We start from the raw sequence: 72,089 nt of genomic DNA on the forward strand, positions 1-72,089 counted from the left end.
TTTAGTTACATAAGGTCACGCGTGAATGAGTCTGGAAAGCGATGTATGCTGCACAACATCGATGTATGACATCCAAAATCGATCTATCCCTGATGAAATTGATATATTTTATAACGACTTGTATCATAACGCATAAAAATAACGTAATTAAACAAAACATTAATGTATCCACGTTCGGATATTTTGTCCGTAAAAAAGCCTCGTAGAAACGAGCTCTGAAATCATTCCAAACGTCATTATCTCGTTTATAAGTGCACAATTAATACATATTATATGCGTTTTGATCGCGACGGGAAAACCAGCGAAATGTCGTCCTGAACTTGATGGGGAGAACGGCAACGCTAACACCGCAAGTCGAAATAGAATCGTGTCTAGATTATCCGCGCGTTTTCCCCTTCTGAATTTGGCGGGAGACGACGGCTACATCGGTCCCAGCTTCCCTCTGCCACTCCAGTCGCCGTCGCCCCGAAAACTTCCACTCTAATATGACACTTGTGAGAGACGAGAGACGGAAAGCTGTATGTATCATCTTCCTAAACTAGATGAGCCCACGACATACCAGCGGCATCTTGTATGAGTATCCACAGGTTACAATGTGCTTCCGCTTATTCTTGTTGAAGCGTAGTCAGACCGTCACTGGATCATGGCTACCAGCTCATCGCAGTTTATCCTGAGATGCTATCGCTGTCAGTTATTTTCTATAATCAGGAGCTAGACCAAAGTAAGTCTTTATCTCATTTACATCTACGATGTTTACCTTTTGTCTGTATTATTGTGCAATCGCTACAGTTTTAGTTAGGTTAATGTCGCATTTCGCAACGCGTTTTTCATAGCATAGTTTTTGTTGTATTTTACTTTAGTTCGAACCACAAAACCTCACTCGCTACTTCGATCAAATATAAATACGTCTCTGCACTGTCTTCTACAATTATTAAAGACATCTTCACATTTTGGGCTTCTTGATTCAAGTTGCATTTTTAGAAGTTTGGAAATGTGATTTGAGGTTATTATTTTTATTTAACCTTATAAACATTTTATTTCTTTCCACGTGAGTTTCTGAGCTTCATCAAAATTAATTTTGACTTTCACTTAGTGGGGAGGGGTAGCATGCGAGACTACTTCTGTTCATGGTCCACAATGCAACTTCTGTCCACGGTCAACAACTGCGGTCAACATCTGCTCCATCACAAGACCTCATTCATTGCTTTCAGCACGAATAAGCAAATAAGTTGTTCAATACTTCATTTATGAATGCTATTTTTTGCTGCATCGTGTTTTAAAGTAAAAGCTGAGAAATCTTTTATCATTTGCCAAATTCTACACTGGAAAACTTAAAGCCAATTCAATTGCATGGAAAGGTGTATGATCCATCCAATTCAATTCCACAAGCATGTATGTTTATATTTTCAGTCAGGGAAACCTTAGCTTCAGAAGGTGCGTGAGTGTGTCACAAAAACACTTTACTCCTATGATATTCAAGAGGCTACACATTTGGTTTTCTTTCCTCGATTGCTCTTACATTTAATAAGCGACTGATTTTCAGATACCTTATTTACAAGCATAAATGCACTCACCATTCTTGCTTTCTTAATTGAGGCAGCTGTGGCACATGGGCACAAAGAGGCATTCAAAGCACCTTGCATCTGTTTCAATGTGTTACCTGAGGCATTTAGACAGTATTCTGAAGAAGTGGCATTTTAGCTGTCGGTTACCCTTTAAACAATTACACCTAATTGATTAGGGATGAAGTCTTGGGAACTCGCCATAAGCATTAGGGAGTTGTTTACAATCTTGCCTATAATGGTACTGATGAATTATATAGTAGTTCAGGTTTTAATCTTTTGAAATACGTAGGAATTTGCCTGGATAGATAGATAGCATAGATTAAACTGTGTCAACTTTCAAGATCAGAGAGTAATGCTTACAATGGGTAGTAAGACAGCTCAGAAGGGGTATCAAGACTTGTTTGTTAGAGAATTAGATTCACTATGTCACACTTGTAGTGTATTAGGCCATTTTAATGGTCTCAAAGACTGGTATTTTCAAGATGTCACTTTTTTAAAACACTATATTATATGTATGGAAGTAATGAAGCTCAGACCTCATTTCCACTTCAATGTGCTGACAAATCAATTCTGGTTGCTAATATTTTCAATCTTGCTTAGCAGCCTGGCTTTATGTCTCCTTCACACTTCATCTCTCTGGCTCACCTCTCTTTTTGTACATCTTCGCAATCTCTTCAAGCTAGAGCAGGGATTTACTTGAAAAAGCATTTATTATTATTATTTGCAATAAGTAGGGCAAGATTCATTTGTGTTCTGCACGTTGTGGCTTTTCCATATTTGTTGCACAACCATAGCAGTAATAAAAATTTACTTATTTCTAGGGCATTTTTCAAATCTTTAATCCTTGAGGGTTATAACTGACTTATAATTTCCCTCTAAGGCATCACTGCTGAAGCAAATATTAGTCTTATGAGGATTAATTCTTCTCAGTGCCCTAAGAAGAGTTTCAAGAACAGTATGGAGAATAAATATGCTGATCTTAGGGTGTAAAGGGTTTAGTCAACTTAGTTTGAAAAACCTTCAACTTAGCTGTTATTCTGAAATTGCAGCAAAAGCATCTTTTCTTTTTTTCCCAATTTAAGTGGTCCTTATTATGTAGCTTAAAGAACCTAGAGAAATTTCAAGTTCTAAAGATATTTTTGATGCAAAGAGAGTTCAAATGATACATGAGAATGAAAATACTAAGACTTTCAGAGCAAAGTTTATTGAGAAAGTGGAGATCTCTGGCAACTGGGTAAAATTTACTGGCTAAATTGCAATAGCTTGGGCACTTTTTTGTTCAGTGGTGGAGTGAATATTGAGTATGTCCTCCCCTTAGCCTAACACTGATCTGTTGTTAATACATTTCTTAATGAAAACCCTGCATTTACTAACATAGTGTTTGTCTGTCAATAAAGCCTGATGAACCTGTGAAGGTTTGTTTAAAGTTGACTCCATTTCAAATTGTTGTGGCCAAGGAAGTCTATGCCAAAGTTGATTTGATCTGATGCATTATGCTATGGACTATCCTAATCGTTAAGTATACAGACTCCTTTGAATTTGTTTACAATTTCAAGGAGATAAGGGACAAAAACAAAAACAAAGCATTTAAAATATGCAGTGTAGGAATCCCAAGGGATTCCAGATTAAGAGAATCTTTTGGCTGAGGTTCGATTTCTTGTTACTTCTTACTTTTTTTTCATCATTATATGGAGAGTGTTCTTCTGCAATTTTTTTTACATAATTCTTTAGAAACCTATTCCCAAAGAATAGTCAACAAATATTTGGATGTGCAGTGATTACTTATATGTAAGCAGTTCTAATTGTGTGGTAGCCCGATATTAGTATGTAGTCTAATAGGAAAGTGTATGCACCTTCCTTTTATTTGGATCATACTAAGCTTAACTATGTAACTCTCAGAAGTGATTACCATGTAACTTCTCCCTATAAATCATTCCTACATTTTTCAGCAAACAGGTAATGAGAATACTCAAGCTTATCAGGTAGAAGTTGGTAGTTGTAATCTAACACCAAATTCTATTGACTTATTTACAAGGAAATGTGTAGCAGCTAGAGGGGAGAATTAGCAATCAGATATTGGGGGTTAAATGATTAAGGGTAGTTTAGATATCATGCCTGTGTAATATGGTTAGTCAGTAATATGTTGTGAGTGCATGTTGTTCACTGGCCGATTGGGTTCATTTTTATGTTGAAAAAAGTTGTCTAATGTGCAATATTTTATGTGTGATTACATGTTTCTTCAACAGATGGGGATTGTGTCTCTCAAATTTTGTCACACTTTTGATCAACCGATTAAAGGACTTGGTGTCCTCCATTTTTATACCACATTCGTACTGTCTTGTAATTAACAAATGAAACTCCCACTTCTAATGTCATAAATCAATATTTGATTACAGAAAAAGGGATTCCCCTTGGTCTATTACTATTCTATATTGAGGGAGTTTCACTAAGTTTTGAATCAAGAAGGCACCCACTGAGGGCTGGGAAAGCAGAAAAGGTAACATATTGCTGATTCTTGGATCATGATGGGTTACTCTCTGTCATTTTTAGGAGTCCATAGCTGTCTATATGCAATGCTGAAGGTATTTCAGAGGAAGATGTTAAATCTTTCAAAAATTCACTTTTTGGCAACATTCATTAAGAAAATGATAGCCATAAAAACAATTTTGGTAAGACATTTCATGTCCAAGTACATGAACTAGGAAGTAAGCTGAACAGTGAGATTACAACTTTTGCATTTGCCAGCTTGGTATGCTAACTCCTCTGCTGATTAAAACAGTCAAGAGAAATAGCATAAAGAAACTGATATCAGGAAGCAGAAATTATTTACTACAAAGTTGCTGGGATTCAGTAACTGACAAATCAGGTTCATTATTATTTTAGTGTATTGCTCAGCTGAGAAACATCTCCTATTTGAACTGAGCTGAAATATTGATATGGAAACCCTCCATATTATAAATAACATCTTGAAACCCTTGATATTTAGTCACCACACTTATTACTGCAAAGTTGAACGTTAGACTTTAATGCTGCAAATAATGTAAATAAAGTTGATCTCAACAAAATCACTTCAACTTGGTCACTGCTAACTTAAGGATTACACATATTCGGGAGTTACAGAAAATTTGCTGGTTGCTGATCAGCGATTTTTGTATAGAATTTAGTGCCCAAATATATTTTTCACTTGCCATGGCAACCAAAACGGTTGCAACTTGGAGCACTGCTGTCATATACTAGTCCTATGCTACAGTGTCTTTTTAAGTCTTTCTCAAATTAGTCGCATAACCTGGAAACCACACATTAGTTAATAAAGTAGTGTAATTTTTATGCTAACCTTTAAACTTCGAGAAGTGATCCACCTGTAACTTCTCCCCATGGTATCTGTACATTACTCAGCAAACAGGAAATGAGAATACTGAAACTTATCAAGTAACAGTTATCCTGATCGAACACAAAATTACTTTAACCAACTTGCATGTAGAAGGACATGTGTAGCAGCTAGAGGGGAGAATTAACAATCAGATACATGTATGATTGGAGTTAAAAGGGCTAGTGGAGATTAATTCATGGTTGCATTGGTTTTGCTTACCCTAACCATAAGATGGTCAACATCATATTTGTGACTTTCAGATTGTTTTTTTTTCTTTAGTCTTTACATGTATACTTAAGTTTCAACAATTTGACTCCTTTTGGTCAGTAATTTTTTTATTTGTTAGCATTCTGCTTTGCTTCTTTCATTTTGCGCAGGTTCACATTGTTCAGAGGAAATGGACTTGAATTTCAGAGCCAATGGCATTCGCTTAAGGAGGCTCGAAAGGGTTTTTCGTTGTTGCAGTGTTTGTGAAACGATGGAAGATTACAAAGAAGGATATCTAATGGGGTGGGCAAACTATATGTCTCCTTGCAACTCTATTCCTGGGCTATACTTTGAGAGTACTTGTGACGTCATATCAGTTACCATGGCAACGTACAAGGTCCACAAAAACGTCCACTAAATTTTAGTTTTTGTAAATTATCTGAAAAACTAATTCGGTGACCTACCATTTTTATTTCTTTGTTGGAAAGTTCCCTAAATTCTTTAACTTTTCACACAGTATGGAAAAAATTTATCTAGTAGAATTAAATATATTTAAAGAAAATGCGACTTATGGCTTACAGAAAATTCTAGTAGATAATTTTTCCCGAAACTTTTATATTTGAAGTGCCATCGTGAATGGTGCGTGCATGCAAAAAATCAAGATAGGTCACCGAACAAAATTTCGAGCTAGAAACAAATGTATTTCGCAGATTTTATTTCCGGTTCGCGCAATTTCAAGCAACATTTAACTTCCGGTGTGCTGATTTTGATTCATTCAGCTGACGCGTGCATCTTAGTTGCGGCGCGTGCATCTAAAAACCCTTTCGAGCCTCCTTAAGTTCAATTTATTTATCAGTCAGTTGTTGATGTTGATCATTGTTATTGTGAAAGTTGCTTTCTTAAATTTCACATACTGCCTCACAGATTATAGTTCTGCAGTAAGCACATCATGTTCAAACATGTCTTCACCAACACAACAAACCACAGTTATCACTTTATGATAAAATGATGGCCGACAAGCGTGAAGAAGAAGAGAGACTCCAAACTGCTGAGTGTCAAAGACTGCAGATGGAGATTGAAGCTAACAAAGAGCGGGAAGAAAATGAGGTAAAAATAAAATTTGTCCTCCAAAGTTTCTGTAAAGTTAGGATTATTTTGCATGCTTTTGTAGGCTATATCTGTAACATTATATTCGTCATTAATGTGATCCTTAAAATATAAGGGTGTGTCAGCTGGAACGAATCTTCAACTCTTTCTCTCACAAGATCTCAGTAGTAATTCTCCTCACTGTCTACTATGCATTTTTATGATAGGTTGGAGAATTATATCAGATTGGATCAACTAATAATCTCCTAATTTACATTTGTGTTTATTCTCATCACTTGTCTACTTGCTTTTGTATTGATATTGTAAGGAGAAATTATTTCTTGGTCACACATGGGAGTTAAAGTGTGAAGATATTTGGAAGGAGAGAATAGGTAAATTTCGTCAACATTAGTGTTTTAGCCAATGATTTTCTATTATATTGATATTTTCTTAGATTATGTTGGACACTCGATTTAAAATTTCTCTGCTAAGCTTGAGACTACACATGGGAGTTAAAGTGTGTAGATGCTTGATAGGAGAGAATAGCTGAATTTCGTGAACATTAATGTTGTAGCCAATGATTTTCTATTATATTGATATTTTTTTAGAGACGTGAGTTAGACGAATTACTACAGTTGAGAGGTAAAGCTATGAAGGAGGGCAAACGACGGAGAACTTTTGCTATTCTTGTAAGGATTCTGTTATTAAGTTAACTTTATTTTAGAGTGATTTTCGATAGCTTTTTATAAAACCAAAAAAAGAAAAATTACAACGGGCAATCAAGAGAAAGGAAAACACCCTGAAGAGTTCATGAGAACTCATAGTAAAAATATGCAAACCGTCTAAAGTGCGGGAAAACGCGGACGACCAAGTCGTGATTGGTGTTAGTTTTGCATCTGATTGGTTGAGAGAGTGGCACGAGTTTTCTGGAACAAGTACAGAGCAGAGTATAGCGGAACCGATGCAATCCTGGATTATGTTGGACACTCAATTAAAAATTTCTCTGCTGAGCTTGAGACTATGTGCGCTTTACTAAATCACTAGGCAAAGAAAACCAAGAGAGATCCAGCGGCTCAGAGTACAAAGACAAAAGATCCTGACACCAACTCAACAAAGGAAGTGCCAGTTCAAAGGAAAAAATCTGGGAATTCCACGGCACCTACACAAGCTTTCCCGTCGCCCAAGAAAACAGAGGGAATGCCTTCTGGCTACAATGTCATGAGACTAAGGTGGAGCTCTAAAAGGCTGGGTAATGAATCCTTCACAGGGACACGAGTGATCCACTTCACCATCAGAGGGAAGCATATCGTACATTGTGGAAAATGCCTTGGTAAATAATACTTGACTTAGGGGGAGGGCCAGATGGGAAACTACAGTATTTGGCTCCAATTCATGACGCACGGACCGAGGCGAGTGAGTCCTGTGCATCATTACCGAAGGCAAATATTTCCCCTTCTTGAACGACATAAGCCTGTACCAAGCTAAGTCTGAACTAAGCTAGGAGGCCTATCCAGCCGTAGCTTATGCCGGTTTCCATAGCAAGAAGCGACTAGGAGTAGTACTATCCCACCCTATTTTGTTGACTTTCAAAAATTTACTAGTGCTTGTTAACACCAAATTGCACTCAAAAACATGTTGTTACCTATACAAATTGTGCTTCAACCTACATGGGAGGCGATTAAACACAAATGAGACGGGCGCGTACGGAACGACCACCTTGCCAAAGTACTTTTTTAAAAAGAACTTGGCCAGCAGCCATCCCAATCTGGTCCCACAATCGGTTTTAAATTAACGCCCAGATGTTGGCAAGGTTGAGGAAGCGAAGTTCACTGGCAGTTGAAGTGCTGCTCAAGGGCTGGATTATTATTTAGGTGGTAAAAGCATCTCGTGCAAGTATTGATTCTTGCAGGATAGACTTTCCAGGCTCTCTTGTTCAAGGAAGGAGCGTGAATTGAAGCTATTTTGTTCTTGTTTCAGGTCAGGGATCATCTGGTTCTAAAGTTTACAGTGGCATGAACATCACCACGGGAGATCTTGTGGTGGTGTGTGAATGGATTTTGTCGTCCCTTCATGCAGGACCTCAGATGCGACGCACGCTGAGTATCACTGAGAACCAGCAACAAGATCCACAAGCTGGGCTCATGAAACAGGTCTTGTTATTCATTCATCTACTTCAAGTTTTTATTCTGTCATTTATTTAAAGTTTAGAACACAACTGACGCGGGAACGGGTTATGCTTATGCAATTTTATTTTATGTTATGCAATTTTTTTGTTTTGTCAATAAATTATTGTTTTGTTGTTTGTATTGTTTTCTTTTTTGTTTTCATCTCGTTTTGTTCCATTTCTTACTAAAGGGTATTTCCTTCCAAAACAATTATCACACGACGCAAAATTACAGATTTCCAGCGAAATTAAAAATAATTCTGATTTTTTTGTGCACTGTTTTCACTCTTAGGTGTTCAGTATAAAGCAGGAGACTTTGTCCTTAATCAAACGCCTCAGTCATCCAAACCTGACACACTATTTAGCCGTTAATGTCCAGGAAGAATCTCCTACTGTCAAAGTCCAGGTATTTGTAAGTGTAAAGTATTCTAAATATATAGTAATGCAAGATTTATAATCTTATTCCCTTTTTTTTTTTTAAAGAAATCTCGCATATTCAGCTTAAGATTGCGAGGAAAAGGATTGATTTGGTATACTCCGGATAAAGAGGTCTTGATATCCAAGCTTTTGAGTATTCGTTCGAAAACGCATAGGGCCGATTATATAAACAAAGTTTAGCTGTTTTTTACAAAACCGAGTTCTAAACGATCTTCAATCTAGCTTTTATCTCAACATTTATTTTTGTGAACTGTGTCAAGAGGCCGAAAGCTAATAAAAGAAGAGTGTTGATTAAATAAAATCAACCCTCTTATAGAGAATACCTGAGGCCCATTGCTATGCGTATCGTTTTTGATACTCTCCTCTTCTTGTGGGACTAGGTGAAAACGATGACGTAAAACATTCCCTCGCTTCTATTTGCGTTTTTGGGCGTTTTAATGCGGATGATAGGTGGGAATTTAACTCATCAAAGATTTACGTTTTAGAATGAAAATGTTAGGTAGTTGTGTTGGCACGTGAAGGAAAAACCAAGAAGGCTAACCTGGGTGAAAAATATTTTGATTCGTTTTCTAATTGCCGTTAAAACGGACAAATTTGGTCGTGGCCTGAGGCGGTTAACTGTCACATTACCTCCATTATCTCTCCATTCATTAGTATAAATAGGTGGCAACAAGCTATAAGGAAAAAGATATGAAAAGAAAAAAAAATTTTGAAGGTTGCTGAATGCCCCTGTTTAATCCATGTAACACTTTAATTTATATTTCATTTTACAGTCTAACCTTTGTAAACGGCACGGCATTAAGAGAGTGTCTCTGTAAGAGCGGTCCGGTCGATTTTGCTTGAGACACGGATTTCGCTCGTTTCTTGTGTGTTGTAAGACATTCATGTACCTATACTAAAACAACAATCAGTTTGATCGGATCTCTTTATTTTTCAGAGTTTTACGGAAATTAAATTTCACTCGAGCAAAGGCTTGCCGTGACACTTTTTAAGACTTTAATTTCATACAACTTTGGAGGACAATTTACAAAAAACTACGGAACTCAGTAAAAAACAAATATCACAGCCATGTATATTAACTTTATCTTATCTATCGAGGCGACTTTCGTAAACATCACGTTTCAATCAAGGAAACAGGAAGACTTGAATGACACCTTATCGCTTCGCCTAAATGACAGACGCCAAAACCGATCAGATTCAAGGTAAATTTTTGAAAAAGTGAGGCGTTCTAAACTGATCCAACTAACATAGCTAGGAAGTAGTTGTCATAGAAAAGGTAACTACAGAAAAAAACTCTGCGGCCCGACCTTTACGAGAACTTTATAACTCCGTGAACTTACCTAACTTTCGGTAATCTACAAGTTTGGCCGCCATTTTGAGGGACTTGTCAACATGAAGCGTAACCGATATAAATCAAGCAGGTAGATCTAAAACCGTCAGAAATACATACGAAAGAAATTCAAATGAACTTTAATTTTAATTCAAGCGGCAAAATTTGAAACTGTTCGTTAAACTTACCATCCCCTGCGAACCATTTCTTCCAACAATTCAAACATTACGACTAGTGTTCCAATTTCCCTCGTCGATTCAACCGTAAGAAATAACCTGTGCCACCCAAGCTTCGACTCGAATGTGAAGTACGAATCAAGTAACATAACTGCTCCATCTTTGCGGCAATATCACGCTGGTATTTTGATTTTCTGATCGACAAGAACGGTGATCAGGTAGCGATCGCCATGTTTACTTCATAAACGTGCTCGCTCACCAGCCGTTGAGTGAAAACAGTACGGTTCAGTGGTGAGGGCGGGGTGAGGGGTGGGTGCGGGCAGATTATCAGAAGATTTTTGGGAACATTCGAACATATGCATTAAAGTATCATGATAAACATTAGGACTGTCAGTCTTAATGTGAAGGCATGCTTTGTGTTCCAGACAACTTAGTATTCTTTTTTTCTTTCAAATACATTTCGTTCCAATTAGGACTAGCATCAATTCATAGATTTACAAACTAATCTTTACCACGTAAATAAATGTGTTTAGATAATCGTGATAACCATTGAACCTCTTGTATCGCACCAGAAATAACGTGTCTTGTCTTCGCCCAACTCTGAGAGCGTGGAGCGGCAAAGACGCGAGACACGAGTCTCGCGTCTCGCGGCTTCTCCATACTCACAGGATACGCGTGACCTCACTATCTTTAAGAAAAATAAGAGACTGCTCGAAGTCTGTATTCCGTTCAACCATTTCATAAGAGTAACGCGAGTCTTTCAATCGAGTAAGAAAGTCACAAACCCATTCTTTACCGCAAGAGCGTAACCACTGACCACAGTAGGCTTCTCCTTTGACGCGGAAATTTGAAATCGTATCGAGTATACAAAGTTATAGTGAGTTCCTTTAGATCTCCCAAACTTGTATCGTGTTGGAAACAATTACAAGTACAGGAAGAAGTCTTTCGCTAGCGAGACGTTCATTATGTCTCAGGACTGCTTTTTGAATAGCAAAGGTGGAAAAAACTTTGGTTGATCGCGTGGCTTAAGTGGTTTGGTACGACTGTCTGAATGCAATGACGAAGTAAAACATCATTTGATAAGCTGCCACCTGTCTAAAGAGTTCTTAAGTGAAAATGAGCTAATCTTGGCAAGGATTGGCCTATTTCACCTCGCTCAGGAGGATAAACAAAAAAAATGTGGATTTGCTATAGGTATCGCCACACTTTGGGGAAGTTTTGGAGAAGTGCAAAGGTAACATGTCAGTATCCTGATCATGATGGTGTCAGGAAGCGTATCCAAGGCAGAGATGTAATTAACTAGCATATGTCTCAGGACATTCAAAAGCTGTTTGGAGTTATTATTCCAGTTGAATCAGGTAGTCTTCAGTAACATTTTCTGTTATATATTTTTGTCACGTGACATATTTGCTTGAAAGAGAAGAAATTCTTTATTAGATGAAGGGTACTTAAGTACACATCACGTTGAAAAAACATAGATCTATGTGTAAGTGCTTTTAATTTCAGATGGAAATATGTACAATGTTGCCTGGTTGATAATCAATAATGTTTTTCTAGAAGGTTAAATCACCTGACAACGCAACACACTTATTCATGCGTACGGTTCACAATTATTTGCGGTCAGTTTTCCTCAGTTTGTATGATTCTCATCAACCAGTATGATTAAATTTGCAGACTAAAATACCCCTTATTTGATTAAGAATAATAAAAGTAAACAGTGCATTACGGTTTTCAATTCCTGATGGATGCTACTGGGCTTTACTTAACTGAGAAATTTTCAAACGCTTACCTCAGCTCTCTGTGTCCCATGCCGTAAGAGGCACAAGAAAAAAGTTGATGATAGTGAGTCTTGGCTGAGACAAGAAGAATCAGAGAAGAATCTACGGTCCCCAGAAACGCCACTTTTAAACACGAGACAACTACGATAAATTGAATTAAGGGGTATTTGTTTTATTGAAAACTATCGTTTAGGTTATAAGATACGCGAATAACTCTCCCCGCCGATTTTTTCTTACATTCTGTTAATCAAAAGTTTCAATAATTATAAAGGCTTTCTTTTTGATCGTCCTAATAGTAACAGTTTCCGGGATCCAAGGGGAGCAAAAGAGAGAACAATTTTCAGTTAGGTAAGGCGACATGCCGGCTTTATACTTCTTCCGGCGTGATAACGATAATGATGACAACAATGGGTAAAAAGCATCGTCCGCTATTGAGGACGATTATCATAGTTATAAATAAATCTCACTTATAGTCCTGAAAAAAATCTCAGGGGGCCCTTTGAACCATCCACTTCATCTCGCCAGAAGTCAAAGTTGCCTACACTCCTTCTAAGGTTCGTGCGATTTTACGACGAATTTTCAATTCCGGTGTGTTGCACGCGCGACTTTTGATAGGAAAAACCTGCACGCGCCATAACTTAAAAGAACGTGTCAGTGGAATGAACCAAATCTCTATCATTTTGCACACATTCCTGGGAACAGCAAAAATTACTTAGTACAAACATTCTAAGTATAGTGTTCATTCCGTGCAATGTGGCATAAATAAAAGGTTCTGGTGGAAAATACACTTTATTTTACACCACAGATGACAGGCAAAAAGGTTATATGGGTACCCCGGTTAAAATATATATTGATAACTCTATTAATTAATACCAGCTCTAATTTAAAGGAGAAAGTTATGAGAATAAAATAAAAGTTGTCTGTAGCACGAAGCATGCCTTCACTGTTTAGACTGATAGTCCTAAAGCTTTTTAAGTATGTATTCGAATATCTTACGACGATAAGCCCGCCACCCACCCCACCCCGCGCTATACTGTTTTCACTCAGCGACTGGTCAGCGGTCACGTTTATGAGGTAAACATACCGATCGATTCCTGATCACCGTGCTTGTCGATCAGAAAATCAAAATACCAGCGTGATATTGCCGCGAAGATGAAGCAGTTCTGTTATTTGATTCGTACTTCACATTCGAGTCGAAGCTTGGGTGGCACAGGTTATTTCTTACGGTTGAATCGACGAGGGAAATTGGAACACTAGTCGTAATGTTTGAATTGTTGGAAGAAATGGTTCGCAGGGGATGGTAAGTTTAACGAACAGTTTCAAATTTTGCCGCTTGAATTAAAATTAAAGTTCATTTGAATTTCTTTCGTATGTATTTCTGACGGTTTTAGATCTACCTGCTTGATTTATATCGGTTACGCTTCATGTTGACAAGTCCCTCAAAATGGCGGCCAAACTTGTAGATTACCGAAAGTTAGGTAAGTTCACGTAGTTATAAAGTTCTCGTAAAGGTCGCGCCGCAATGTTTTTTATCTGTAGTTACCTTTTCTATGACAACTACTTCCTAGCTATGTTAGTTGGATCAGTTTAGAACGCCTCACTTTTTCAAAAATTTACCTTGAATCTGATCGGTTTTGGCGTCTGTCATTTAGGCGAAGCGATAAGGTGTCATTCAAGTCTTCCTGTTTCCTTGATTGAAACGTGATGTTTACGAAAGTCGCCTCGATAGATAAGATAAAGTTAATATACATGGCTGTGATATTTGTTTTTTACTGAGTTCCGTAGTTTTTTGTAAATTGTCCTCCAAAGTTGTATGAAATTAAAGTCTTAAAAAGTGTCACGGCAAGCCTTTGCTCGAGTGAAATTTAATTTCCGTAAAACTCTGAAAAATAAAGAGATCCGATCAAACTGATTGTTGTTTTAGTATAGGTACATGAATGTCTTACAACACACAAGAAACGAGCGAAATCCGTGTCTCAAGCAAAATCGACCGGACCGCTCTTACAGAGACACTCTCTTAAGCGCTCGCCCTTTATTAAGCGGTCAGTTGTCAAAGTCCCGAATCAGTTTCCCCTTAATTACTGTAAGTTTACCTCTATTAAGCGGTCACCTCCATTAAGCGGTCTTGTTGCCCCTATACTAAGTCCCAACAGCCTGTTTGTATTATCTTCCACCCATATCAAACGGACGTTAAAAGAGGAATTACTCAGACAAAATTAAGATTAATTTTTTGAAGTAAATTTTGTTGTTTCTCTCCCAAAATCAAAGTTAGTGGTATTTTTAAGCGAGATTCTGGCATAGTGCCGTTGTGTATCGCTTTTTATAATACCCCTAATCTGTGGAACTTGTATGAGGCGGTCATCCTGCCATTCCCCGCGGGTGAATGCTTAATACAGATTCGACTGTAGCTCCAACCATTAGAATGGATTTCCCCTACTCAAGCCCTTTCCCTACTTTTGTAATATAAACTTTTACTAGGGCGTGAATTTTCCCAAAACTATGCCTTATTTCCTCCCCTTTATAAATTAATCAATTAATTATTGTATTTTTCCCTTTTTTCCTTTAGGTTTTGTCAGAATACGTTGGTGGTGGCGATCTCAGTTTGCACCTCAGGAAAGGAGGGATGCCTGTGGCACAGCTACGAGAATACACTCAGCAACTTGTGGAAGCTTTGTGCTATCTTCACAGCAGGGCTGTGGTCCATAAGGACTTGAGGGTGAGTGAATCAGAGAGGTGCTTGTTTATTAATTCATTACACATTCGTTTTGAAATCGTCAATTTTCCTGATATCCCTGTTGCTCTAGATTCACTCCTTCCGTTTCATTTGCAGTTATCTAGTTGCCGCCTTGACTCTGACGGAAATATTCGACTAGCCGATTACAGTGTTGGGAAAAGGTGAGTTTTCTTTAGTAGCTAGAGTTTATAAAAATTCGTTTTCACATAGCAGATCTGTTGACTATTTGTACCAAAGGTTCAACTCAATATAAATCGCCCTTTCTTAAGTGGTACGCATATTTTTTTCAAACAAATTCCTGCAAATGATGAACAGTTAATTAACAACTTTTAGATTTTACCAAAGGATCCCACCGGTTGAAATATTACATCCCATTTTTTTGCCATAAGAAACATCTTAGTTTTCCAGTATTTTTTTTTCTTTAGTTCATTCTTAGTTTCATTTTTTGTTCCTGTATGTAATGGTTATTACAGATGCAGTATCTTTAGGGACGAAAGATTCCAAACTCATTGAGCACCCTGCTGAAGTCAAGGTTAACTTTGCCTCATTTCTCTATACCACCTCCCATTCCCCTTCCCTCTTCCCCTCCCCCCGCATGGCCACGCCTATCTCGGCTCCCAGTGACGCCAGCGACGTAAATTGATGCTGCATTGCCCAGTGTTGGATCAGTTTGATTTTACGCCCGTCAAAGAAACAGCGTAGTTGTTGCAAGAACTAAGAAGTTTCCTTAAGGTAGAGATGAGATTGAATATGTTCAAACAATATTTAAGGTTGTCGGATCTATACCAAATGTATGGTGGGAATGTGAAAGAAACACAGAGTAACGCTTCAGACGGAACCAAAAAAATAACTTCTGGTTGCGGAAAGAAAGGAGATGTCTACAATTTGGTAAGGGAGAGCTTCGTGAAATCTTGTTCATGGGCCTTTGAAAGGCATGGGTATCTCCGTTTTTCTTTCCTTAGCTTCATCCCCAATTTTGTGTGACACAATTTATCTTGAGCCACGCTTTCCTTGCGCGTGAAAATGCTTTCAATTCGGGGTATGACAAAGAAAGGCGGAAGGCGCGAAACAGGTACGAAGCTGCAAACAAAACTGAGGGCGGAGCTTAGGGTTTGGGTTAGGGTTAGGGTTAGGTTAAAATCCAAGCAGCAAAAAAAGGGAAAAATGAACTGAAACACGCAAACATGCATACAAAAAGGGTAGGCTCAGCTTTATTTAATCCAACATAGAAGAGGCAACGAGAACGCTGAACCCACTTGAGATTATTCAAGATTTTAACACTAAGACAATTTTTTACCCAAGGGCCTACTTGTTCTCTCTTTGGCTGTCGGAGATGTAATTGGCTTTGGAGACGTGAAAGAAATATCTCCTTCATTGCCGTCAGATTTGCGAGACTTCCTTTTCTAGTAAGTAACAGCTCTGAATTCTAACAGGCTGGACTCATTTTTCACGCATACCAAACTCCAACAATTCGCTATTATTTTGCAATAGTAATTTAGCGCGCTAGCACAACTTGTGAGAAATGGTGGTGAAAAAGTTCATGCAAGAAATTGATTCTCAACGAAGAGTATGAATACGTGCTTTTATAATCATCCTTCTTCGCAGTTGCTTAAAGACCGTTAAAAGAGACCGGTGGTCCGCATCTCAGCTACGCGAACATTCATTTTTAACCTCTGTCATGTACGGTAGTTTAGCGAACGGTCAACAGGAAGTTGCAAAGAACAATGGAAAGGCAGGGAATGATGGGCCATCACACTTGGTTGACCAACCGGAACGCGAAGAGCCTCTACCTTGCGTCTCATTCATCTCGGGAGTTCCTGGACAATCCCGAGTAGAATGCGAATTTGAGAAGCTGCAGTTTCTCGGGAGAGGAGGTTTTGGAAGTGTCATTAAGGTACACTACGTTCATTGGTTGAAACACGTAAGAGCTTCAATATCCTGCGATGAAGAAATCGGTTTTTTTTGGTCATATCTCGCGCTTTGTACAGTAAAATTCTGAGGCCTTATGAGGAGTTAAGCCACAGACCTTACATAAGTGACACGCAATCGACATACTGCTGGAGTGAGCAATGTCGACAGCCTCGTGTGGGAAAGTAGAATAGGAAAGATGCTGGAAGTCTTTAAACCTTGTACTGTAATAAAGGAAGACCCCACAAGTTCATACGCCATTCAGTTTTAATCTTTGTTGTTATTTTATTTATGCATTCTTTGTTTTTTGCAGGTACGAAATAAGCTGGACAACTGCTCTTACGCTGTGAAGCGGATTCCTTTGAATCCAAAGAGTACTCAGTTAAAGAAGACGATCATACGAGAGGTACAGCTGATCAGCCGTCTGAATCACGAAAACGTCGTTAGGTACGCATTTAATGAAATCAGTTCAGACGGAGTTCTTGTTTACGCAGAAATCGTGCGTACAGACTCGCAACAAACTTTGGTGGGACAAGTAAACACAGGGCGAATCGGGACGCATGGGAGAATATTTGAAATTAAAAAGGCTCTGGCAAGAATTAAAGAAAAAATGCCACTGAGTTAATATTTCGTTTAGTACAACCGTATTCCAGATCGCTAGATTTAAATATTTCACTTCAAGGAAAGAAGGACGAGGAAATTGATTATGATAGGGTAATTTTTAGAGAGGGTAAATTTCGCTTGGTCCTCTGTTAAGCTAGTATTTTTTTATACGTCTGTAGTAAGTTGGTTTTACAGGCTCCAATAATATTGCTAGTTTGGGAAGAAGAGTCGCATTAAGTTGGTGAAATGGTTGTCGTAAAGGAAATGTTGAAAATGTGCATTCTAAGGCGCTTTTAAAGGGAAACGGAGCGCAACGCATAATAAAACTGATATGTAATGTACTTATCTATTACAGCTGTATTTTAGTGGGAGAACACTTAGCTCTCTAACCCCTTCTACCAGCATTCCACTCTAGTTATCGACAACAGATAACCTAAATCGAATTTAGCATGACTATTAAAAACCCCATCAGGCAGTGGGTAAACCAGTCGGCTATTGGTTGGCTATTGTCGAAGAGTTTAGCTCTTTAGTTTTAGCTAAAGAACAAATTTAACAGATGTCTTACAGCAAGACTCAAACGCGGAACCTCCGAGACACGAGTCCGACCCGCTTACAACTTGCAGTTCACGCTGCCTTACTTCTAGTTACATTTTCCCTTCTTTAGATATTTCAGTTCCTGGATCGAAATCGCTGAGGACGTAGAAGACTCCTGGTGGCAAGACGATGAAAAAGGGGATAACAAGGGGTTTAAAGGAAATATTGAAGTGTCAGTTCTTCAGTCTGGAGATCTTTTAGACACAGAGGTAAGGTAGTCTTGAGAAATATAATAATAATAAGAATCATAAAAAAATTGAGTCGTAGTCGTGGCGCTTTTCCATTAAGTAACTGCTAACTAAGAGAGAAATCTGTTTTGATGCTTTACTTCTGCGACCTTGTCTTTCCTTCCGATAAGGGTGACTACACATCGCTTTAAGTGTGAAAATGGAGGGGCTTTGCAAATCAAGAAACGTGGAAGTGGTTGAAGACATGATTGGCTATGAGTATTCCTAGGTTTACGTGATAAACTACTCAAAATATTTTTGTCGAGCCTCCATGACAAACGCTGGTATGAAAACATAGTTCGGTTGACATAAAACTGTAGTCTACTCAGCTTAGAACTCTCATTTTCTAACTGAAAAAAAACAAAAAAACAGAAACAGAAACAAGAAAAAAAAACAATAATAGAAGAACAAAAAACAAGGGGCTAACAGAAATTTAAGAGTGCCCATGGCAGGATACGTTTTAGTATTGTTACACGCACAGAATACATTAGCTGACGCACGTGATCACAAGGTTACAGGATGCTTCGGAAACAGGCCGGCCTCATTTTTTTTTCTTTTTTCAAGTCCGAAGGTTCTGATGAAGGAGTGGAACAACAGGAAACTGGAAACGAGTCCAGTGCAGAATACGTGAGACTGCAGTACTTGTACATCCAGATGGAGTACTGTGAGAAGAGCACCTTAAGGAACCTTATTGACGAGGGCTTGCATGGAGATAAGGAGCAAATATGGAGGCTTTTCAGAGAGATCGTTGAGGGCCTGGTACACATTCACTCTCAGGTGATGCACAAGCGCTTAATCAATATGTCACATGTGTGATGTAATCTGCTTAGATTTTCCTTAGTTAGAGCAATGTTCAGTTGTCCTATATGAATTCGTCAATGGCGAAGCTCAACATCGGGCTCTTGTTAGAACAGTGCTAGCAGATCAGAACGTGAAACCCAAACGCCTTAGATTCGATTTCTCGTAGGTGACTCAGATGTTCTGCTGTTCCACGTACAGGGCAAAACGGAGAACATAACGCTTTCTTTATTTATCGCTTTTTTCTCTTTACTGAACAGGGTATTATTCACCGGGATCTTAAGCCCGTAAACTTGTTCCTAGATTCTCGCGGCCGCATCAAAATAGGCGACTTTGGCCTCGCAACTACGCACGGCGTGACACGCGGAGGCATGGGCACTGACAACCCAGATTCTATCGCTAGTGGTCAGTCTCCCAAGATGAACTCAAGCTCTAAGGAGAGTATGACAGGCGAAGTTGGTTCGACGCTGTACGCGGCTCCGGAGTTGAAAAAACGGTCTGGCGGTCGAGTGAAGTACAGTCAAAAGGTTGACTTGTATAGTTTAGGGATTATCTTCTTTGAGATGTGTTACAAGCCTTTCAAAACTTCGATGGAGAGGGTTAAAGTTTTGGGCAATTTACGAACGGTAATTGTATGTTTACCCGTGCACTACACGCATGTAAGAACAGAAGAAATTTGTTAGTTTCCCGTCCACAAGGAGAGATCAAAAGGGCGTTCTTGTGATCTACTTTCTAATGCTTTAAAGTGGAGATGCTCCTCATTTTGTTTATATTCACTTTTCTGAGCCTAAATTGAAAAGGATGTAGAATTAAGGAGAGGCGACAAAGTCGTCGGTGTTTTCACTCTCGAGCATTAATAACGCTTTTCATTGACTCTTGTTCTGTTTGTTTCCTAATTAGGAAGGAATCATCTTCCCAACTGATTTTGACCACGAGGGCCTTGTCAAGGAAACGATCTTCCTCAAGCGGCTCCTCAAACATACCCCCGAGGAACGCCCTACCTCACAAGAACTACTTCAAAACCCCTTAGTCCCGCCTAAGACAAGAGATAGTCACTTGGACGAAGTGCTCAAACGTACGCTTGCTCTACGAGCTCTACTCTCTGGTGAAGGCCATGTTCTTGCAGAAAGTTTCTTTAGTTCAAGACATAACTGACGATATTGAACTTTACATGAGACAGTTTTCACCACATGCTCTCCTTGTGCAGCAGATGGTTCACGAAAGCGTGAAATCCGTGTTTTTGAGACACGCCGCGTTACGGTGCCCCTCGCACGGAGTTATTTGAACAGTTGGAATTAGCTGTTAGCGTCATGGACCACAGTGGCACACTTGTTACGCTCCCTTTTGATCTCAGGATACCGTTTTCGCGTTATATCGCGCGAAATGGGGTCGTGAACATGAAAAGGTTCGATATCGGACGCGAGTATCGTGACAAGACGTTTCTGGGCGCCCACCCCAAGGAACTTTACAAGTGTGTATTCTTTACAAGCTTACCGAAAGACCTTGTGCCCGACGCCGAGGTTTTGTCTGCGGTATTCGAAATATAAACGAGTCTCCTTCGTCTATGGTTTATAACCACCAGCATTTCTCAGGTTTGATATTCCAGTTTGTAGCCGTAAACAAGCGGAAACGGAAGCAAAGGGGGGCGTTGACATTCTGGCCGCTGGAGGACAATACGATAAGCTGATAAACCATTTCCGCCTGCTAGGGAGAGTCTACTCACCCCTCCCGTCACATTTCGTTATAATCAACTTGCTAATGGTGATTAAAAGGTTGGTAGTATTAAGGGCACCCAAGTAACTATGGTACGGATAGATAATATGTAGTGCCCTTTTTTGAATTGACTCAAGCTTATTTGAGAGAAATTCAGGAATATCCTGCTAGACTTGTGCGCCATATTCTAGTAGAAGTCTTATTATTTTCAAATAAACTTTGACTGTCCCCTCTCTATTAACACCCACTTTTTAAGAATCCTCAGGTAATAAAGGCGTTTCGTAGCTTTTTTGGATATGTAATCAGTATGTTCGTTCCACTTCAAATCATTACTGATTATAATACCGAGTAATTTATAAGTTATCGCACATTCAACTGTGTTGTTACCTATAGTCCAGCTGTTATCGAACAAAAAAACACTGAATTTTTCAAACTCATGGTAAAAGCATGAAACTTTGCCACAACAAGGCCAATCCAAATTAACTTCTGGTGTTAAGAACCGCGCATGTCAGAAATTCGCTAACATGGAAACGAGGCTAAGAATAAAAGATCCTCTTTAACGACATTGCTTAGGAAAATTTGCGACAAAAGCCTTCAAACATAACAACCGAATCATTTTCTATCCATTTGCATTCATCTTATGCCATTATGGTACCATCCTCTTTTATATTTATCATAATGTGTGGGTGCCCTGTGGTTAAACGTTAAATATACCTGTTTACGTTATTTTCTGAATCACGATTGGTAAAACTTGTTTACCTTAGAAACATAAAGCTTACGTCTTTAGTTGATTTGACATTCTCGTCCGTTACTTTAGTAAAATTAACTGGCTATTATAAATAAGCTTTGTTTAACAGATTTCGGATACCTGTGGTAAATTGTTCAGCTACACTTCCCTAAACGGCGCTTTAGGTGAAATCTTAAAATGTTCTCCTATCTAACCAAAATTTAACATATGTTTGATGTAATGCATAATTCTTAGTCGATGTACTCTGGTCGTTAGTGACACCTTTGTAAATATTTATGGCTGTTTGGAAGTCGCCGCCACAGTTGCACAAACCAGTTCATGCCAAACTAGCCTTTAAGCACTTGCATACTCCTCTACATGAGGCTCTGGATCCGCATCAAATAAGTTCGTGACAAGATTACTTTGCTTGCGGTTGAGCTGTCCAGAATGGTGACCATGAGTTGTTAAGCTGCTGCCACCCCCTGTCTGATGGCTTGGAAGCACTGGTTGGCGAAAGAAGGTTTGGCCCCATACGTAGGCTTTATTAAGTACATGGACCATGAGGCGAGTATCTGCCTCTTCATGCGCGCAAGGCACAAGTAATCTCATCCCCGTTTTTTCAGTACTCGATAGGATACCATCGCCACAGGTAGAGTAGATGCTCCTACCCTCGAAGTTAGGGCATCTCCTGCTCGTGCGCATCCTGCGGATAATGCTAATGTTAAAGGGGAAGGATGCGCAGTTGGTCTCGCGGAGAATTCATCGGCTTTGGGAAGATGGATGGTGGCTGGTCCTGAGCTCTCCAGGATGATTCAAGAGTTCGAAGGTAGCAACAATCAAACAGAGGAAAATGAACACCATGAGCAAAAGTCAGGTATCCAGAATGCTTCTACAAAGACGTACTGAATACACTATCTTCATTCAAGAAGTTGGCAACCCGTTCCTAGAAGGAGGAGGAAACCTGATGGCGATCCATATCTGGGATATCATGGATGATACGGTGGTCAAAACTGTTCGCAATGTTACAAAAATTGGTGGGAAACAGTCGAATTCGTTTGCCAATGAGCGACTCGTCGAGAGAAGCAAGCCTGTTACACAACCACTCAAGAAGAATAATCTTCCCACTTTCACGTCGACGAACAAGAAGACCGTTTCAAAAGACAAGACGGAAGTGGAAGTTTTGAAGGATGACTGTGCTTTATTTTTGCGGCTTTACATAGCTTGTCAAATTTGTGATGGAAACGCGGAAGATTTCTTCAAGTATGAGAACCAACTGTGGCAGCCACCACTTTAGCAGCTTGGTCAGCTTAGAGGAGGACAGAACGCAGACTTGGTGCTGTGTTTGCCCAGCACATCAGCAGAGATCGCAACTCGACCAGTCGCTGATGTAGTTATTCTTGATGGAAATGCTGTTGTGTAGATGCCATAGCCAAGAACAGCACGTACGTTTGATGAATACTTAAGTACCGTGTATGCCCCTTACATTCTCAAACGCCTGGAAACGGCGAGAAGGGCTGACTTAGTCTGGGATGTCTATCAGGATGATTCACTGAAGAGATCATTGCGAGAAAAGAGAGGCTCTGGACAAGGGCACAATATACAAGCATCAACAAGAATTCCTGCTTACCGGAAAGGCTTTCTGTAAGTGGTTTAATCACAAATATTTATATTCATTTTATTGAAGGCGGTGTCACTGAAGGTTCCCGAGGGTAAGTGCATCTACTTTACCTATGACGAGGGTATCCTGTCTAGTACTGAAAAAACGGAAATGAGCTTACTTGCGTCTTGCACTCATGAAGAGGAAGATACTCGCCTTACGGTCCATGTACTTGATGCAACCTCAAGCGGACATCGATGAAATAGAATTAGAAACAAAGATACCGATGTTGTTGTACTTGCTATTTCAGTGGCTAGCACTCTTCCAACAGATGAGCTCTGGATCACCTATGGATCTCGAAAGAATGTACAGAATATCCCAGCAATGTCCCTGGGTCCTGATAAAGCCTCGACCCTATCAATGTTCCATGCACCAAATGGGTGTGATACTTTTTCGTCTTTTAGAGGGCGTGGAAAGAAAATGGCTTGGTATGTGTGGAACTTGTTTTCATAACTGACGCCAGTGCTAAAAGTCCTCAAAGCATCACCGCAAGAGATCGCAGTGGAATGCGTGGCCGTGCTTGAAAGGTTTGTTGTCCTTATATATGACCGTAAAGCAGCCTTACAAAAGTAAACGAGGCGCAATAAAAGCTCTTTTCAAAGAGGTCTAGAAGCTTAGACAGTATCCCTCCCACTGGAGCATGACTTGAGTAGCACCTCATAAGAGCAGTGTTCCAAGGAGGCTATGTATGAGGCCAAACCCTCCTTTGTCAGCCAGTGCTTCCAAGCCCATCAGCCTGGGGGTGGCGACAGCTCAACAACTAATGGTCACCATTCTGGACAGCTCAACCGCAAGCAAAGGAATCTTGTCACGAACTCATTCAATGTGGATGCAGAGCCTCATGTAGAGGATCATGCAAGTGCTCAAAGGCTAATTTGGCGTGCACTGGTTCGTGCAACTGTGGCGGCAACTTCTAACAGCCATAAATATTTACAACGGTGTTACTAACGACCAGAGTAGATCGACTAAGAATTATGCATTACATCAATCATATGTTGAATTTTGGTTAGACAGGAGAACATTTTAGGATTTCACCTAAAGCGCTGTTCAGGGAAGTGTTACAAGAAATACCTTGAGCGCGTTTTCGTTGCAAGAAATACCTTGAGCGCGTTTACGACGACATTCGGGGACCTTAGAGTATCCAAGAAAGAACCAGTAGTGTTCGTCTATAGTGGAAAAGATGAAATGTTCAAGATATTTTTCTAGTTGAAATTTTTCTACGAATATACGCTCTTTTGTCAAAGCTGCGCTTTTGTATCACTCGCTAGATTAGCGCAGGATAGGTCACGCAATCCTCGTGTTGGTATACAGTTACATAAGTTACGAAACTTATGTAATGGTAGCTATTATTACAGAATGCTAAATGTGCCAAATGATGCTTATGTACGTGGTTACTAGAGCCGTGAAAGCAGCCAGTCGTGAAGACTTTAAAAGTAATAGTTTTGTACAACAGTCCAAGAGATGGCTGAATAAATAAATGATAAAATAATGATTCATCTCTCGATTCTTCAACGTTGTGTGCTTATGGTTAAAATCGGTTTGTGACAGTCAGAGTCGGTAAAAGTCTCCTGTACTAACTCTGTGACTCGCTCATTTTGAAATTTGATATTATCTCGTCAAGGACGTCTTACGACGTCTTGCGTCAGCTCCATTCTTACGATTCGAGAAATACGCAGCTTTGCCTAGGGCCTGGTAATTTAGTGTTAAAGGGCATGTAAACCCAAAAATACATGTTTTTCTTATACTATGTAAAAAGTGGCGTAGAAAACGAATTTGAAATTAGTTTTGTCCAATTCGACTTATTTTAGGAGAAAATCGGCATTTTCAACTGAAATTCCATTTCCGGTAAAAACAATAGCGAGAAGTCGTGACGTAAGCGGTGGAACCAAAATATTGCGCAACACATATTCCCCAGTAGAACTGGTGTGGGAGTTCGTGTAAGTAGCGGTAGTTCGGAAGATGTTTTTTCAGACGATAGCGACTCGAATGCCTTAAGCTTAGTACATGACAGCGCTGGGGATAATCCAGAATCTTCAGGAGAGTCTGGGCCACGTCCTTAACAATATGACCCGCGTAGGGTTCAACGAAGCGATCCGCACGAAGACAGTACAGAACATGTCGACAGCGATGCGACCGTCTCGGAAACTCAGACTGGTATTTAATTTACTTTGTGATTTATTTGTATTTAACATGAAAATGCAATAAATCGAGGGTACAATCTAAAGGAATGCAACAGAATTTTTTTTAACTTGAGCTTCTGAAAGTGTTTTATACAAAATTATCAAAGGTGCGAGTGTGGCACTTGTCAACCAATGCCGACAACTCATGAAAACTCATGAAAACTCAAGTGTTTGTTGTACGGAAATCGGGCAATTGTGGCAAAATGACTTGAAACCCTGATAAGTTGTATCACTGAGCATCCAGGTTTTCAGTCAATTTGCCTCGATTTCTGGGTGCTGGAGACGGCCAAGTACGCGTACAGGCAGCAGCAAAGCACAGATAATCACACCGGAAACGACTAAGCTAAATATTTTCTGTTTTATCTGTTTTGTTACATTCTGAGATCGATTTACTTGAGTTGTTTCTGCCATTGATTTAATAATACAGTACTAGAGCTAGTTGTTTTTCGCTTCTTTCCTGGCAGGAAATTTCGCTAAATTGCCTACAGATAGCTTGTTCGTTGGTGTTGGGGATATCTCGGCAAACACTTTAGGGTCGCTGTGCTATCTTGTGCGGTAAACAATATCCTTCATCTCAGAAGCATTTCCATCGATAAACAAGTTGTATCATGTACATTTCCTTGTGTGGCCTTCATAATTATCCAACCCTGTTTGTGTTTGCTTCGATTTGAAATATTGAAAAGATAGTTTTGCAAGCTGAAATCAGGATCTTTTAAGTTGTACTCAAAATGATGAATGTTGTCCTACTGACCTTTGAATGTATTTTCACTGCTGTGAAAACCGTGACACAAATTCTTCTGCTGTTTCTCTGCAGGGTTTCTCAAAGGAAGCACCAAGTGGGGCTGGCTTGGATTTTCTTATAGAACATAAGGGTTGATTATGGGATCCTGTATAGAATTCTTTGTATCGAACCGACAAAATTCCAGATCACGTTATTACACACTGATATCAACGAATTCTCTTTCTTTGATACGTGTTTCGAATTCAGGCAAAGGTTCAGACATGTCAGTGTCTTTTACGGGGTCAGCGCTGGCTCCCGAACAACTGGCTTCCCCATAATATTTCATTAGATAAGAAAAAAGATGTTTTTAGAGAACCAATAAAGCTATTGTTGTTTAATTAACGAAACGTTTTCATTTAAATCGATTTTGTACTTTCTCTGTTGACCTCTAACTTTTGAAGAGCTCAACTTCTTTCTCAGTTCGGTCGGCCACTTCCGAATTCTCGTCGTCTGCCGACTGTATGGGTCGTTTTTATACTTCCAAATAATTTGCTTCTGGTGAGGCCTGAATCGTCGGTACAGCACCAGGAAGAAAAATGACTGCTACAAACAACAGAACGTTCGAACGGCTCGACGAAATTGGCTATTTTCACTTGAACAAATTTCACAAATTGTCGCTTCAAATTTACGTCATTTGGAAATATTTGCATTGTATGCCCAGTTTTGTTTGAATCAGTACAAAACTGGACGACACAACGCTTCACCATTACGAAAAAAATTGCATGTATTGAAGCAAACTGTAAGTAAAAAAATCATGACGAGATCAGCAAACAACGGCTGTAGAAAAGACTCCTTCATGCCTCACGCGATTATAAAACGAGACTTTGGAGGGTCCACCCGTGACGTCACAGGAAAGATGGCGCCATTCAAGATGGCGAATGTTTCGAATTTGGAAGAGCTTTTACAAAGTGAAAATGGACTTTTGAGAATAAACGAATGGTACCTTTGGTGTACTTGATATATTTACTAAACATCTATGTGAAAAGAAAATGAACGTTTTTTGGGTTTACATGCCCTTTAACAACTGAGTTGAAAACGTAAATTAGCCACCGTAAAGAGTAAAAAAGCTGACGTTTCGAGCGTTAGCCCTTCGGTAGAGCGATTGGTTTTGTTGATTGGATTGATTGCATGATTGGATTTGCTGACTGAGAGCGGGAAATGCTAAAAGGATATTCATTTCCACTGATGACGTGGTAGTGGAGGTAAGGTAATTGCTGCGGCTGCACTTATATTATGTTACAGTTTATTAGATGGCGCTTGACTTTCTCCCGAGGTTAATACCTATGACTGCAAAGCTTCATTTCGTTTCCTTCTGCAAGCCTTTTGGATCTCATTAGGCTTCATACCTCACTTTCTGGTTGTCTTTCGGCTATACTGTGAGACGAACAACCGGTGCACTTTTGCGCTGGAAATTTCCTCTGATTTTACTCAAGATAAGTACACTTCCGGAGACACTAAAGATTTTCAGCCACAGCAAGGGTGCCTTCACAAATGCCAACTGCCTTCTATACAGCGCACCGATACTTCAATTGACGCCCAGTTATGGCTGGTGCGACAACTAATGGCACTTTACTGTGACTACTCTTCACAAATTACTCTAAATCGTTAGCTGCTGTTTGCATGATAGCATCGGGCTCATTCAGTAACGCCTCTGCATAAGTGACCATGTCTCTGAATGTGCTCATAGGAATCACATCGGGGAGAACATCGAATTCATCGGCTTCAACTGCGAGACCTTTTGGGCTTTGGATGTCACAACGCAAGGGTGTGGCCTCCTTCGCTTTCTCCCAGTAACTGTGCATGCTAGACGAGAGGGCAGTGACGCTACTGGTAATGAGAGGGCACAGCGCATCTGTGAAGAATCGCTTTAGAAGGGACTTTTTTTCAACTAGAAGCAAGTTTTGTGGTAGTTATAACTGAGGGAAAAGGCGGTGTAAGCATTTTCCAACCTTATGCTCCTAATAAAGCTTTGAAGAAGGACTCTGCTTTTCGGACTTCTTAATGCGGTCGTCAGGCCGCCATCTTTGTTACTGATCCCATAAACAATTTTTATCAATCTCAATCTTTGACATGTAGTGCAGCCATACAATAGGGTTTAGACCTAATCCGCTTAAGGCTTTTTCTCTTTTCTTTTTGATGCCTTTTCCATTTCATCCCATTACTTTTTGAAAAGAGCAGACCTCTGGTTAAATTCTACCTAGCTTTCGCAGTCTTACATGCAGCCATCTTCCCTCATCATTCGCCCACCTAAAATGTCGACCATTATGATCTTTCTCTGCTGAACAGGGAAGTTAAGTTCTGCCAATTTATTTTGGATATTTTCCAGAACGTACTCTAGCTCTAAAAGACGAATGGTATTGGTTGTTTCTTAAAGAATTCCTTTAAACTGAGCGCTTCGTCCTTCGTCTTAATCGGAACCAAGCTTGTGTATACCTCTTAGCTGGCTGTTGGATCTTTTGACAGCTTGCCAGAAATTATGTTCATTTATGTTCTTTAGCTTATAACCATATTAAACGCCACTACCCTTCTTTTTCTGTTTACGTTGCCATGACGGTTAGACAATTTAATCACTCACCAATATTAATTATGTCCTCTTTAGTTTTTTTCTTCAGTTCCTTTTTCTCTCTGTGACTCTTCGTCTCTAAAGGTCTCAATGGACTTATATCATAGACGTGAAATGACCATAAAAGGTAAAAGATTTCCGGTGACAGCAATTGAATGATCTTGATGCTAACCGTTAGCCGTTAATTGGCCAAAATTGTAACTGTTAGCCTCTTCTGACGGATTACGCACTTTCCTCCGGGAAAACAGGATCGGGAAAAGCCAGGTACTTACGCTCGCAAAAAAAATCCAAGAAAGTGGCTTTTACTTGGGGTAGGAAAGAACAGACACGTTATCACAGTGGAATGTGCTGCACATAAAGTTAATCACCTTAGAGTAACCTTGAAACATGAAAATGTGTGATGTGAGATTAGTTTACTCGCATGTATCTTAACTTTGTAGTTTGGAAGTTTGGAAGTGTGGAAATCTGGAAATATACAAATGAGTCTTTACCTTACTCACATTTATCTTAACTTGGTAGTGTGGAAGTGCGGTAGTTTGGAAATCTGTTAATATGCAAATGAGTCTCTCCTTACTCTCGGTAGAGTGTGGAAGTGTGGAAATCTGGAAATATGCAAGTTAGTCAATCGTCCGCCATCTTGATCTTCGAACTTCACGTGAACATACGGCGTGGAAAGCATAAAAACTGATTTAAACACCCCGTTTAGTGATCAATCAAGTTCTCATTGCTATATTTTGAACAACCGAACCTCAATTTACGGGTAATTTTAAGTTATGTACCCTGAAGTTGAACAGATTGTTATTCAGCAACGGTAAGAGATCAGCCGCGACGATAATTTTACCTTTCACAGATGTTTTTGGAGCAAGATAAAGGCGAGAAAGCTCTATTTTCAAGGGTTTTTTTCGCTTTTAACAGAGGCATTTATAAGAACTATGCTTTAAGAGCCCAGCGAATACAATCTAAATGAATAAGTAAGTCTTGATCGATGCATGTGGCTACCAGTTGTGTTGCATCTGAATAAACAATCATGCGTAAAACGGCAGTGCCTTACAATTCGTGGCTCGTTTCAATTTCTTGTAGTGACATATATATCAACACCTTAGTAAATTACGCCCTATGAATCTGAACTTATGCTTCTTTTCTTCAACATGTAACTCTTCTCTTTCCTCATTTTTGTGGCCAAATTGTTTACTGATCTTGTAAACAGGAGTTGGTGTGTGAATGTTGCCATCATTAGTCATACTGGCGAGCTACACACGCAATCTTTTAACGAGAGTGCTATATTTACTTCACAAAGATAACTTAAATGGTACACAAAAATTAGTATACTTTTAGCCCATTTACACCAATTTTAAAAGCTTAAAAATCTTTTAAAGTTGTTTTGTTGAAAACGGTTTAATTTTTTTTCTCCGTAGAAACTACTTGACCTAAAATTTTCTTTACTTAAAATGAAGCACATTGGAAATGCAGGTTAGCAAGTACTTGAATCACGTGGAAAAATCAAGTTTTTTCAGTTCTCTGTTTACGATTTTCATCCTGTAAAAACCAGTTTAACAAAACATGTTTTGCTGTGTTTCAATCCCACTCACTTATCACCTCTTCATTCGACTGGGTTTTCCACTAATGCGTGACTCTCTTTTAGTAGAATGCCACTTTCTAATATTCAGGCAGCAACTAGCAATTTACATCGCTGGGAATTGATTAGGAAGTAATGATTTACCAAGCTGCTTAGAAAAATTGTTTCAAATTTTTTTTGTGAATGATACAGATTTATTTGCAACACAAGAGACCATTAAACGCTACAGCAGGTTATGAAGTCTGAACCAAACACAAGTAACAAATGTTGTAATATCAACAAGTTATCTATACACATGAGTAAAACACGTTTCATTCAGGCATATTGTTTTTTTTTAAATATCATTGCCTGAATAAATTTATATCACGATTTTTCTTTCTTTTGAAGTGACTCCTTTTATGGAAGAGATGATTCTTAGCCATGTCTCTCTCATTATTTCTGTTGAGAGTTGAACAAATTCAATGCAACCTGACTCATATAGAACTCCCGAAACAAAGTTCCTTGATGAAACGTGGATTGAATAAATCCAGAGACCCTCTTTCATGGAATGACTGATACTGGGTATGACAAAAAATAGTCTGAACAATTATGGATTGAAGCTCCTTGCTTGTCAGCTTCTTTTTAAGACTATGACAAATGCAGTAAGAAGTAAGGCAGATAATGACATTTTGTCTAGTAATACCACATATTTGATGAAAACATTCAATTCTTTATGTGATCTGATAAATTCCTGTTCTATGCCACAACCTGTAAATGTGAAGACTATGGAACAAGTAGAAAGCAAGTTAAGACTTAATTCACTAAGAGACTTTGCTTCAGGAAGTCTATATGCAAGTCAGGTTGCGTTTAATTTGTCCAACTCTCAACAAAAGTAGTAAGGGAGACATGGCTGAGAATCATCTCTTCCATAATCAATTGAGTCACTTCAAAAGAATGAAATATAAATTATTTAGCCAATGATGTTTATAAAAATAAATATGCCTGAATGAAACGTGTTTTATTCATGCACGCTTCCAAAAGACTCATTTGCATATATGCAGATTTCAACACTTCCACACTTCCACGCTGCCAAGTTAAGATAAATGTAAGGTAAAGACTTATTTGCATATTTGCATATTTCCACACTTCCACACAACAAGTCAAGAGACACTTTTTCACACTTCAAGGTTACTCTAAGATGATTAATTTTATGTGCAGCACATTCCATTGTGATGAAGTGTTCTGTGCTCTTCTACCCCAAGTAAAAGCCAAGAAAGGGGGTGACTCCACTCCCTAAAACGCATGTAAAAAAATGGAAAATTTTAATTGAAAGATTACACTTAATTTTATTTGATTGGTTCCGCATAAGTGACCGCTCAATACAGGTGGAGGAAAATCCACACAAGCCTTTAGATTTCAGTAACGGGTGACCACGACCGCTTAGCTGAGGTAAATTTTACAGGACCTAATCAATCCTAGTAGCCCCTGCGCTTTATGGGTGGAACTCCACCCATCATTTCCGTCAGTCTCGAAGAGTATTGTGTTACTTCCAGTTCTTTTCAAATTTGCTGTGAATGACGTCTAAATGTCAAGCGAATCATGCAGCGAGCAAAAATTTCGGGACTTTCAAAAGCCGACCGCTTAATACTAGGTGACCGCTTTATACGATGCGCCTAATAATCGGTCCAACTATAAAAGTCTTTTCACTTACTATCTTCCCTAACTGCAGCTAAACCAAAATGTCAATCAAAAATTGGAAACTTGCACCACGTTTCCTGAATACTCCATACACGGGATCTTCCACGTTTAAGTTAAAGTGTTCTAGAGATGTAAAGTTTTCTAGTTGAAAAGGGGCCTATTTCTATTGTTTAAAGTTCTTAAGACTGAAACACATTTTCACATAGGAAGAAAGTGGACCATGCTTCGTCAAATTCCACATGAGGCAAACTTTCTTTGAGCAGTTTTCTCCCTCGATTTGACAAACTTTTTTTTGGGGTGAAAGAGATAAAAAACTCGCCTTCAATAACATTGAACGCATGCTGTAGTTGATGAGTAACTTGAGCTTCGTATAGGCTTGGATCACTCGTATAAATAGTGACAGTCCAATCAGTGCATCCTAAGGACCTTAAAAGAACTTAGGGGAGAAACAACTGCATCGAGAGAACGGCTTGGAGCAGGTAAACGGCAGTACAAAATTTGTTTGTTTTGTTTTGTTGTTGTTGTTTTTTCCATAAAAGTGGTCGAGAGGGTGGCAAGAGTATTTTAAACCAATTGCTGAATGAATTAAAGAAAAGGCATTGCAATCCCGTGTTGCCTTCGACGCTCAGTGGAAAACTGCACCGAGCGATCTAAAGATATTAGTTGAAGTTGAGCCTTAAAAATGATTTATTTTCAGTTTTAAACAACAATTGATTTGGCTTCGTCTAGAACGTCAACGTCACCAGTTTTATTTCGATTTCATCTTCGGTTATACTATAACACTACAGGCCGGAGTTGCTCTTAGGATAACTGGATAAAGCTATCCAGTGGAAAGGGCAGTGCGATTTGTTGACACAATTATTAATCAGTTACGAATATATGAAAGTCATATATTAACACAATTATTAATCTGTTGGTTAGTGTTATCTACCCGGTGAACAACTGGGCCCAATATATAAAGACTGAATGAAGAGACTAGCTTAATAAGTTATAAATTTAGCAGACATTTTCGTCTTGCTTAATTACTTCAAATCACATACAACTTGCTTTCAAATAAGGGCTATTCATACCGTTTATGCTCCTTGGGATTGAATCACATTTTCACAGAGGAAGAAAGTGGACCATGCTTTGTCAAATTCTACTTGAGGCAAACATTCTCCGAGAAGTCTTCTCCCTCGATTTGACAAACTTTTGTCTTGGGTGAAAGAAATAAAGAACTCGCCTTCAATAACATTGAACGCATGCTGTAGTTGATGAATAACTTGAGCTTCGTATAGGCTTGGATCACTCGTATAAATAGTGACAGTCCAATCAATGCATCCTACCCTTGGTGTCAGAGCGCCAAAACTGACAGATCTGTGAATACCATCTTCGCCACATTTGTCGACAGCGAAATAAAAATCTTGACCGATTTCATGTTGGAAATGATCGATGTTTGATCGCGAAGCCTCCATGGGAATCCAGTCAAGCACAATGGAGTTATCGGGGAACAATTTCTGCGCAACAGGGCTTGAAAAGATTGTGTCACAGAGGTACTCTTTCGTACAAGGCTCTATCAGATCTGAGAAATTAACTTTAAGAGAATTTAGCGCCAAAAGACTCCTATTTACAGCAGATGTCCTAATAATTGTCATCTGTGTAATTTCTCTTGCGGGGAAGGACACGCTGTGGATGCGAATATCTCTCGCTGTACATTCGGGTATTGTGTTCGCACGAATTCGCTCATTGCTTCTGATAGCCGTTTGTAAACACCCTGACCACGAAACTCCAGTAATGTCCTGGCGGCCTGTCGAACTGCTGTTCTTCCATCGTTAACAACCGAGCACTGAACCAGTCCAACAACAGTTAGTTATGTTTACGTTTCAAGCTATTTTTAGTTTGTGAATTAATTCCAATTGGCTAGATTTCTTAATCATCAAAGAAATGTTTATTTTTTGGTGAATATTTTTGTCCGACATACTTTTTCTATGTCGAAAAGCAGCATCAAAACAAAGACAGTTTTAACAATGACCGATATGACAGAACCTAATGAGCCTCTCGCTTTTAAAAGACAAAGGATGTTTATAAAGTTACTGTCAATATTTCCTTGTGTATTTGTGTTGTTCTATCGTGAGACGAACTCAAAGTCCGGCAAAATTTACTTGCTAGCGACTTTGAAATATACATGGTTTGCCTACTTGTCGCCACCGTTTATTGGCATATCGAGGCATAAATCACTACAATTTGCAAAAAAATCTAACGTAACACTCTTTCCTTGTTTGTTTATGATTTTATAAGACCAATAAGCTATTTTGGTTATTATGTTACGCTTGGGTTTTACGTTGTGTTTTCCCCTATCCCATTTATATCATGAGCTAGTCACGCAATAATTGATGCCAACACAAATGAATATTTACCCTGTATGAAGATTTTTGTTTATGTTGAATTGACAATATTACAATATGTTACTTTTGCGGTCACTAATTGTTGTTTCAGTAGCAGCATGTGTCAAAGTTTTTACCACATTGGTAGCCGATTTCTCCGGTTATTGACAGGTTGCTGATCTATGAAGACAATCGACGCGGAACCGAGGGAAGCAAGCTCAGGATATTTGAAATTGATTTATTAATTATATGATATCAAACTCCAAGTAAAAGTGTTTATTCTTTTCATCCAAAATTTTTCTCCCCAGATATTACATTGGGATGTAAATTGGGATACAAAACAAAACCATACGGCACAGCGTACGGCACAAGCTATTAGCGGTCTTCTCTTATGTGCGGACCTTTGTGAGAACAGTGTAACATAGAACTGGATCGTCGTGAACTAAATTTAAGCGATTATTTCTTCACTTCAGAAGCCTAAAACCTTCATTTCTCTCTCAGCTTCCAGACATGGAGAGTTTATATTCTGATTTTGGAAAAAATTCAGCTCTGTAGCGATGTTAAATGGGTGATTCACTGCGAAATGTGGCCAATTCCGACATTTGTTTTGATACCACGATTCACGATGGATGCCGCCTACTTTTCGAAGGCAATACCCAGCTATTTGTTGAGGTTATCATGGATTTCACCAATTTGGTTATTAGAAAAATTCTGAAGTGGGCCATGAAGCTGGGCTGCAAAGCGGGTAAGCTGTATTTATGACGAAATCTGCTCCAGTAATTCGATTTTGGTGTAGGCGAAAAAATCGCAAGTGCTCGTACATGTGCTGATTTAAACAGTCATAACTTTTGAAAAATAGAAAACGTACGGGGGTTTTTGCATGTTTTTGCCTATAAAGGTCTATACTTAACGGTTTAAGATAGAGTTGATAGAAAAAAAGATAGAGATAGAGAGAAGACACGAAACCGAAAAAGGAAATGCGAAGGCAGACTTTAAAAATTGTTGAAAAAAAATAGGCATAACTGACCAAGTGTGCAGTCAAGATGGTTGTATATTGGACGAGTTCTTTAAGTTTTTGTTACGTTTTAATGGACCGAGACGAATTTGAGGTCCTTAAAAACGCAGTGAAAGACCAAGGTTAACATCATGCCTTTTTGACCGTACAAGCTTGGTCAATAAAGAATTTTGTACCAGGTTTCGCTTTTATAATAAATGTTTATCAAGAGATTATCATTTTACATTTTTGCTTACACGAAGTGGCTATGTACGGATAAATTGTTGAATGCAAAACAGTTTCTTTCTTTCTGAAGGAACACTCGTCAACCATAGGACAAAATAACTCAGCTGAGGATCATCGAAATCTTTGAAGCCTATTTTAGTTAGAGAAGCTTGAGGGTTCACTCCAGCTATTAGATAATTAGAATACCAATGAAAGACAACATGCACCTGTTCTGATACTTATATTTACATGTCAGTACAGTTTAAGTTTGGAATAAGTTAGCTTTCTTAATTCAGTGCCCTCGTTCTTTCTCGGGCTGTGTACTTGATATTCTTCATAGTCATCTATCTTTCTTGCTGGGCGAATATTCATTCAGGTACCCAAGGAATATTCTCGTGATTGAATTTACTTTTTTTGAAGGCTTTTAGGTAATTTTTCTTCTTGAGGCTTCACTTTGTGAAAGCAACGAAGGGACACATACCTGGCTATTTAGGAAATATCTACGTTCAATAAATTTCGATCATTCATTAAGATACATATTTTAATGGTTGTAATTCTCAATATAATTTGTTTACTAATTAGAATCACGACCCCACACTCGTTTAGTTTTATTATTATCGAGTTTGAATAAAGATTCTATATATCTTTCTGACCCATTTTTTGGGTAGGACTGGATCACTAAGGAAAAAAAGGAGTAGGAAAAAAGGACTCTTCCGTGACTCGGATTTTCAGTTGGATAATATCACATTCTTCCAAACTTGTAACCTGACTGCAGTTTTTAAGAGGCTGTCTCTCTTATTTCCACCCGGTCAATTTCGCGTCAAAAATAATTTTGCCTGAAACTCTGTCAACAGAAGGACTTAACCTAGGAAAGAACTAAATAAGATTAGGTTTGATTCGAAATAATGTTCTGACTGCATTAGGGGCCATAATTATTTCCCAGTCCGTCAGGGCCGTCGCAACGTCTTGAAAATTGAAAAATCGGCATGTTTTGTAACATTGTAAAATATTTGATTCGCATAGTTAAGCCACAGAATTTATATCAGATTGCTTAAAAACCTTTCTAGTTTGCCAAGAAAGTTAAAATTTGCCCCCTCAATGTATTTGAAAAGGCGAATTTTAGCACATTCTGACCACTAGAAATCGCCATCGGCCGATGGCCGTAAATAACCTTGATTTAGACGTTAAGTTTTGGGATTTGGGACCTGGTTGACGACTCTATCCTACACAGCCGTTAAGTTTAGACCTTTATAGGAAAAAATTTGCAAAAACCCCTGTACGTTTTCGATTTTTTAAAAGTTATGACCGTTTGAGTCAGCACATGTGCGAGCATTCGCGATTTTTTCGCCTGCACCAAAATCGAACCACTGGAGCAGATTTCGTCATAAATACAGCTTACCTTCGGCGCATCTTGGGTTTCAGAAATTCCTCGCTCCCCAAACTGGTGAACTCATCGGCAGAAATATTGGACAAGATGGCGGCCGCGCTTGCGCATTTCGTCCATAATGGCGTCCAAATAATATAAGAAACTGTATGGAAATTTGTAAAAATTTCTAAAATATAACAATCAGGAGCTCATGGTCCCATCTGCTCTCGATCGAGACATATTCAGTACTGATTCTGCTATTCATCAAACCTCACAGGGACTCGATAAATAAAAACCACTCACTTCCCGAGCCAGTTCTTTTGTCATTGATCATTGACCTAAGTCGCCATACAGTTCTTCAAAATCCGTCGTTCTCCATCCCAAACACTCGCCTATTACAGGAAAGTGCATCAATGAAGTCACTGAACTGCTCTCGATCGAATTGACTGCTACAGAGTTCAAAGCGTCCAAATATCCTGTAAAATTGCCATTTCCTCCCATCAAAAAACTTCCCAGCGCGCCAGAATATCCTTTATTTTCCATGTTGAGTAAGTGACGAGACGCCATGTTGAAAACTATGACTGAAATAGTTAAATACGAGCAACGCTGATCTTCGAATCTTCGGCCATATTTGTTTATGTTCTTGCAGGGAAATAAATTAGTTCTCAGGTCCTCTTCAGAATAAAAATATGCCAGGCATTGAATGCAAATTCAGTAGTCTTAGCGCGAAAATTAAATTAAAGCAAATCAAAATTCTGACATCATGTCATCGCTCTGCCTCGAAAAATCCCAAAGATTTACTTGCAGGTCTTCTTTTCTTTTTCTTTTCATCAAATAGAAGATCTGCGGTGCTCAAATTGTATAAGTTATGGTACGAAACACTCTTCTTTGCAGATAAAGCCGTGATCGCCGCCATATTGAATTCTCTTGATATTCTATTGTTCCGGAGTGTAATACGATATACCGCTGATAATTGTTAGCGGGCTCGAAACGTCCTTGATTTCTGGCGATGTTATGATAACTCCAGCAAATAACTCCAAACTTCAGTGGTCGGCATCTATCGATACTCTTCTTTGACTCGTTGTTGCGAACTAAACTCGAAAACTAAAGCCATGTTTCGCGCTTAATGTCCTGTTGAAACTTTGGATTGCAGCTGCCTTCTCTTCAAGAATCAGTCATAGAACTCCACTTGTAAGTCTATGTGTCGAAGTTTGGGGGCTAAAAATTTGGAATTTAAAGCTGAACGATTGCACTATCGCGCACAACAGAGGTCCTCATTAACCATTGCGGGTGAACCCGCCGACCCTTTATTTTTTCTGGAAGGCCTGCAAGTGTAGTATGGCATGCAAGTGCTTTTTGGAAACCAGAGAGGCTTCAGTCTGTAGCGAGTCTTCCGCGAGGTTGATAAAGCTTTCAGAATGTAGAGGTGATATCAATGATCATCTACAAGCATTTCACTTAGGTCAGCTTAGAGGAACGGTAAAAGAATATGAGCTTATCGTTAGCAGGTCAGGGTTGCCACAACACCTTTCCCCTGATCAACTTAACGAACTTTGGATCTGCGAAAAGCATAGAGGAAACATGGGTGAAAACTGACGACCACGTTGCACTTGCCAGTACCTGCTGCACAACGGCCAGAAAAAGCAGCTAAACACTGGAAATGCAGTTCATCTCGATATGTCAAGGGAAATTATCACTATCTTTGCAGAACTCGTTCCAACAGGTTCCCGTGAGTATGATTTTTATGTAAATTCTAGCTTACCAACCAGGTATTGTCCTGAAATGTGGGGCAGGGTTTATATTAAGATATCTACACATATATTGGGGTGCGGTAAATGTCAGAATTCAGTATTTTGGAATTTGATTAACATTTGGGCCAAAGCCCGCACGCGAGTGAGTATAAAACAAAATAACTGTTGTGATTTCGTCCCAAGATACATACACATGGAGGCCATGTGGCAGCTAGTGCAATTTGATAAGTTAAATCACTCTTTGCCTTGTAACATTGCTCTGAAGCAAACTTGAAATCTACAACCTAAGTTTCCAACACCATAAAATTGGAACGTTAGTCAATTATGTATATAATCGGGAAACACAGCAACTGCACTGAAAATGCGTAATACATTGGGTTTTACTGCCCTACCTTATCTCTAGCATCTACATGTTTACAAAAGAATTTTTCTGTCATACACGCAAGGTGCGATACGAGATAAATAACCTTGGAGAGTAATTTGACACCAATGTTTACGCCGATGCAAGATATCATTCCTTCTGTTTTTGACATTTATACATTTACACAAAGCCCTTTTGTGTTATTGATATAAAAACGAGCAGGCATCCATTTTCGCTCTTTTATCCCTAAATAGAGTCAGGGTTTAACAACCTTCGCAACACATCCCCTATCAGAAATTTAAGAGAGTACCCCGGGGTATAGGATAGCAAGACCTTAAGAGGGCAGCAATGTATCGGTAAAGGGAAGTACATTCCATATGACGTAATTGATATCAAGCACCAAGGTTAAACGTCCCTTCAAACCATGGAATCTCAAGGGTTTTATGATCCTCGTGAAAAGCGTGTGGTCAAGCGTCGTTCAAAGGGCAGCAAGGAAACAGAGAGTACAACGCCATTGTTTGAATGCTCTGTGCTTGGATGTGTTGAAGTGTTCGAAACGTTTTCGCAGCAAGAGCTGCACCTGGAAGTTAGAAAGAAAACAGCCAGCAGGTTAAGCCAGCATGATGCAATCAAAAGGGACTGGGCCCCTAAGTTCTGATTGATAGATACCGCTGGTATCGAGTGTTCGAGCTGTTCGTTAGATTCCAGTACACCACTCACTTCTCCCTGGAATACTTCGCCCCACTCTTCTCTACGAACAGGATGGGCCGTGAGCAAACCAAGGGGCAGAGTTAGATTTTCAGAGAAGGTAAAAGAATACCTAACGGCACGGTTTACACTTGGAGGAAGAATTGGGCGAAAGGCCGACCCCGCCCAAGTTGCGGTGGACATGCGAAATGCGAAAGATGAATCAAATGCACGTTTGTTCACTTGAGAACAGTGGCTGACAAAGAGCCAAGTTCAGAGCTTTTTCTCCCGGCTAGCAGCAATGCGACGAAAAGATCAGGGTGTGATCGGGATATCGCTGGATGAGGAGGGGGATGTCCAATGCGTCCAGGAAAATTCCGAGAGACAAGATCTGGTAGACAAAGTTAACAAAGAGATCAAAGTCTCACATCCAATCTACTACGACGCGTATGACCTCTGTGAACGTTACCATAGAAACACACTTCAGAAATTCAATGTGGTTTTGTTGAGAGCCATATATAGTCATTTTGAGATCCCTGTAAAATTGAGAGACAAAAAACAGATCTTCATAGACAAACTGTTGGACGTGATTAGTGATTGAGGTAGATTCTCAGTAGACTTATGTAAACAATGTCTTAAAAGGTGGCTGAAAGTGTAGAATATGCTCTACAGGTACAAACTACCTTTAGTTCCGATATCAAGTTCTGACTCGATAATATAATAATATATTATAATATCTAGTAGTCAGTGAAATGTTTTGATGAAAACGATTAAAAATTTACCAAAAGCAACACTTATAACATCTGTTCATACGAAGCATGTGTCAAAGTTTTTATCACGTCGGTAACCGCTTTCTCCGTAAATCGATTCATTACACTGTAAAATGAAAAGAGCCAAATTGACCCCAAAAGCCAAATTGGCCCCAATTTCTCGAGGGCCAGTTTGGCCCATCAAGGTTCGTTTTGGACTATTTGAGCCAAAACGGGCGGGACAGGTACCATTTCGACCCCTCCAAAATCTGAATTGGCCCCTATGAATTCTACTTTGGAACTTTTTCTCAATTTGGCCCTTCCAAGAGCCAAGTAGGATTGACCAATTTGGCCCCAACGAGGTGCAATTTTAGAAAAAAAAAGAAAATATAAAAATAATTTTCTTTTTTCGACCATATTTCGTTCCCTATACTATTCCTTATAAAGTGTTCAAATTTTCAACGGTTCCTCTCGTAACTGAACACCGAGTCACACAACGAATTAATCGTTGGCTTTTTCTCGAGACGTGAGCGTGAGCTGCCTATGATGGCATTAGTCGAACCTAGACCACGTGCGTCGGAAACAATAATGAATTATAGCAGCGAATTCGTCACTGAAGAGGCTGTTTCTTGGCTACAGTCGCATGGAATGAGACTTAAGAAAGGAAACGTAGGCAAAAGAAATTTCTTAACGACGTATTTTACTGCAACTTTACATTCACAAACTTGACCGCTCCATTGATCTTTGTTCGTATCTTATCTTGCAGAAAAAGACGGTTGCGATGGCCAAGATCTCCTTGCCATCGCCCAAGATGCAGACGTACCAAGGCACTACATCCCTAATATAAAAGAGCGTCTAAAGCTCAAGAAATTGATTGCAATGAACGCTGAACCTAGAGATGACACGAGTTCTTCGTTGGTACAATAATTAATTTTCCCACCAGAGAATTTGACGCATGAATGGTTCGCCTCTTCTCCCGAGTCTTGTTGAGTCTCAGCGGTTTCGCAACTAAAGTCACGTGATCAAATTTTGGCGCCGAGAGATAGAGACGGTTACAGTTCGAATACTGCATTTGCACAAGATGGATTTAACTTATTTCAAGATTCTCTGATTTTAGGATCTCTCACTGTGAATTCTTAATCTTTTTCTTGAAAAGATGAACTGATATTTTTATGTCTATGTCTTTGTTTGCATCCACTTAAGCTGGTTTTTTGGCTCTCACTCTTTCAGCGTGCAGAATCAAGTCCTCCGAGTAAGACGGTTCAAACGTCGATTGATGATTCAGATAACATCAGCGATTATGAAAATTTAGAGGTGACATTGGCACCGGAAGAAAAGGGTAAATCGCCCAAGGGTCTCTGTTTTACGGACGAGGCGACAGAACTGAGCACTGTCTAAGTAAGTTCTTGTATATTAAACTTAGCAGGATGGTGAAGAGTACATTATCGATTACTTTCTTTCGATTATATCCTAAAGGAAAACACACAAGGTGCCAGTTGGTCAGTTAAAGATGACAAATCTCGGGGATTGCACCTAGAAAAATGGCGAGATTTGCTTTATTTTTATTGAAATATATTAGATATGTATTTACTTGCACCATGCATAAAACAAAGTAAACCCAATTTTTAAATCTGGTAAATTAAAAAATTAGTGAATTGATAGGATGTTATCAGACAGTTTAATTTTTTTGAAAACAAATATTTACCTACAGGTTCCTCCTGAATGGCTTTCAAAATTCCAACTACCATCGAGGGTAAGAAACTTTTCTTTGTTTTGTTTTTTAAGTCTACAAGCAATCCTTATTTATTCATGAATACTGAACTAAAACTGAAGTGCATAGAGGTATGATTTCTTTTCTTGATAAGTACATATACAGTTTGGTGAAAATACATCATTGATCATCACCATTATTGTGTTTTTACTTCTTATGCAGAGTTTGCTTACAAATATTTTGCAACTTTGTAGTTGCAAAAATTTACTGTTCTCCGACAACAAATTAATTTGCTCATTTGTTTGTTTTTTTGTACAGTTCTCTGCCTCAGTAGAGTTGGATACCCAGAAGGGATATCTCATCAGCAGCCTAAAGTACTCTGAGCAACAGTGGATTGCAAAAAAAAAAAAATATTGCAGAGTATCCTTGTATGGTTAGCAAGATACTAGACTAAGTTGACTTGGAAACTGAATGGATTGGTATGGTCTAAAAATCTATTGCTTCACCTCTTCTGCTTGCAATGAAGAGAGACAATTTTGTGGTGCTGAATCTCTTGCCTTAAACTAAAAAGTTGCAAAATAATCACTCTCACCTTTTAAGTTCATGACCTTTGTTCTTGTGTGTTTGTCATCACATGCATTTAATGAAGTTGTGACGGAGGTACAAGTCCAAAAAACTTCTACTTTGGTACTAAGATGAACAGCTAAAATTTCTGAGCCCATTTGCCAATGAAGTCCGGATACAAAGGTTCAAGTACTTTGGGGTTGTATTAATTTTGCCTTTTTGTTTAGTTTTTTGATTTTGCAATTTTTTAAAATATTCCTGTTGTCAAACCATTAGATAAATATTGGACATAGAATAGCTGATTTTTTTCAGATATTTTGGGAGTCATACATTAGTTTTTCAAGTCTTGAATGGGAGACAAATTACACACATTGAGCTAAACTTCCACTTCCATTTCTGGTGTTTTAGCTTATAGTTTTAGAAAAACAATATATATATATACCGTAGTTATTCGGTTATAGGGCGCACCGTTTTTTTTCAAGAAATTCCTAATTTCTACTAAAAATTACCGCCAAAGTTTGGGTGCGTCTTATAGGCGAATATTTTCCCGAAACAATTTTTTTATCACAGTTACTGGTACGATTTCAAGCAAATAAAAGGACACAGTGTTGGTCATTGACTTTTATAAATATGGTGGTTCTGAAAAGACGAGTGAAGTCAAATTTGCATAGATATGATACGTGCTCGGGAGCACGTGCTCAGTAATTTTTTTGTTTGTGCGCGTGGTCGTGTGTGCGACAATTCTGCTTTTGTCAATTAACGGTAAACTAAAATCAATACACGACTTTTTCGCTTTTTTGTAAGTTTATGAAAGAATTTACAATAAACTTGACCGATCTTTACTCCCCAAACAACGGTGCGCCTTATAACCAAGTATTTTAGCGATATTTTCAGTTTGAAAACATGCAATAATGAAGTTGCCGAATTGGGGGTGCGTCCTATAGCCGAGTGCGCCTTATAGCCGAATAACTACGGTATATGTAAATGCGGGAGTAGATTCTACCTTGGCATAAAGTGCTCAATGCTGTGGTAGTAGAGCTAAGTATACATAAGTTAAAGAATTAAAGAGGACACATCAATTCTCTGTGACTCTGAATTTCGCACCTAAGCGCTTGTCAGACAGAACTTTTCTGTCTGACAAGCGCTTAGGCACAAAACTCAGTCACAGAGAATTGATGCGTCCTCTTTAATTCTTTAACTTAAGTGTGTGTATACATATTCTTTTTTTTTTTCTGGCTACAGGCGCTTTTTGCACTTTGGCTTGATTTTAATGTGGTTGTAAAACTTGTTTTTATTGCATAGAGTAGCTGATGTTGATTCAGCAATCAGAGATTATGTCCAGCACAAATTTTAATTGTTGGAGATCTTCAATACATCAATCACCTGAATATAGTAACAGAGGGAAGTGTAATTTGTCACTTCTCACAAGAAAAGATTCTTGATGCTCTTATTGGGTTACTTGACTCATTTATATTTTCTTACAATCGGTCAAAGGCAATTTTGACTTTTTTTAGAGCAAGCATTGCTTGAAATTGGGCACAGGCAGACTCTTGTCACTGTTTCCTCTATTTTCAATGACTTGGCAAATGCCTGCGGTAGTACTTGCTGATAGTTTATATTTTGATAATATCTAAAGTAGCAATATGAGTGCATGTACTCTCACATCCACTGGAAGAATACTCTTTGCTGCTCTAAGGCTCTTTGTTTTTCATATGCACAAATCAAAGAAGATCTATATTCTTGTGCAGGAACTGGACCATTTGTTGCCTCTGTCTTGATAATTTTATGTACTTTAAATCAGTCTTAATTATAAGCTGCTTTACATTACCACATTTGCTAAGTCATTGAAAAGGGAAGCTTTACTCACAAGTGTCTCTTGGGTGTAATTTCTTGCAATGCTTGCACTGTTAAGAAGTATACTGATTTAGGGAAGAGATCTATTTTAGAAAGTGGTTGAATTAATGTTAAATATGTATGTATGTTATATTCTTTCACATGATGTTTCAAAGTTTGTCTATTTTATACCACAATTAAGATTCTTAATAACTGTAAAATCAGGTAGCATAAAAGGTTTTTACATAAACAATATCTAGAACCTAATAAATGAGTGTTTGAAAGATAAAGTATGTGGTGTATTTTCATTATTTGAATGTAAGGGGGAAAATCAGCATGGAGAGGAAAGAGCCCTGTACTTCTGAAGTGGCCCACATTGGAGCTGAATTGGCTCTTTTTAAAGGGGCCATTTGTGAGAGGGCTGAAATTTCGGGGGCTGTTTGGCCCCTATAAATTTCAAAGTGGCCCCTGTATTTTTCAAATTCACCCTTCACATGGTCCAATTTGGCCCCTACAACGGGGTCAATTCAGCCCCAAAATTGGTGCCAAAAACAGCCCCATTTCAATGGGGCCGAATTGACCCTAAGCGAGTACCAAACTGGACTCACTCGTTTTGGCCCCATTTTTGGGGCCAAATCAACTCTTTTAATTTTACAGTTTAGGGGACAGTTGTAACTTAATTGCCTTCAAAATCGAAACCAAAGGAATCTCGTCACAATTGGATTAACAGAGAACGCCTTGCATGTTGTTATATGCATCAAACCAAAGAATTTCGCCATACTTGGGATAGATGTATGGCTTTCTAATAAAACAGGGGCTATTCGTACCGTTTATGCTCCTTGGGATTGAATCACATTTTCACAGAGGAAGAAAGTGGACCATGCTTTGTCAAATTCTACTTGAGGCAAACATTCTCTGAGAAGTCTTCTCCCTCGATTTGACAAACTTTTGTCTTGGATAAAAGAAATAAAAAACTCGCCTTCAATAACACTGAACGCATGCTGTAGTTGATGAGTAACTTGAGCTTCGTATAGGCTTGGATCACTTGTATAAATAGTGACATTCCAATTCGTGCATTCTACCCTTGGTGACAGAGCGCCAAAACTGACAGATCTGTGAATACCATCTTCGCCACATTTATCAACAGCGATATAGAAATCATGACCAAGTTCATGTTGGAAAATATTGATGTTTGATCGCGAAGCCTCCATGGGAATCCAATCAAGTACAATGTAGTTATCGGGAAACAAGTTTTGCGCAACAGGGCTTGAAAAGATCGTGTCACAAAGGTACTCTTTCGTGCAAGGCTCTATCTGGTATGAAAAATTGACTTTGATAGAACTGAGGGCGAAGAGCTTCTTATTTACAGCAGAAGTCCTTATATTTGTCATCTGTGTAATTTCTCTCGCCGGGGAAGGACACGCAATGGATGTAAATATCTCTCGCTGTACATCCGGGTAGCGTCTTCGTACGAATTCGTTCATTGCTTTTGATAGCCGTTTGTAAACACCCTGACCACGAAACTCCAGTGATGTCCTGGCAGCTCGTCGCACTGCTGTTCTTCCATCGTCAACAACCGAGCACTGAACCAGTCCAACAAGTTTTTCGCTCGCGTGAGCTAACATCACCGCAACGTTGTCCATTTGCATCCAGTTATGAAATCTGATTGGAAGATAGTCTTGGCCATCATAGACACCCTCTGACAGTATTAGGATCTCGTCAAAATCGCTGGTTTGAGCAAGGCGGAATGTAAGCTGAGTATTCATAGCTCTCTTTGTAGCACTGCTTGAGGGTTAGTCGGTCTTCCCAAAGGAACGAGTGATCATGTCACTGCACTTGAAAGGCTGGCGTCATTACCATAACAATAGTTTGCTGCGTGTAAAAAACATAAATTGGCCACTGTAAAGAGTTTAAAGGCCGACGTCTCGAGCGTTAGTCCGTCGTCAGAGCACTTATACTCTCCCACCGACGCCGCACCACAGTTTTTTTAGAAACTTACCCCCTTTATTAATTACCATATCAATTTGTTTGGTGCGTTTAGCAACGTGTTTATTACATGCAAATCGCCTTTCTAGAAGGAATGAATGAGAGCATCACAACATCTGATGGTCTGTTGCTTGTTTCTTTTTTTCCGGCCCGAGAAGATGCGACCAAGATTATTATTGATGACTAAGCTGCAGCTAGAACATCTTTCTTACTGAATAGATTTTGTAGGCTTAATCATTTTACGAATGTGATATATTTGTCATTACTTTGTTATTTATATTTACATTAAACGCTATTTTTAGTTTGTGAATTAATTCCAATTGCCTAAATTTCCTAATTATCTGTCAATTCTCCTTCGGCGCCGTCTCTCTGAGCTAACAAGCCAAATGGGAGCAGGTCATCATGCTGGTTCCAAATAAACCCGTGACGTGTGAATAAATGACTGTGAATGTATAAAAATCATCTATGTAAACTGCGGTGGTTTGAGCGAGGCGGGATGTCAGCTCAGTATTCATAGGTCTCTTTGCAGCAGTGATTGCGTGTAGATCGCTTTCCCAGAGGGAATGAATGAAAATATCACTAAATCGCAATAATGTTTTTTTGTATTTCTTTTTTTTTTCTGGAAGATTTGACGAAGATTATTGTAAATGATTAGGCTGCAGCGAGGGCATATATCTTTCCACCAATAAACCTCTAGAACTATGTCCATCGCTGAAAGGTTTACCCATACAATATAATGATAATAATAACTCAGATAGTTACTCTTCCGTGTCAAGCTTTTTTAGTTTGTAATTTACATCGAATAATCAAGATTTATTGTCTGTCGATTTTTTTACGATGTTACGTTGTACTGTGTAGTCTCTCTATTGTCAGAATAAGTAATTATGTATAACAAGTAAAGGTAACAAAAATTGCTTTATCATTTTGGTTTATTGCGTTCATCGAAGCATTGACAGCATGCAAGTCTAATGATTTCACCACAACACCTAATTGTTAGTTGCTTATTTCTTTTTCCGGAAGATTCGACGAAGATTATTGTCGATGATTAAGCTGCCACGAGAACATCTCTCTACCACAGAGGACTCTAGAACTTCCCGTCGTAACAGGTTTCATGGGCTAAAACATTACACGCATCGGATATAATTATCATAACTTAGTTATTTATATTTGCATGTCAAGATGTTTTCAGTTCGTATTTAAATCGAATAATCAAGATTTCTTAATTGTCTGTCAATTATTTTACGGTGTTGTTCTGCATGGTCTCTCTATTATCAGTTTAAGTAATTATAAGTAATTAAGTACCTGTGTGAAATCCTATTGTCGAGCCAGGTGACAGCTTAGCCCAAGAGCAATTGTTCCGCCGCACTTTCAGAGGGTAGGAACTATCTCATGATTTCACATGAAAGGATGCTATGGTTTTGGCAAGGGAACCGAGGTGGCAGGGAAGCTTGTGGACAGGCAGTTACAGATAATTGATGACGCCCAACAAAAGGCTGCAGATTTTCTGAAAAAGGATGTCGGTAAATACGACGCGGGGAAAGAGAAAAATAAAACTGTAAGCCGGCACCCACCGCTCATTATTTAAGAGGAACCCTACAGAGTTAATTTTGATCACTTCAGATCGGTGCACACCAACTGAAAATCCAGAATAAAAAAATTTCATCCATTTAATTGGGATCACTCGAACAAAACCGTTCGTCTTAATTATTCAATTTTTCCATGAGCACGTTAGGATTGAGATGGTAAAAGCTAACAAGGCGCCGAGCTGCCTATAACCAATCTCGTATCTTACAAGTGCGAATGGACTACAAGGTAACTCAGAATATAAGCTGATAACCGAAATTGAGTAAACCAATGAAAAAACTAGAAATGCAATATTCGAAGTCGAATGTCTAATAAATCGGTATTCTCCAATGAAAGCATCCAGGCAGGTGATAGCATCATTCTTGGCAGGCAGATACCTTGGCAATAAATAAATCACCCAAGCAGGACTCCCGATGGAATAGGGAACGTTTGGCTGGACTGTGTCCATTAGCCTTTTTTCCCTCTCTCTCTCTTTCTTAACCACTGATTTAAAATTGGGAAAGAATTACCAACAATGATTCCTACAAATCACATGACATTTTACAACAGACAATTATTGCCAAAAAAAAACAAAAACAAAAACAAGAGAGACATGTGCTCAATGAGATAAACATGCACTTCAGGCTTTATCACTTCATAGTTCTCAAATATTAATTCTGTTATGGGATAAAAGAGGTTAATCTCCTATCCAGATCGTACCGTGTAACTATAACTAATACACAACCGCTTAGCTGTGAAAGGTCTAGGTACGTGACATGATGTGACTTGCAAAAAACATTTACCTATGTCACTGGATATTGCAAATAACACAGAGGCTTATCGAAATGATGGCAGATTTTTTCTTTTGATTGATTGATTGATTGATAGATCAAACTTGACATCACTCCAGACAAAGGATGGGAAAACGAGGATTTGTTTCTCCCCGCTGGATACCACATCGATGCAAGTGTCTCAGGAGGCGAAGAGTCGCCAAAAGAAGGAGGTGAGACTCCTCATGTGTTTCCCGCTGGCCTTGGAACGGCACTTATGATCGGGTGCTGGGGAACCGGATACAAAGAAACTGATCCTTGCTATACAGCAAAGTGGAAATCAAACGTCTGCCAGGTCAATAAACATTAACTGCGAATTAATTATGAGCGAGCTAAGATATGAATGCTTCTCTGGAAATTCTTTTTGTGACTGTGAATATTTGAAAGTCATATAATGTAGACTGCGAATAAAGACGTGAATTTAAGAGTTTCAGGGTTCTTGATAAGGGTAGACGAGAAGACGTTTTAAAATATCACGCGCCTAAGATTTTAAGCTTTGTGCCAACGACTGTACAAAGACAAATTTAAGAGATTTAACTGAAGCAATTCGGCAGTGTCGTATTAAGTAAAAAATCCCCCAAAAAATGGCACTAGAGAAACATAAATCTTTTCTTAAAACGCTTAAGTTTTTCTGTGAGGAAATCTGCGTTTCGCTTTGTATATATGACAGTGAAGTCGTGTTTAAAAGCCTGTCAATCTCCGTCATTCCTAAGTGGATACTCTCAGTCTTCTATTGCTCATTAAAACTAATTTGCCATTTTTTTTTTGGCATCCCTGAGCTGGTGTTAATTAATACAAAAGTTATATAAAATATAGATAAATAGCAGCAATTAAACAAGTGCGTACCTCACCCTCCTCTTACCCCACAACAGTCAATCAATAACAAGTTAGGATTGTCTTTGGGTTAGGGGAGGGGTAGTTGCGCAGCTATTGATCCAAACTATCGTAACAGCTCCTTTGACCGCAATTATTTTTTGTTTGGAACAGAAATCTCATTCGTTCGTATCATTTAATTCCTGGCAGTGATTACCTATGTTTGAGTTGTGGAAGAGATTAAAAAAAAATTTTGATTCGTAATGTTTCCTCGGACAGAGTATGATCGATGGTGTAGCTTTTATGGGAGTTGGTTTCAATGGAAGAGGAAAATACAGCCCAGAATCCAGAAAAATAAGTATAGTTCAAAGAAATTGTGCCAACAAAGCCACGTAAGTTATTTGAATTTGAAAACCATACTACCCCGGTCACTAAAACATCGATTGCATTGAAAAAAAAAAAAAAAAAAAGAAAAAGAAAAAGAAAAAAAAAACCTCCGTGGATATCATACATCTCGAACTACTCTGGTGTCATTTTCTCTTTAAGGTACGATGGCTTGGATGTTCCTGATACCATGAACGTCCACGATATCTATGACACATCTGCCTCTTTAGTAACGTACGAGAGTCGTGAGGAATACCAGAAGTACATTCAACAACAGGCGGGCGTTTCTGGCTCATACTTTGGTTTCTCTGCAGGGGTTAAAGAAGCCTGAGGAGATTCTACAGCATCTGCTCGCCAGAAGTACCTGGCAGTATTGGATGTTGATGTTGACAGGTAAAATTTAATTTGAAGCCTCTAATGAAGCCTGAAAGGTGGAGGGGGAAAATAATACTCAACCAAGGAAACAACTATGAAGATGGAGATGTGTGATCTTAGCAGTAATGAACACTACTTTAGCGGTAGTGAAAGTAAAGCCTGAAAATATTTAGGCTTGCACGAAAGTGGAACCCATGACCTCTGCTATATGCATTGCTAATAACTGAGCTAACAAGCCAACTGGAAGCTGGTAATTCTGTTGGTTCGTGATAAACCTGTGTAGTGATGATTGGACAACTGTAAATACCTGAATATGGAGATGATGGTGATGTTGCCGTTGATATCGTTGGGATGACATTACTGCCACAATTGGCAGTAATGATGCAATCTGATTGGAATAAGCTGATCGCCGTCTGATAAGAGTACAGACAACGCTGCTCGCGTCAATCTGTCATGTACTGAAAAAAAAACGGTTTTACTTGACGTCGATATTGTGGTAAAAAATAATCGACAGTGGCAAGAGAATATGATTCATCACATAAACTACGATGTTATACAGGGATTTCCGGCCTTGAGAAAAGCCGTCCCAACACAAGTGAAAAAATTTGTGTTTTTTTACGTGTGTTGATATGGCCAATCAGCTGCTGACACACCACTCGCCTTTGGCACCACTCGGCCAGGTTGATGAATGAACGGCAAAGCCTTCACGATTCTCAATACAAGTTGTTTGTCGGAGTTTCACCAAATTATGACGGCTAAAACATTTAAAAATCCGTATCGCTGACAGACAGAGAGGTTCAAACTTTCCTACAAGGCGAAGAAAACCAACAAACTAAAAGAAAAACCGAAAGTTACGCATTAAGTGGCTTTAGTGTTGGCATTTCTCTCGGCTGAGAATGAAAATCGACAACTGGAAGATTTGCCATCGGCCGATTTGGCCGTTTACCTGAAAGACTTCTTCTGTCGGTAAGGACAAAGTCAATAAATGAGAATTTTGTAAATTGAAAGTTACGACCATTGTTGTTTTTGTAATCACGATTCAACACATTTTTCCATCTTAAGAGTTAGCGCCAACGCACTCTACGATTGTTATTTGGGGATTGTCGATTCATTTACTTCCATTCATTAATGAAGGCAGATTTTCTTCTCAATTAAGGGCTATTGTGTTTATATGATAAACAAAATAATACATGTCTGCTTGCAGATATGGAATTTCTCTTCTCGTGTTCATCTCACTCTTTCGCTGCGCCCATGCCACTCGTGAGCTATCGAGTTAAACACTCGAAGAGAAATTCCATATCTACGCACGCCCATCTATTATTCTCTATTTCTTAACAGGGGTCAAAATTTGTTGCCTCGTGAGTCCACAACACTTGACCACTGTGATGAGGAATATCGCTGTCGATAAAGTACAGACCACGCTAAACCACTGTTGATCCGTTAAATAGACTACAGTCAGCTATTTTTCTATTTCAAACAAACCAATTTTTTTTGCCTCTCAGATATGAAATATTTATGGATGAAGTCAAGCCACAAGATCTTAGCATGTCATTTCTACGAGAATTTATGAATTTACCAACTTCCTCCTTCTTGGCAGGCGGACCTCTGAAATACCGTTAAGTATCTTATAATGACAGCTGAATGAATGTAAAGCATCAGCTTTCCATTAAGAAACTCTGCCCTGACTTTGATCGACGGGTTGTTAGGAAATGGTTGTGAGCAAAATGTCGTGAAGAATGACAATTCTATAGAATTTCTGGATCAGCTACGCACCTTCTCCTCCCCTGACATAACAGTATCCTTAAATTTTCATCAGTTGATTGTTGCTGGGTGACGAGAGGGGTAGGGGTGCTGTTGCTCTGATAATGACACAGATCCGAACTTCTCATCCAAAAGATATAGGCCTCATTCAGTCTGGTTGAGACAGCGATTTTTCAATGATTAATGAAAACTATGCATCCTAAAACAAACCGATTCATTTTTTTTAAGAGTCTAGGTTTAAATCTGCATTAATTATTCAAACGTACAGTGTCTTTGATTCTCTAGAAAACTTTATTTAGCGTTGGGGTACACATTTTATCAAATCCGCAAAGTTTGGCGGCCAGTTGGAGATACGCAAAACGATGGATGCTGAGGACGCAAAAAGCCAAAAGGAATTTGAAATCCAAATGGAAATGGAGTTTAAAACTTTGTTTGCTAGTGTTGGAGCCAGTTCATCTTACAGGACAGGTGAGAGCAGTAGAAAGCAGACAAAGACTACGTCAACCTCGGTAGTCGCCCACGGAGGCAGTCAGCATATTGCATCTATTCTGTCGGATGTGTACTCGCGGACCTTTAAAACAGAATTCAAAGAGTGGTTGCAGACGATTCCAGACTATCCGAAGGCCTTCCGTTTTCAAATAGGATCTATCACCGAAGTTCTCAATTTTAGGGCTAATGACCTATTTCAAGATGAAACGGTAAATTGGGGTTGCGAAGGAAATGCTGCGCACTTAAAGACGGAAGAAAAAGGAGGCAAAACTGTAAAATACTATAAAGTCGAAGTTAATAATGGAACGAGGCGGTACTACTGTGAGTTTGACAGTCGCCAAGCACTGGAAGATTCTGTACAAAGACGAAGGCTAAGCTTGAAAAGGGCCATCGAGATTTATATGGAAGAGGTATAATATAGAAAAGATGTTTCTCGTCTTGTCACAAGCTTGAGACAAAGAAAAATTCTGAGTCCCCATGAGGAGTCGAACCTCAGACCTTCGGATTCCACGCCCCGATGCTCCACCACTGAGCAATAGAGACTCTATGGTGAGCGAGGTCCATTGCGAAGTTCTTATGACAGGTATAAAACTAAAGGTTTTCGGTTCCTTTGGGAATCCAACAGTAATCTTTTACATTAATTAACTTAAATGACTGCTACATTGGTATAACGGTGTACGTACCAAATTGGGATTGTTGATTCATGCGAATAAAATTAGAGACTACACTGCATTGAGCAAGAAGAATGAGACTAGGGATTAAATAACTTACGACGTAACAATTATTCTTTATTTGAATACCCCTAATTTGTATTTTATTTAAGGGTGCAATGTCTATTTCTGATATCGAGTTGAATGCCTGCAAATCACAAAACGACCAACCCTTCAAAGATGATCCAATTGCAAAGAGTCCCTTTTTTTAGAAAGTGTTGAGATTCCAACTTGGACGAATATCATGAAAGACAGCACAACTTGGAAGGTATCATTTGACATGGACACCAATGCACACCGTTCAGCTTTCAATATTGGTCATGACAAGACCCGCCTTGTTAGATTATATAAAAACATATGGTATAAAAGCGACAGGAATAATTCTTTTCATTTGTTCGGTGTGTACAGTAACAGTAACACCAACAAAGTTTCTCTGAGAAAAATGTCTATTTTTGGACTTGTGCTTACTTTTAATGAAGCCGATGGCAGTCTTGTTCTGTACCCCAGCGACTTCAAGGCATCGAAAACTTTCTTTCCTCTCTAACGGAGGAAATGATCGGCACTCAGTTAGCACGGTTGTATAAGTTTTCCACAAGATCTGACAAAAGATCCACATGAAGTCGGCCTCCAAAATCAGTCCCACCCTGCCGGGTAAAATGGTCAAATGCGCTTCGATTTGATCCAACGGACACTAGGGGTAAATGCTTGCATTTTACTGCATCATTGTTTGTTGTGTTCGCAGCTTTACCTAAGGAACCAGATTCGCCTCCTTTAGTGCAAATATCTCCTGGCATGATTTCTACTTATAAGGTAAGACTTCGTGATAGAACTTCAATTTTTGATTTTTAAGAAGAAGCAATTGTTATTCCTTTTAGTGTTAAAATTATAGGATATTCATTCAAGATAACACTGGAACTAATCTAGATGCTGAGCAGCACAACACTTTCCACTCCTTTGCAAAACTTGCGGCCTTGTTTGCAGTTGAGTGTAATTGTTTATCTCTGATAGTGAGACCCCAGGTACTACTTCACTACAGTGTGTTCACCTTGTGAATAACCACAACCTTTTTGGGACGATGATTATACAATCAATAAATTTGAGTTTGGGTTAATCTTTCCTAAAATGCAATTAATTTGAATCTGAGCTGTTTCCAACTTCAAATTTACCTTTTTATTCAAGTGTTTTATTATCGATCATTACCTCTCTTAGGGTACTTCTCTAAAGACATCAACATCAAACCTAAACGCTCGGGCACTTGGAGATGCTTCCCTTTATCAGTCGTACTTTGTTTGTATCACGGAATCGGAGGAGAGCACCCTTATTGAGTATGGAAAGAGTCTGGGTACATCTGAGAGTGGAGATATTTATCTGAACCTGATTGATAGCGGCGGACACCTCAACGTACGATTCTACGTGTTTGGAAATGATCAAAGTCCCGCCAAAGTAATGAATGCCCACATCGTGTCTCGCCCTTTGACGAAAGCAGAATGTAAAGGAGACACAGTCAAAGATTTGGAGACAAACCTTTGCGTTCAGAAGTGCCATAAGGATTGCGATCCCTTGGCTGGTGAGACCTGCAATCGAAAAAAGTATCAAGTTTTAGATTTACTTTAAGTTGTTCTTATCTTTGATTCTCGCTGTCTACTTTTGTTATTTCTTGTTTTAATATTGCAATTAGTGAATTCATTTGTCGATATACTTTTAACAGCTTGTACACATTTGGGTCACAACCCCTCCTTGGTACTGGATAACATCAAAATTTCTCTCAACTTTGCAGAAGAATTCTCACAAACAAACTTTGCGTTTGTTTTAGTGAATATTTTAATGCCCAGCTGTAGAGCTATGTTGAGATAAACAAAAACGTTGAGGTAACAAGAGAAATAAGACAAAAAAATGTGGTTGTAGCGCACCTCAACATTCAGAGCAGCACCAGGGGAAGAATAGGAAAGCAAACTTTGAACAATAATCCTAGAATGAAACCTTGCCAACTTTGTTAGATTGCGCCCACACTGCGACGAGGCCACGTTATGTCCAAATAACGTTCAAGTGCCCACCCACACCTACCCTAAGCCCATTTTAGATCTTTCAAAGAACAGTTTACATGTTTTATCACTTGGATATCCGATCAAAATACAAACTTCTGTCGTTTTTATAGGTTGCAAGTCCCCTTACAGCGCCCAATTTCCTGAAGGATGTAACGCTTGCAGAGCTGCTCTTGACGTAGAGCAGAATAAATGCATACCTGCATGTCCAAAACACAAAACACTGACGAAAGACAAGAAATGCGTCCGTAAGTGTCATGATACTCTTTTTCTTTTTAAGATTATAATAACCGCATAAAATTTAACAGCCTCTATTAATTCAGGGATCTTCAGGTGAGTGTCTATTTCTAACTGGGTATTCAGGATGCTCAGATACGAAGATCGCTTCCATATCCGTTTCTTTGTCTGCAGTTGACATAGATAATTTTCATATATTTACAGTCATTTATTCATCACTTCGCTGGTTTATTTGGAACCGCTTTTATTTTGACCAGCTCCTAATTGGTTGTTTGCTCAGTTGGTAAGGCTCTGCACCGGTATCGCAGGGGTCATGGATAAAGGAATTTGGCAAATAACCCCGCCAAAATCGACTTCCTAAGAAAATTGCTGAATCACCGATTGTAAATGTCTTCGGAATTTTGCTTTAGATTTTTTCTCGGGAATTTAAGTTGTTAGCTTGCAACCCAATGCAGTAACTCTGAATTAATATAACTTGTTACCATTCATTCTTCACCGCAGTGTATCATAAGCGCTGTTCCAACTTTTTGCCTTTATCCATATACTATTTTTAATTTTTTTTGGCAGGCTAACGCTGCAACAGTTGGGAGACTTGCCGTGGCATCAGTTTTGTGTGACTTGGTCCGTTTTTACAGGAGTGATTCAGTACTATTTAGACGGAAAGAATATTTTATCAGCCACCTACCGTCAGAGAGGCGAACTTCGAGGAGGGGGAAAACTGATGGTTGTTAACAGCCGCGGACCCCCCCCCCCCTTTCCAGGTCGCGTTAGATACATATACGAGAGATTTTCAGTACAAAATCTTAAATAGAATATTATTTACTAACTCTGAACTATTTAAGCTTAAACTGGTTGAGTCACCTTTATGCTCATTCTGTGATAAGAACTAGGAAACCCTTGAACATCTTTTTGCTTTTTGTGAACGCTCTAGAGCTTTCTGGAAAGAAATCTCTAGTTGGTTACATGAATGCGGTATTGAAACGCTTCCTGATCTAACAGATCAAATTAATATTATGTTTGGCTTATTTGATGTCGATAATCACTTTATGCTTTTAAATCACATCATGTTAATAGCGAAGCAGACCATCTTTCTCTGCAGACAGAAATCTATTACCCCAAGCTTTATTATCTTCCTCGCGCACCTTAAAAAAATTTTTAGAATAGAAGAATACCTAGCTAAAGAAAAGAAAAAACTAAACCTGCACTTAATGAAATGGGAAAAACTTTTACAATCCCTCAGTTGAAATAACTTTACCTTGGGTAGCCTTGTATTAATATTTTTGTTTATTTATTTATTTATTTACTGACCTTATACAATTTTATTTACTTTATACTGCTGTAATTTTTTTTCTTCTTTTTTTTTTCTTAAAAAATGTAAAACGGAAAAACACAATAAAATATAAAAAAAAAACAGCCGCGGACAACTTATCACAGAGGTTAACGTGTGGGATCGAGTCCTTATTGAAAAAGAAATCAGTCAGAATCTGAAAAATGTGGTGCTGGTAAAGGCAATATCGTACAGTGGCATCAAGGCTTTGAATTCCTCAAAAAGAGCAAGAAAATGTACTTCATCCCTTCGGTTTGTGAAGCCCCAGGTTCAATACCGGTCTTGGTTCAAGACAAGCTGAAGACTTACCTTTGGGGATGTCGTGAATTTGGACGATAATTATTAATGTTATCATAGACAAAATATGCAGTTTGCAGTTATTATACCTAGAGGTGGGAAATAATGCTAACTGAAACCAATCAAGTCCAGAAATCGGAAGGAGGCTGTGTTAATGAAACTTTCATTTCATTTTCTTTTTGCAATGGAAGGTTAAATCATATGAAAGGTTTTCTATCAATAAATATACAAGAAATTTTTAATAATCCACAAACATTCTAACCATTATGGAATGTTGAAGGAATCTTTACCTGTCTCCTTGTGATTTTCATGAGGCTGATGACACTGGTGAACTAATGAATGCATTATTTATTGATTGGATAATATTTCAACATAAACTACTCCCACAGTTGAAGATATATTCCATCATTTTGCTATTTTTCAATGTTGACACCAAAACATGAATTTCCATACTCAAAAGTGTCACACTAATATTAATTTTACTCAATTGTAAAATGCAAGGGTTTCTATAATGTCAGTATTCCTGCATGCACAAAGAGCTTTCACTTTGAAACATCATAGCAACCTAGGAGTTGAAAGCTCGACACATTTTTCAGGTAATTGCACGGTGACAATGCAACAGAAAATGCAGAACTTTTAAAGAGTTTGAAAATAAATTATTTTCCCAAGTAAAATAATGGATTTCTTCAAAGGTTCTTTGTGTTCTTAATTGGTCTGTTTCGCCTGTTTTCTGCTTCTATTTTAAAACTTCCCTTTGTGTTATGGTCTTTGTGATAATTACTTCCGAACGACGCTTTGCACTTTCTTCCAAAGTTGTAAACAAGTGCTCTTTGATATTTATGTGCTCGACAGTGGGACTTCTGCTCCGCGTTCGAGCAGTTCTTTCTATTTCAATCAAGCTCCAGTGGCGAATAAAATAAATAAAAAAAAAGATATCGAGTCTCGTTTCTGAAGAGTTCATTAAGTCTTAATCCTAAAATGAAATTGTGCACAAATCAGAGAAGAACTTCTTTAAAATTCCTGTGCCTATGTTTTGAAATTGAAAATGAAACGAGGTGTGTCTTCTTTTAATCATTCAGTGGAGCTGAAGATAATCTGTTCATAACTTTATGCATTAGCCTAATTCAGCTCTATCTTTATTTAATCTAATGTCTGAGTACCTTCGGAGTGTTTAAGATTTTGAAGTTCAATTTGTTCTTTGTAACAAATTGCGTACTGTATATCAAATAACTGAGATTGTTAGACCAGCAAATATCGACTGCCTCTCAGCCAACCAACTGTTAGGGATTTTCTAACGCTCAGGGCAAGTTTTTTTAAACCGCTATTCTGCCGTCATACTAATGATAGAATAATTTGCGAGAATGTTAAACTCCAGAAAGACCCAACGCCCCCTCGTGAATAACTGCTGAGTGGATCAAAGTACCATCCATTGTTACACCCTGGTTAATATCGACACCTATTTCAAAGTAATCACTTGAATGTTGCATACCGGTCAATTGAAGAAAGGTATCAATCTTAAGGAATGAAATTAAAGGCATCTCAGTAAAAAAACTTGTCTCCTAATAGTGTTGAACAGATGTGTTTGTGAAAGCTAATAGTCGTGTGGTGTAAAGGTGAAGTAATGAAATACATTGGATGGGAGAAAAAGTACATGATTTTCAAAGTAAAAACTTTTAGGTATCTTAGTGACGGCTGATTTAACTCAATTATCTTTAGTCAGTTATTGCCTTAATTTAAGCGTATGACAGGTCGAATGTGTCATTGTAGAAGCTCAAAGTTATTTGGCGTAAGTTGATGTTTGTATACCACAATGTTTTAATTATGAACTTAATGAGCCGAGGTGGCGTCAAACAACCGGTGCTGTTCTTCTAAATTGCGTCTCAAAGTTACTCACGTGAAACTACAATTGGTGTCATTAGGATGTCATCAGTAATTAACTATTACGTTACATCAACAATTAAGGAGTGGCTTAGAGGGTTTCCAAATTGTATCGCCATAGTGCGATACATAATTTTTTTCCCTCTAAAAACCTCTGATACCTTCAAGATGGAAGGCAGCTAAGAACAGACAATTTTATATGGCGGTGGGGTGTTCAGAATCTTAGAATTCAGCATTATCATGGCTGATGAATTAGACTCACTAGAGAAGGAAGCTTTCGGCCTGAAACAGTAGCTCAGTTCGATCAAGATTTCCATCGTCACCAGCCATTAATTTATTTTCAGTATTCCTGCATACACAATGGGCTTTCACTTTCAAACATCATAGCAACCTATGAGTTTGAATGCTCACCACATTTTTCAGTTGATGGCACAGTGACAATGTAACAGAAAATGCTATCTAATGAAAAAAATTATGCTTGAGAACTAAATAAATATTTAAGTAACTTTCTCATTGCACATTAGCAATGCTGAGTTCTGAAATAATTCTATTTGTGTACTTCACAGTTATTTTCCCTCACAAACGTTGCCTGAATCTACCATACCAAAATCCCTTTCATACAAGAAAAGAGATTCATTCGTATAAAACTCATCATGCTGCAAGTTTAGTTTCTCTTCCAGTGTCTTTTTTCCAAGGTTCCTCAGCCCTTTGTCATGGAAAGACACAAAAGTAAATTCTTCCTTGATGATCTTGCAAGCGTGGTAGTAGTGTTGAATAACATGAGCTTCAAATAGCCTTGGGTCGTCAGTGTACACTGACACGATCCACTCCTTAACTTTTGCTTTCGGTGATAGCCGACCAAAGCTAAAAGACCTCGGCATCTCGTATTCGTCACATCTTTCGGTCAGTAATAAATCGTCGTCTTGTAAAATGTAATCGATATTTGAACAGAGAGCCTCGAAAGGGCACCAGTCAACAATTAGGACATTAAGTGGGAAGAGTTTGTGTGAAAATGCGCGAGACAGAATGACTTCTGAGAAATATTTCTTAGTACATGAAACAAGCTCTGAATTTTTCACTGAGCAAGGCATGTGAGGATCAAGCGGTAAGTGCTCCACTCTGTACCCTAAATTATCCAACTCTAAAACCATCTTCGTTGCAGACGAGTATTCGCGATAAACATAGTTTGTAAAACGCAACCTCCGAACACTTGGGAAGTTCTTCCGAACGTAGGCATCCATGGCTTGCGAAAGTTTTCGCGAGAGACCTCTGCCTTGTAAGTCTGGAACGAACCGCATCGCCTGACGAACAAATGTTTGTCCCTCATCCACGATGAAGCAAGCTTGTAACCCGACTAATTTCTCATCGACAAATGCAAGCAACATGGCCAAATTGTTCATCTGAAGCCACTTATTGATCTTGTGCTGAAGATAGTCACTTCCCCTTGGGAAAACTTCACTTGATAACCTTATAATTTCGTCAAAATCGCTTGGTTCTGCAACACGAAATGTGAGAGGGAGATCTTTCGAAAGATCCGCCATGTTTTTCAGGCCTTCGTTACACTACAGCCAGCGGAGTATCAGGGCAGTGGTGTATAGGTCACTTAGCGTGACAGGTCCAAGCGCGGCGGCCCTTGGCTACACTGTGTGATTTTTAGGTTTAAAGGTCATCAATAGGAGTAGATAATGAATTTTAAGAGTAGAGAAAAAGAAAAAGAAAAAAGAAATACAAACAAATAGAAATGATAATGAAACAAGAAATATAATGTGCTAATTCTCTTTACCTTTACTCCGTTGCCGCCTTGTCGCTTCCGACCGTTTTAAAGCTATTTTGTCGACTCCCTACCGCACAACACGCGAAAGGAAGGTCGGAACCGGTCCCGAGAACCAACCGTCGCCACTCGAGGGCCAATAAATTCAATAAAAGTTGACGGATCTCTTCAAAATTGCTACCCCCAAAGGCGAATAGCAACTACCCACTCGCTCGAACACAAAAGTTTCCAAATTTCGCCTTGTCGGCCTTTGAGGCACTCCCTTTTTTTTATCAATTCTGGCCTAACTCGCTTTGTTGTTAGCCTAATTGCCAACAGCCTTAATTTGGAATATCAAATATCAAAGAACATCTGACCAAATAAAGGACTCTAGTGGATCGATAGGAAGGTTGTTACTTTTGTCCACGAGCTTATGGTCTCTTGCTTATGCCCAATTGTCAAACAACACCATGCGGGGAGTTGGCGCGTGTAATTCCACCCGAAATTTAAAGCTATGATTATTTTGTTGTTGTTTCTTTTTTGTTTATTTTACTGTTAGCAATGCGTTATACAACAGTGTCGGGCTGTGTCATCGACATGATCTGCATCGCACAGATCACATGACAAGTGTTAAACAACTCAGTGTTGATTCACAATGGAAGGCTTGACTTCCTTTGGCCTAAGGTCTTGTAAGGTCTAGTTTTCTACCGACAAAAATTGGCTGCGGGGTAAGGTCGATCCTATTACTACCATCAAGTAAATACCTATGGACAGTATTGGCAGAGATACGATCTTTGAAAGGACTAAGTCGCTCGTGTCAGTTTAACTTTCCGCTAAGTTTGTTAAGTGGATGCATAAATCACATCCATTTATAGCTTGCAAGCTGTGGAATAGGCTACCGTCATACATTAGAAACTCAGATAATCTCAAAGTGTTTAAAAGGCTCTTCAAAAGTTCAACTTAGAATCTTTATACTAGTTTTTGTCTTGCATATGTTATTAGGTTCTTATTAGGATCTCACAGCTCAGTGGTATTAAAGCGCGTTCTGTCCGTTCTAGAAGCAGTAGTAGCTGTCGTTCGTTCTTCTGACGGGAGCACTTGATTATTGCCGCAGCGTTGACAAATCTTCCGAAAACAGCAGCATGAAGCAATTTGCCTCAAAGCATGCAGGTAACCTTCTCGAAAACTCTGATTGAAAACAGGGTAGATATACGGTGTCACTGCACTGTTTGAGTAGGACAGGAAATACCTGACGTAAGCGAAGTCATCATTGTGGCACATTCTCGGTGGTGGCACATTCAAACAGGCCAAGGCAACCCAAGTTGGCATCCAACAAATGCAGAATGCAATGAGGACTGCAACAAGTATAGATATCACCTTACGATTAACTGTACGATTCCGGGCAGCATTGGCGGCAGTTTGATTCCCTGGAGTTACTCGAGTGCACATTTTCACCCCAATTACGATGTACAATATTGTAGTCGTAGCAATCGGTATTCCAGTCACGAGAATAAAATCGCAGATCAAGTAAGTACGGAAATTTTCTTGTCATTTCAAAAGATCTTTCACAATACGGTTAGCACAATATGTCTTTCCATTTATTTCTACCAGCGTTGCGTAATGGAATACCAGAGCGTAGCAACAGCATGACAGAATCCATGTGAAGGCGATTATTCCAACCATAATTTTTTTGGTCATGGGGCGTCGGAGTGGATAAAATACTGCTAAGAATCTATCCAAAGCGATAAACGTAAAACTCAAAGTAGAAACGAGCAAAGCAACAAAAGGTACAGCGCTGGTGACTTTACACAAGAAAAGAGCAAACTTTCCTCTTATCAACCACTCGTAACCCACCAACAATATGGAAATAATACGTGGTATGTTACATACAGTAACAAGCAGATCCGCCACACTTAGATTCACAATCAGATAGTTGCTCAGAGTTCGCATTCGTCTGTTCATATTTTGATAAACTGAGGAAATTGTGAGGAAATTCCCAACCAGGGATAGAATTATGACGATTGCCAAAGCTAGAACTTTAAAAACCGTTGAAGCTAACGGCTCCTTGACTAATATCTGGTTTGCGAGTGGTCGAGGAACCGTAGCATTGCTGTTTGTCCAATTTGAAGATCCATTCGACACATCCGAAAATAAAGAAAACGATTCAGCAAATGGATGGATGGCGAAACTCATGATCACTGCTCGAAAGACAACGTTTAACCAAAGGTTTCGACACAATTTCTTCCCGTCTTGCTACTTGAAAAGCTGCTAGTTCAGCCAACAGATGTTGTCAACATAATATTAAAGTGTGGTTGCAATTAAAACGGTAACTGCTCTTTAAAGACAATCATATGAAAACAGTTATTAAGCCGTTGTTCTTGTGAAACGATAGTCTTTGTGTCTTGGCAGCTCACTTCTATCAAAAGAAGACATCTGTATTTAATCATTCGTTGAAACCAATTAGACCTTCAAAAAAACTTCAAAGAACTTGTCATAGGTATATTAACTTTTTTGCTGAGAACACCTTTCCAATTGACTTTTGCACTCAAGCTGTTAGCGCTTAATAGAATTCAAAGCTCGAGAAAAAACAAAGATATGAGTTACATTGAATGGCTGTCATGGTGAAGACAAGCAATACGTCAACACAAAGCAAGATGTTAATTGTTGGCTTCATCGCTTGCCAAACTTCAAAGGAGTTGTTAAATAATCATGTTGTCAGAATTTAACTGCCTTATTCTAGACCTCTTATTGATTTGTTCAACGTTATTTAATGTATTATCAGTTTAAAGCGACAACATGACCGATATCTAGCCTTATAGAATAAAAAAATTGAAACAAAACAAACACTCATGTACTCAGGCGACACCAAAGTTATGGAAACCGAGCTTAGAGATGTTGAATTATCTATATTTTTTACCGTTACATCATTAGTTCGTAAAAGTAAATAATTTTCATTTGGTACACTGAGAGAAGCAAAGTGATAATTTTTAGCTTTATCTGTTGCCCAACTTTAAGGGTAGTTTTTAATCGTGCTGTCGATCAAAGTTTAATTGCCTTATTCTAGACATTTTATTACTTTCTTCCACGCTTTCAATGTGTACTTAGTTTTATAAGACATCTTCACCGATTTCGCGCCTTATCGAATGAAAATATTAAAAATTAAAAAAGAACAAACAAACGAAAACATTGATGTACTAAGGTGTCACAAATAATTTATTTTTGACTATTATACCATTGGCACCCTTAAAAAAATTTAACGGACACGTACATTTCTTGAGGTCCAAAAGCAAGAGCAGAACTGTTAGCTTCATCTATTTCCGCACTTAAAAGAGTTCTTAATAATGTTTTCATCAAATTTAACTGCCTTATTTAAGACCTTTTATTAATTTATTCATTGCTATTGAATGTGTTCTCAGTTTTAAAAAAACATCATTATCGATTGCACGCCTTATCGAAAAAGAAAATTGAAACAAAACAAATATTTGTGTACTCAAGAGTATCCAAAAGCATTGTGATCTTCTGAGCATTATCATACACTCTTTCAAAAATCGTGCAGGCGCGTGCTCTTTCTTGAGGCAAAGAAGACCTTTCTTAGGAGTTATTTCCTTTGTTATTTCCTATTTTTTGCTTGTTTCGGGCCTCTCATGTTTTTCAAATTGCAATAAGCACCCCGTCAAGAGTCCCATCAGATAATTACAAGCATCCCGAAGTAATCCTATCGATTTTTTTTACATCAGAGCTCAGTTGTGTTTAAACACAATCTCTCAGTTCTACTCGAAGTTGTGCCTGGCTTTTCTTCCTGTTGAGGGAGCACTTGAGCATAACTGCAGCAGCGGCACATCTTCCAAAAACAGCACCTCCCAGTAATTTGCGTAAGAATGTACACATATCCTTCACGGAAGTTCTGATTAAAGACAGGGTAGATGTAAGGCGTCACCGCACTGTTAAAGTATGACATGAAAAACTTGAAGTAGAAGAAGTCATAACTGTTGCAGAATCCCCTTTGTGGCAAATATAGACAGGCCAAGGAAGCCCAGGTTGGTATCCAGCAAATGCAAAATGCTATAAGGACCGCAACGAGCATAGATATCACCTTACGACAGACCATACGATTCCGGGCGGCATTGGAAGCTGTTTGAATCCCAGGGGTTACTCGAGTGCACATTTTAAGCCCAATAGCTGTGTAAAAAGTTGTGGCAGCAGCGATTGGAATTCCAGACATGATGATAAAATCGAGGATAAAGAAGGTACGAAATAATTCTGGGGTTTTCAAGAGATCTGTTTGGATAGAAGTGACACAATATGTCTTTCCGTATATATCTTTCAGTGTTGCGTAGTGGAATAGCAAAGAATAACTGCAACATGGAAGAATCCATGTGAAGGCGATTATTGCAACCATAACATTTCTGGTCATGGGGCGTCGCAGCGGAAAAAATACGGCAAGGAATCTATCCAAAGCGATGAACACAAAGCTCGATGTGGAAACGAGCAAAGATAACAAAGGAACAGTGCTGGTTATTTTGCAGAGGAGAAGTCCAAAGTTGCCCCCGATGCGCCACTCAAAACCCACCAGGAGAATAAGTATCATTCGAGGCATATTACATATAGTAATAAGCAGATCAGCAATGTTGAGATTGACAATCAGGTAGTTACTCAGAGTTCGCATCCGCTTGTTCACGTTTTGGTAAATTGAGCCGATTGTGAGAAAATTCCCGACAAGCGAAAGTATTATGACAATCACCAAGGCCAGAACTTTGAAAACCGTTGAAATTAGCGGTTCTTGAGCCACAGCTTGATTTGCAATATTCATGATAGGAAGGGAAACCGTTGCATTGCTCTTAGTGCAATTTGTAAATCCATTCTTAATTTCCGCATTGATGCAGATTAAGTAAGGAGACGAGGTGTTGTTCATCGTAAGGAAGTGCACTGTAAACTGGAGGATTCAAAGGAATCAGTTCTTCTTTCGTTTTCCCTGCGAAATGTTTGTTATTTCAGCCTTCAGATGTACTCGTAGGATTATCAAACACTAGCTGACTTTTCAATGTTAAATGTTTATTTATGGCAATTTTAAGTCAACAGCTATTGCTGCGAAGCGGGTGTTTCTGCAAATAAGATCCTCCAATTTTTTTTCTTGCGAGTGACTTCCGTCAAAAGATATTTATGGTTATCTCACCCAAACGCTTCTAAACAGAGTGAAATTAAGTCTGCGACGGTAACAGTTTTTCCACTGAAGATTTTTCTCACTCAAATCGATCCTATCCATTCAAAGCATGAGAAAATGCAAAGAAACTAACAATAGAAAATTCCCAATTAATATTATTGAGGACAATTTGTACTTTCGCCAACTTTATTAAAGATTTCAATTAGGTTGTCTTTGAAGTTAAAACGCGCTATTTCCGATCTTTCCGATGCAATTTACTTTGTGTTCCGTATTTGAGTACATTCTCGCTATTTTCTCACCCTACTCTTTTAGAATGCTTGAGAGAAAACAAATACAGCTTTAACTTTGGCGACACCAAAATTGTAATCTAAGACCCGTTAATGAATTGAACCCTTGGGGATCGAAAAAAAATGGAAATATTGTGACTTATTCAAGAGGCTTTTTTCCTTCCATGCCCAAAGGAACTGCATAGTTTACATTGGTGTCGGGGCTGTTAATATTAGTAGCTGCCGAGACTTTCGAGTTTTGATCTGAGTATCCCGTATCGTGTTTGATGAGTGTCGAAACTGTAAGTTTACTTCCCACACAAAACTATGAGTTGCACTCGCATCGTCTTTTCCATGGAAGAGTTAATTCGAAAGATCCTTTAATAGCATATTCGCTAAAGAACAGAGTTGCATAATTTTAAAATGCAGTTTCATTAAAGTCTAGTCTCAAAAGTGAGCTAATAATTTCATAAAATGTCCTTGCATTTATCCGAAAAAGGAAATATAATGAGTCTTCTTAGAATGCGTTATTTGAGAGTTGTGTACCGTATTTCATAGCATATACTACATGCATCCATATTCCGTTATTTTAAGTTCTTGTCCGTTAATTTCAGTGCGTTTGAGATGCTCAAAGAACCAAAGACTAGCCTAGATTGATTCAGGTCTCATCCACTCAATCATTTGTTGGGTGTTCATCGAGTGCTCTTATCAGTAATATGTACTAATCATAACCTTTGTGACACATTTGAGCTAAAGTTGAAAACTGAATTTCGGTGACTTGTCATTAAAATGCAATTTTGAGACTAATTTCAAGATTTTGTTTCGGAATATTTACAATCCATAATAAGTCACTTTGAGTTAGATTTAGAATGATAAAAGGTCTCATTTCTTTGAAAACATTAATTTAAAACAACGGCCAAAATAAACAAGTATTTCTCGAAAGACGGCTCATGAGTCACATATGATTTATCAGCACTATAAATATTTGCACATCTTGCTTTAAGGAAGTATGCACGTATGCATGAGTGTAAGAGCCAAAGATCTTGGACTAGTTCCACTACCAAACGGAAAAACCGTTACTTAGTGCATAAATGTCATCAAAACATCAAGTAACGTTATCTATCACATTGAGATTTAGTCAGTGGAGAGAGTGTTCCATCCTTCGAACAATCAGGGCCTGATTAAAATGCAAAAATGTATCTTTTCAATAGTGACTGCATTCTAAGAAGAGATTCCGCCTTGTCCAGCTTCAATTCATCTGCATTTATTGTTGCTACTCGTTATTTTGTCGCTACGGTTGGAGAGCCAATCAGGCAACACTCTCATCATCAAAAAGGTTTATCATTTGCTGGAAAAATGGAAAAAAGTGTTATTTAGAGAGACGATTAAAAAAACACACACATATGTATATTTTCCTCAGAAATAATCACATCGCTAATACGTTGAAAATGCGAAGCGAACCTTCGGTGTATGTAAGAATATAAGCGAAATGATACGAAACTTTACAGTCAGGATCATATATAAAACTGTCCAACAGGAACACAAATCATTATATACTTACCCTGCACCAGGGCACGCTTTCCTGAGCCCAATGGGCATAGGTGATCTCTACATTCCTCATTGGAGAAGGGAGGGCAAGGCTCATTGTGTTTTACACATACTCCGCTACCAAGCAACGAGCCACAGATGACGACTGGAAACAAAAGTGTGAACACGTCCTTGTAGCCTTACCCTTAATCTTGTACAAATCTTTGACTTCAGTTGATTAAAAACAAAAAGCTCACCATGCTGACGCTAGAAATAAGAATGCAGACGGCTCATATGTCTGTGCTTTTGGCCAGGGCGTGCACCCAGTACTTGAACAGCTCCCAACAAAACCAAGATCAAACACAAACGAAACAAAGCAGCCATGATTGTCTGAAAGACAAAAACCAATTAGTAAAAAACAATGTCTTGATGTAAAGCAAAAGCGATTGGAAAACGAGAGAAGAACGAATAGTAACTGCCTCTCTTACTTTCGCTCGAGTTTCCAGTCGCACAAGATTTTGTAAATAACTGTGCGTCAAATGAACCACACTGTTCGAGATGCAGTGAGTTTCTGGTGCACTAAAGATATGTGCGAAGCTATAAGATGGTTATCAATCTGATCAAAGGGGCTTAAAGTTCATTGTTTGCTCGAGTGTCTTTCTTTGTTTGTCAGTGTTTTCACGGGGCGTCCTTTTACAGCACCTGTTAATTGCTCCAATGAACACGTCTATTGAAATTGACAGCCTAGATGCATTTAAGCGACACTCACAGTGTCTGCTGACATAATCAGTCGAAAAGAATGTTCCATTTTGCAGCTCCCTTGGTTGTGAGAAATTTCTATGCCAAGTAAGTCCAAGGCTTTGAACAGAATGGACTTATTGCTATGAAATTTAAACTTCAACCTCAAAATGAACACAAATACCAGTGTAAGCCCCCCCGGCCATTCATTAATTTTTTTTTATTATCATCATTGGAATAAAAGGGAACAGTGTCCGTCTATTCTAAACTATTTGAAAGTTCTACACAATATCTTATCATGACTTCATACATCAACAACGTTTTTATTTAAGTTAACGTCAACTTATTTCAGTGAGTTTGAGACTTTGGAAGCTAAGTCCGAACTATATTCCATTTATTTTGAGTATTTTATATCAGAAGTGTATGAACATGAGAATAAAGGTAAAGACAGACCGGCAAGGACTCCCTATGTGGCTTTTGTGGTCGCGTCGCATTATTGCCTTCAAATTGTAATTTTGCTCTCACAGGCACATCTTTAAGGGATTTTCCCTTTTCGCACGAAATGATCGGAGGTTTTGTAAATATTTTTTCGACAAGGGCTGATTGTGTAACGGACTCGAATTTTCCATCAATATTTGTTTCATATTTTTAACAGCCAAAATATTGATACGTGTCTCGCTTTACAAATTTATTGTTGGTTACAGTTGCAATAAAAGGGTTAACCAAGTGAAACTAATATTAAGCAACTTAAGAATCTTTTCATTGTGTAATGTTGTCAAAGCTGCCAATAATTAACGACTGTGACTGATCAACTGTAAAAAAGTGGAATTGAGTGGGATGCATGACCTAGTAATAAAATTTACAGGGTTTTAATTTTTCTGGATCGTCAAAGTCCAGCTGCGGAAGATAGATAAGCGAGCCCCTGCTGTAATCCATTTTGCAATTTCAATGAATGGAAACAAAAAAAACCTCATTTCCATTTCTTTCCGAAGCCGAGACTCCAATGTGAAGACTATACCTCCCCGCTCCCTTCATAAACTAGTCCCATGTGGATCACATTAACATGTAATGAAAAGTCTGAGAGTATCAAATGTGCACACATCAAGTAATGAAGTCCACTGGCCAATAGAAACAGGACAGGAATTTCGATGCAAATGTAAATAATAATAATAATAATAACTTTATTTGTATAGCGGTATATACAAAAGCTCTATATCGCTTTACAGTCAAAAAAGAAAATAACTAACTAACAATAACACTAAAACAAAAAGTCAAATGAAAGCGAGTCTGAAAAGATAAGTTTTCAATCTAGATTTAAAAACATCAACTGATCCTCTTAATTTAATGTCTAAGGGAATATCATTCCATTGCTTTGGGGCAGCGACCGAAAAGGCCCTGTCCCCATAGCTCTTCAGGCGCACATTCGGTACTTCTAATAAATGTTTGCCAGCAGACCTAAGATTTCTTGTAGGGTTATATGGGACTATAAGTTGACTTAAATACGGAGGCGCCAGATTATTGAGAGCTTTAAAAGTTAACAGTAATACTTTAAAGGTAATTCGCTGCTCCACAGGTAACCAGTGTAGCTCCTTAAGGACGGGGCGAATGTGCGCAGCCCTAGGTTGCCCAGCTACAAAATCTGAAAACACGACTGGTGTCAGTTATTCTTCTGTTTGTTAACCCAAAATACCGACGCAGTTTATCAAGAGCCGCGTCATACAGTTACTCGCGTGAGACTACTCTAAGTCAAACTGTCCTATTTTTTTCTGTTATTTTTCCATTGAGTGATATTTCCCTCTGGCAGGTATTTATTTGTTACATTAATGATTCACGAGGCGTACTGCTCATGTTCAAATAGTATTGTCTGAGTATTGATCAGTACTTTGTTTTCTCGACCTAGAAGGAAGATTTTTTCCAATAAACTACCAAGCTTTCAAACAAAAAGGCGTCTGAACCTTCGTTTTAAATTTTGAGATATACACTTTGATCACAAAGTTTCCGGTAATTTGAATCGACGCCAAGTGAATAAATTAAAATTTGGCTTTCTTATGATTAATTCCGATTACCAATTAACCCTGACCAGTGGGTTTATCAAATAGTAAAGATATTTACAGAACTTTTAAGGAGTTTGAAAATAATTCATTTTCCCATGTAAAATAATGGATTTATTCAAAGTTTCTTCGTGTTCTTAACTGGTCTGTTTTGCCTGTTTCCTGTTTCTATTTTAAAACTTCCCTTTGTGTTATGGTCTTTGTGATAATTACTTCCGAACGACGCTTTGCTCTTCCAAAGTTGTAAACAAGTGCTCTTTGATATTTATGTGCTTGACAGAGGGACTTCTGCTCCGCGTTCGAGCTGTTCTTTCTATTTCAATCAAGCTCCAGTAGCGAACAAAATAATAAAAAAAGGTATTGAGCCTCGTTTCTGAAGAGTTCATCAAATCCTAATCCTAAAATGAAATTGTGCACAAATCAGGGTAGAACTTCTTTAAAATTCCTATGCCTATGTTTTGAAATTGAAAATGAAACGAGGCGTGTCTTCTTTGAATCACTCAGTGGAAGTTGAAGATGATCTGTTCATAACTTTATGCATTAGTCTAATTCAGTTCTACCTTTATTTAATCTAGAACTAGAGTACCTTCGGAGTGTTTCAGATTTTGAAGTTGAATTTGTTCTATGTAACAAAATGCGTGCTGTATATCAGATAACTGTGAGATCGTTAGACCAGCAAATATCGACTGTCTCTCAGCCAAACTCTGCTGTTTATTTTAATCACAAAGTTCAGATGGAAACAAATATATATCATTTAAAATATAACTTAGCCTAAAACCAACTGTTAGGGATTTTCTAACGCTCTGAGCAAGTTTTGTATTAAACCGCTGTTCTGCATTTATACTAATGATAGAATAATTTGCGAGAATGTTAAACTCCAGGAAGACCCAACGCCCCCTCGTGAATAACTGCTGAGTGGATGTGGTCAATATCGACACCTATTTCAAAGTAATCACTTGAATGATGCATACACGTCAATTGAAGAAAGGTATCAATCTTAAGGAATGAAACTAAAGGTATCTTATTAATTTTGTTTCTTAATAAGGTTGAACAGATATGTCTGTGGAAGCTAGTAGTCGTGTGGTGTAAAGATGAAGTAATAAAATACACTGGATGGGTGCAAAAGTACATGATTTTCAAAGTAAAAACTCTTAGGTATCTCAGTGACGGCTGATTTAACACAATTATCTTTAGTCAGTTATTGCCTTAATTTAAGCGTATGACAGGTCGAATGTGTCATTGTGGAAGCTCAAAGTTATTTGGCGTAAGTTGATGTTTATACTCCACAATGTTTTAATTATGAACCCAATGAGCCGAGCTGGCGTCAAACTACCGATGCTGTTCTTCTAAACCGCGTCTCAAAGTTTCTCACGTGAAACCACAATTGGTGTCATTAGGATGTCATCAGTGATTAATTATTACGTTACATCAACAGTTAAGGAGTGGCT

The 72,089-nt window shown here is 38.7% G+C and overlaps 2 protein-coding genes, 2 long non-coding RNA genes and 3 pseudogenes across 5 annotated transcripts in view; 3 read left to right on the plus strand and 4 right to left on the minus strand.

The window, feature by feature from the left end:
* Window positions 1–563: 563 nt before the first annotated feature.
* LOC149034144 (eIF-2-alpha kinase GCN2-like) lies at window positions 564–20,764 on the plus strand (annotated as a pseudogene). Its single transcript, XR_016182839.1, has 16 exons — window positions 564–721; window positions 6,067–6,249; window positions 6,837–6,917; window positions 7,273–7,558; window positions 8,206–8,378; window positions 8,685–8,798; window positions 14,681–14,830; window positions 14,945–15,009; window positions 15,619–15,736; window positions 16,151–16,254; window positions 16,454–16,742; window positions 17,070–17,203; window positions 18,024–18,162; window positions 18,745–18,957; window positions 19,239–19,604; window positions 19,879–20,764. The product of XR_016182839.1 is annotated as an eIF-2-alpha kinase GCN2-like (transcript).
* Window positions 20,765–24,967: 4,203 nt separating this feature from the next.
* Window positions 24,968–26,378, plus strand: LOC149034145 (uncharacterized). Its single transcript, XR_016182840.1, has 2 exons — window positions 24,968–25,229; window positions 26,070–26,378. It is a non-coding gene; the product is annotated as an uncharacterized LOC149034145 (long non-coding RNA).
* A 6,411-nt stretch (window positions 26,379–32,789) lies between these two features.
* LOC149034146 (uncharacterized) lies at window positions 32,790–33,698 on the minus strand (annotated as a pseudogene).
* Window positions 33,699–45,167: 11,469 nt separating this feature from the next.
* On the minus strand, window positions 45,168–46,348 carry LOC149034147 (histidine N-acetyltransferase-like). Its single transcript, XM_089193488.1, has one exon. It carries the CDS (start codon window positions 46,220–46,222, stop codon window positions 45,287–45,289), a length of 936 nt encoding a protein of 311 aa, XP_089049614.1. The 5' UTR covers window positions 46,223–46,348; the 3' UTR covers window positions 45,168–45,286.
* Window positions 46,349–47,841: 1,493 nt separating this feature from the next.
* LOC113686962 (uncharacterized) lies at window positions 47,842–56,218 on the plus strand (annotated as a pseudogene).
* An 8,413-nt stretch (window positions 56,219–64,631) lies between these two features.
* On the minus strand, window positions 64,632–65,810 carry LOC149034148 (substance-K receptor-like). The gene has a single exon (XM_089193846.1). The coding sequence runs from the start codon at window positions 65,808–65,810 to the stop codon at window positions 64,632–64,634; it is 1,179 nt and encodes a 392-aa protein (XP_089049972.1).
* A 2,072-nt stretch (window positions 65,811–67,882) lies between these two features.
* LOC149034149 (uncharacterized) overlaps window positions 67,883–72,089 on the minus strand; it is a 17,956-nt gene continuing 13,749 nt past the window's right edge. The window contains exons 2-3 of the long non-coding RNA XR_016182841.1: window positions 68,110–68,242; window positions 67,883–68,018 (exon numbers count right to left, since the gene is read on the minus strand). This is a non-coding gene — a long non-coding RNA (uncharacterized LOC149034149). The remainder of the gene's footprint in view (window positions 68,019–68,109; window positions 68,243–72,089) is intronic.

The sequence above is a fragment of the Pocillopora damicornis genome, chromosome 14, assembly GCF_964200805.1.
Source record: "Pocillopora damicornis chromosome 14, jaPocDami1.2, whole genome shotgun sequence".
NCBI classification, from domain to species: Eukaryota; Metazoa; Cnidaria; class Anthozoa; order Scleractinia; family Pocilloporidae; genus Pocillopora; species Pocillopora damicornis.

Coding starts and splice junctions, on each gene's coding strand:
- LOC149034147 (XM_089193488.1), bottom strand. CDS start 46,222: ATGAATACTCAGCTTACATTCCGCCTTGCTCAAACCAGCGATTTTGAC.
- LOC149034148 (XM_089193846.1), bottom strand. CDS start 65,810: ATGAACAACACCTCGTCTCCTTACTTAATCTGCATCAATGCGGAAATT.